Raw genomic sequence first — 72,089 nt, forward strand, 5'->3', positions numbered from 1 at the left:
TGTGGTTCATTTTCTTGCTGTGCTGTCCTCCACCCACCTCTCTATGCAACTGAGAACAGAGGGTATGTGATCACTTATAAAAAAAAAAAGGGGAAAAGAAGCTATTTACATTGTTTTTATCTCTATACATAAATGTTTTACCTTTCATTTCTATTTTAAGCTGTATGGGTTGTTTTGCAGGGTGGGAGTTTACATATACTTTAATTAAACCTCTTTGGATTCTGGGAGCTAGATCTATGCAAGTTCTATCGATTTATCATAGACCTCAAAAGTGGTCTCACTCCTCCTCTTTCTTTTTTCCATACTTTATTGATAATGCAACTGCTCCAGCAGGAGTAGTAAGACTCTGTCTAGCTGGGTTTGTGGCACTCGCCTTTTGAGCTCTTCAGCTCGGGGTTTGGACTGCAACGCACTGGCCAATGGGAGAAGGACTGCCAGAGACTGTGAGAACATTATCCTATCATTGCTCCTTAGTGAGAAACTCCCATAGTGTAGGGATTAGGGGTTATTCATTGGTCTGCTGGGTTATTACTGAGTCACGCTTTATTTTTAGCTAATTCCATATTCTTGTTAAAATGATTATTGCTGCATTCTACTCTTTTTGTTGTTGATTTATAGTGTGTTGTTGCAATACATTTTCACTCTTCAGCCCTGGCGTGTCAGAGAGCATGGTGATGCCCCAAGAGTCATTTGCATTGAGAACAGGGGACCTGAGAAATAGTAGCGCCTTCAGGGCAAGAGCTACATCATGAAGCATTGCAAGGCTGACAAGCATGACTGCCAAGGGCAGAGGCATGATGGGACTTGTAGTTCTGCAACAGCTGAGCACCTATGTGCTACATACTTTGTAAACTTATGAAAGGTGTACTCTTATATTAAACTGGAGCAAAGTAACAGCTTCAGTGTCCTAATCATTTATTATTATTTATTTAGGGGCAGCACAGTGGTTAAATGGTTAGCATTTCCACCTGGTAGTACTAGGGTCATTGGTTCAAACCCCAACCATGGCACCACCTGCCTGGAGTTTGCACGTTCTCACTGTGCCTGCATGGGTTTCCTCTGGGTGCTTCAGTTTCCTCTCACACTCCAAAGACACACTGGTGGGTTAGTTGTATCCTGTCTAAATTGGCCCTAGTATGTGTATGTATGAATGTAAGTTGGGGACCTTAGATTGTACGCCCCTTGAGGGTTAGGGACTGATGTGAATGCACAATATATATGTAAAGCACTGCGTAAATTGACAGCGCTATATAAGTACCGTAAATAAATTTGTTTCAGGTACTTATATAGCTCCATCAATTTACGCAGTGCTAATCTAAGGTCCCCAACTTACATTCATACATACACATACTAGGGCCAATTTAGACAGGATACAATTAACCTTCCAGTATGTCTTTGGAGTGAGAGAGGAAATTGGAGCACCCAGAGAAAACCCACGCAGGGTGCCGATACTAAGCATTTGCACGAGTACCTGTACTCGTGCAAATGCTCCGATACCTAAAACCAATCACGTGATTTGAACAGGAATGAGGCTGATTCACATGCAGTTTCCCCCACTGCTCCTGTGTGAACCCAGGCTTGCCATAGTGACTTCAGCCTGGGTTCAAACAGGAGCAGTGTGGGGCAGTGCATGTGATTCGAACAGGAATCACACTGCATTCTGATTCAAATCACATGTGATTCTCACAATGTGATTTAAGCCCATTCATTATGTATGGGCTCAAATCACACTACAAAGGTATCAATAATTGGTATCAGCGAGTACTTGAGGACAAGTATCTGTACTCGTACTCTCCAGCAAAAAAAACAGATATTGGCGCATCCCTAGTATTCTCCCATCTCTCCTTTCTTCATGGGATGTTTCACTTTACTAAGGGAGATAACTGAATAGGTCACTGAGAGTTTTTCCTAATTTGTTTTTAATACAGATGTACATACATTTTATGTTGGAGTGTCTGCTAGGCCATTTAGAAACCAGCAACAATTTTACTGTATTTTTTTGCTATTATTGCTTTATTTAGCCATCAATCATTCTGTAGTTATGTGCTGGTAAAAGCAAGAGTATATAAAATAACAAAGATACATTTACAAAACAAAGATTACATTTAGAAGACACAGGGACTACTTTAATAAGTTAGTGCAGATAACTACATGTATGTATGCTAACACAATGACAACCAGTTTAGACAAAAACTGAGTAATTGCCATTTTTCATAAAAATAAATGTACCGCGCTATAAATCATCAGCATGTGCCAAAATAATCATTATTGTCAAAGCATAACTAAAGGCAAAACCTTTTTCTTAGTTTTGTATAGAGTGGAGATTGATTAGAGCATCCATTAGGTATTTATTGCTGTCTGTTCCCCCATTAGGGAGATTCTTTCTCTCTAATTGTCTTATTTACCATAAATAAGGCTGCTTGATAGGTAGCACTGTTGGTCACTGATAGGCGGCACTGATGATGCTGCACCGATAGGCGGCACTGATGGGCACTGATAGGTGGCATTGATGGGCAGCACTGATGGGTGGCACTGACTGACAGCACTCCTGTGCACTGACTGGCAGCACTTCTGGGCAGCACTGATGGTTGGCACTGATGGGGGGCACTGATGGGCACTGGTGGATGGCACTGCTGGACACAAGTGGGTGGCACTGCTAGGCACAGGTAGGTGGCAGTGATGGGCACAGTGAGTGGCACTGATTGGCACAGGTGGGTGGCGCAGGTGGGTGGCACTGCAGGGCACTGATGGACACAAGTGGCTAGCACTCATGGGCACAGGTGGCTGGTACTGCTGGGCACTGGTGGTTGGCACTGCTGGGCACTGATCATCAGGGCACTGATCATTAGGGTCAATCCGTCCTCTGACAATTGCTGGTTATTGACATTACTTTCCTCACGCCATGACAGCGTGAGGAAAGTGCAGCAAATAACCGGCAACTTTATTTACCTGGTGATCTGCTGTGTCATTGGACACAGCTGATCACGTGGTAAAAGGCCGCTGTGATTGGCCTTTTACCACATCATGTGATCATGGAGATCGCCGGGTTACGCCCTCCCAGAACTGGGTAACAGCGCTGTAGCCGTCATACGGCTATAGCACGGTTACCAAGTGGTTAAAGTAGAACTATAAGCAAAACGTATAACTCCTATCAGATTTTTTTTCATAAGTTGTGTCCCATTGCAGAAATTTCTTTTCGCTTCCTGTCCCAAAACCAAACAGGAAGCGAGAAACAAATCACAAATTAAGGAAACTCCTTGAGGAACCTCAGTGAACCAGAACTAAGGTCCCCATTGGAAGATTTCCCCTCTATTACTTTTATGGGAACAACCCAAAACTTGGGATTTTCTTTTACATTCACTTTCAATGATAGTGGTAGACAGGAAAAAAAGAGAGGGTGAATCTCCTTAACGTAGGCACAGACAGCAATAAAAACTGACAAGTGTTCTAATCTCCACTCTGTCTAAAACTACAAAAAAGTTTTGCCTTTAGTTTATTCTTTAAAACAGTGTAATATATTCTTCAGTAAACTGAGAAACAGGGATACTTGCATGGCTCACCACTGTAGCCGAGTACAGCTCATTATGAAAGCAGAGTTTCGTGAAAGTCCTCTCCTCTGCAACACTAACCTTGGCTCAGCACTCTGCCCTACATGTCATCTCACCAGTTTCATCAGGCTTCTTCTGGATGGAAATAACATTGATAACTGAGGAAGATTGATTTAATTCATTTTCTTTAAATTCTTTTGTCATTAAAAATTAGTTTTATGGATCCACACATTAAGGTTTGTTAGTACATTTGTTTCCACTGCAAATTATTTAGCACATGGTTTTATCAAATAGTAATTATTTTGGGACAGGGAGATTTTTTTTGGCACATATTAGTGATGTACAGTGTGCTACATTTCTTTTTATGTGATTTCTACAAAGTTTGGTTGGATTTTAGGTACTGCAGCTTTCTAGCGGTTATTAAAAACAGTGAAAACAAGATGTATTGGTTATAATTGCCATTTTTGTCTATGTTGTCCACAGAGCCATTTGAGTTACTTTCTTTTCCTTTTTTTTGGACTGGGATAATCTACTGTTTTCACTGTGACCATGGCTACCTATTATCTTCATGCCTTCTATATGATTTTTTTTGTTATTAATCAATATATGAACTTACATTCATTTTTTGTGTTACCACCAGCGACGTCTATGGTGGTGGCGGCGTGGATAACCGTAGCCTCCATTATAGCTCCCCCAAGAACCATAACCGAATCCTGGATAGAAACCGCCAACAGCATACCCTGGCTGTACATAGAAATTGGGCCTGTATCCACCATTGTATCCACCATTGTATCCGCCATTGTATCCACCGTTGTATCCACCGTTGTATCCACCATTGTATCCACCATTGTAGAAACCACGGTTATATCCACCGGTCCCTATCCCAAGGAAACCTCCTGAAAAAGAAAGGAAAAATATAAACCACAGTTACTGATATCAACTCACCTGCTCAGATAAAGTTCCTGTTATTTGTAACCTATGTTATGTAATATTTACAGCTGAACTCCAGAGAGAAATATAAGACACAAGTGTTTGAAATTTTTGGGTAGATTTCAGGTATTTGGTCTCCTAGACCAATTCGGCTTGGGCAGAGCTAATTATTCCATGCAACAAAATATGTTGAGAAAGTGCTGTCAAGAGAGAATTTTGTACCTTACCTCTTTGCCACTCCCATGACCCTTCTCATTACAAACAACAAGGGCAATGGCACATGAGGCCGTCTATATGCAGCGTGTCCCTCCCAAAATTTTAGAGCACCTGGGAACGACAGGTGCGGCATTCAGCCCCACTGCAGGTAACCTGTCAAAGTCCATGGCAAGCTGCAGTTGAATGCTGTACCAAGTGGTTGCAGAAGCTTGGGGCCCTGTACATTCAAGGACAAAGTTCCAGAACGCAGAAGACCTGTGGGAAGTGACGCTGAGCTAGATACTGCACTTGTTCCTCCGGGGTGCAATAAAGTGCGGAAGGGAGGCACTGCAGATACACAGTCTCGTGTACAAGAGCCCCAAGGAAACAGTTTAGGGATGTCAAGTCTTTATCAGTCATGAATTATTTCCTTTGTGTATGTGGCAGAAGAGGCAAATGATGACCTATCGTAACTGAAGCTCACAATTGAACTGGTAAATAGATAAAATATGATATATGAGATGAAATGCCAGACATTATTCTACCACTGAGAAGACATACACATCATCATTTGTGTCATACATTTCTATTATGATTATTTGTCTTTTCCCATACTCCACGTAAAAAAAGATGTTTGATTGCCCATGACTATTGAAGAAAAAAGAGGCAGATGCATAGTATGAATGCATATTATATAAGAGTACTCCACATTTAGCAATTCAGTGAAATTTGAAAAAAATACATTTAACATATATTTCCTCCAAGTAAGGATATTATTCCAATAATAATATCAGAAATTCCAAATGCTTTTGGTTAATAATAATACCATACCCAAGTTCATAATTAAAAGAAAAAGTAGTAATAACCTCCTGCGCTTAGATGTGGTGCTAAGGACATATAACGCTTGCTTTCCTGGCTAGTGGGTATGATGCCAGAGGTCTTGCTGCCTTTGCAGGACTGTAGGCATCCTCACAAACACTGGAAACAAAAAAAAACAGACGGTGCACCGACCGAAAGAGTATCTTTGGTTCTAAAGAGCGCTCAATCCTTGAAATGCGTAAGCCTTTGGACGTTACAAGGACGTCCCAGACCACTGGTTGAACAGCGTGGACCCAGGGGCAGTCTCATCTGCATCCTTTTATATACCAAGGCTTATCATGCATTTGTGAGTAGAATACCTTTTATATTTCTAGATAAATTGTTATTTTTGTAGTGCACTAGGTCAGTGTGCCCTCTGTTTATTGTTGTTTCTTAATTAACCGCTACCCGTCCGCCCTATAGCAGATATACTGCTGCAGGGCGGCACAGGTGTGCAAAATCACGTATATATACGTGACTTTGCATTTCTGGGTAGGGTGCATGCACCCTACCCACACCGCCATTCACTGCTGCAGCTGTCAATCACCAGGTCCCGTCCAGTGATTATTCACTGGTGCCCGGTGATTGCCGAGCATCTCCGACGGGACAGGGGGAACTGTTAGTAAACAAAACAGTTCTCCTCCTTGTCAGCTCGTGCACACTGATTTGCATGGCTGGGCACAGCACAGCCATGCAAAGCAGTGTGCTTACAGTGAAGCACACAGACACAGCCCCAAGTAAAACAGCACACAGTTAACCCTTTGATTGCCCCACATATTAACCCCTTCCTGCCCAGTGCCATTAGTACAGTGTCAGTGCTTTTTATTAGTACTGTTCACTGTATTGGTGTCAATGGGGATGTCAGTGAGACAAAGTCAGTTCCCTCCAGTGTCAGAATGCCCACTGCAATCCTGCAGTCCCGCTATAAGTCGCTGATCGCTGCCATTACTAGTAAAAATTTTTAAAAATTAAAAATCCCAGTATATATACCGCCATTTGTAAATGCTATAACTTTCACATAAACCAATTAATTTACACATATTGGGATTTTTTTTTTTGAAAAGGCATGTAGCAGAATACATTTTGGCAAAAATTTCTGATGAAATTTGATTTTTTTTAAATGTTTTTACTGGACATGTTTAATAGCAAAAACTTTAAAATATAGTTTTTTTCTCAAAATTGCCGGTCTTTTTTTTTTTATAGTGCAAAAAATAAAAACCATATAGGTGATCAAATACCACCAAAAGAAAGCTCAATTTGTGGGGGAAAAAGGACGTAAATTTCATTTGGGTACAGCGCTGCATGACTGCGCAATTGTATGTTAAAGTAACACAGTGCCGTAACGCAAAAAATGGCCTGGTCAGGAAGGGGGGTAAATCCTCTGGAGTACAAGTAGTTAAAATAATTCATACCTAACCAGAAAAAGACACATACTAATTTATTCAAGCATTAAAAAATTAAATGGCAAAAGTATAAATTCAGCTTAAAAGTTAATGTAGTAAGTTACTAACCGAAACCTAAGAGAGACATGATGCTGGATCTGAAAAATAAACAGAGACACTCAGTTAAAACTTCATGCTTACCAAAAACTAAAGTCAAAATTGTTATACATTTATCTCATTAAACCTGCCAGCACTTTTCCCATAATTTTCAAATACTGGCCTGGTTAGAGTTAGGGTTAGCCTGCTTCAAGACGGATAGACAACTTTCAAGCTATGTTTATGCTTGTGCTTTTACATGATTGCTGTGTGCCAAGAACACCATAGTACAGAGCAGGCACATGAGTATACAAACCCTTCAATAGATAATGGTGCAAAAAGTAAAAAAAAAACAAAGGAATGTGTTAATGCAAATGTGGAATCTACAATTAGCTGGCTACTGTCTAAACAGTTCATTCGATTTTATTTTAGACAGCATGTTAAAAACTTTGAAACTAGTGGCAAACCCTAAAAGTTCATAGTTTTCTAATGATACTTTTACTTGGTAATTTAAGAGGCCAAAAACTGGTCTGGATCATTTGTGTCATCTAATTCTAATAAACTGTTTTTCAGCATATTTTTTACTATATTGTGTATTTTAACAGGGTGGGTTATCAGCCAAACGAACAGACAGAGAATAACCATAAATTGCAGTTTATTAAACAGGGGCAAAGCAGAGTCAATAATGCAAAACAGGGTCAGAATGGCAATGAGCATGCATACACTGCAGTGTAATACAAAGCAGATAATGAAAGCTGCATAAACATGGACTGTTCACAGTAATGTGTCTGTTGCTCAAATAGGGTAACAAGTGGCTGTAGGCATTGTCTCTATAACACTAAATAGTACTAGACGTAGCTACTTGCAATTATCTTCTGCATCCCTCATAGTGAAGTACAGGGTAACTCTGGTAACACAGGTGGACAGTTGGAGAAATCCAAAGTCCAAGGATGAAGCACCACGCCAAAAAAATGGGGTTCTCTGGTTGCAGTTAGGAAGTAGCTACTTCCGGTAGCTGAGTCTTTTGGAGAAGCTGCATGCCATTAGGCCCTGGCCCAGCTGCCTTCACATCGGTTCTGATAGGGCAGGGCCCCTCTCATCTAGCTGCAGATCACTTGGCCAATCAGTTCTATCTCATCAGGTGTGACCTCCCAGAGGGAAGAATCTAGGGAGTTGTGAGAAAAGGAATTAAAGGGACCTGCACCTGCATCTGAGCATGGTGAGCACTTAGACACTCCTCTACACTCCACCCCACTTAAACTTGTTGTGCCTGGTAAGTTTGCAGACACTTCACATTCATCCTGTGCAAAAGGATACAGGGAGTCTCTCAGTGCTAAGTCACTGGAAGCACATCAGGGGTTGAGTCTTGACTCAATCTTTTGGACAAGAGGGACATGTTTCTGTTTTCTAGCACGTCATTGGATGGTGGTACAAGTGGCTCTAAAGCAGGAGCATGGACCTGAGCTGGGTGACCATTGGGCTGTACCATATTGTCAGGAAATATTGGTTCTCCTAGGAGTCTTGTACATAATGGTGGAAAAGCAGGATGGAGCCACCACTGAACCTCTGGTGACAGAGACATTTGTGGTTTGCAAACTTGGATGGGTTCCATTAAATCCCCCTTATAATCCTCTCCATGAGTATGAGTAGGTTTGAGAAGTTACGATGTAGGTGTCTCAGTTTTTTCTTGAGCTCCTTCTCAGTGGATATTGTAGACTGGAACACATGGAATAGGCTGTTGTAGGTCAGCTCTGGGGACACAGTGTTTACAGTTTTCCTTGCCAACGGACCTTTACAACAGATTAACACTCTGCCCCCACAATAAAGATCAAAGCTTTCAACTCTCCTTGTTCCATTTTTGACCAGTTTTAACAAACTGTGGAACTTTAGACAAGCCTTGTTTTCCTTCTCGAATCTATTACATGTTGAATTTCTTATGGGGCCTGGCCCATAGGTCTGTGGACCCCTCAACAATAAGCCCAAACATAACATGGTAGGGTGAGCAGCCTCTTAAGAAATGTACTGCATGGTTGTGTTTACAAACCATTCCAGCTCAGTACTGGGTACATTTCCTTCCTTTCTCACAAGCTAAGATACTCAGCAGTTGTGTAAGGGTCTTATTGAACCTTTCACAAGCCCCATTGTCTTGTGGGTGGTATGGGGGAGTGTGTGACAACTTAATGCCTAGTGAATGACACCATTATTGGAAGAATATGCTTTCAAAACAAGGTCCCTGGTCTCAATGTAAATTTTGTGGACCATCATAAATAGAAGTGATCCCATATTATCTGGACATCAGTACTGGCGGTCTGGTTCTGGGTTGATACTGCCATAACTAGCTTTGTAAAGTGTTCCACCATGACTAGATTGTGATAGTATCTGTCTTTTGGCATGTCAAGTGTAAGAAAGTTGATGGTCAGTACTTTCGGTGGGGTAGACTTGTGGCAAGTCAGAGGTAGAATTCAGGCCTCAGCATCCTTTGGCACTGAACATACCACACAGGGCAGTGGACTTTTTCAACCAACTGGAACACACATGGCATGTCTCTTGAACCAGGGGAATACGTTGTAACTCTTCCATGTGGATTCTCTTTGTTTACAGTACAACCTGCCATGATGAGTCTTGCAGGAACATTATTTTGCAGCATAGCATACCATCCCTCAGAATGAGATGTGGCCACTCACTAAGAAGTTTGTTGGTTTATGGTAGTAGCTTCAGTCTTACTCTACAACTTGGACACTGAAGTAACCATATCGCCTCTAATGGGGGAACCACTGGATCTTCTCTCTTTGTTTCGTTTACCTACCTTTTCAGCAGTGGGTACAAGCCCCTTCAATTCCTTTCCTACAATCTTCTGGACATGCCCAGGTGATATAAGTTAAACTGTTTCCTACTTTCAGGTGTTCAGAGAGACCATGCCTGATGGGACAGCAATGACTAAGCACATCAGCTTTTACCAGGCATTGGGTCATTTAATGTGGTTGCCACTGTGCGCATGGCGTGGTCAGTTTTCTGGCTGTGCTAAGAACTCAGCCTGCTCTCCTCCAATGATTAGACTTGTGCTGACACACAACCCCCTGCACAGCCATTCACTGGGATGTTCAGTGCAATGCTGTTTCTCCTCCCTCAGCTCTCTAAGCTTCTTATGCAGCAGAAAAGAGGGTATGTGATCGCTTTTATAAAATTGGAAAAAAGGTATTTATAAAATTGTTTAAATCTATACACAAATGTTTTGCCTTTCATTTCTATTTTAAACTGAATGGGTTGTTTTACAAGGTGAGGGTTGACATATACTTTAAAGCTTTGGTTTTATGTAAAGAGATAATTCCCTAAACCTAGCTGACATGTCCAGTATTCTTGCTGAGACTAATGACACTGGAATCAGTCTATATTGACCGACAAAATAAACAAAAATATGTTTAAAGTTTAAAGCTTTAAAGCCAGAAGGGTAAAGAACTTAGTGAATTAATATTTCCCAAACAGAAAATCCTGTACATTTCCACATCATAAAATTATTGAAAAGTGCATGAAAATCTCTCCATCGGATAGGAGTAAAAACCATATAGGGGTTCTAATCCTTTCCCATTCCATCTAATACAAAAAAAAAAGGCTAGGTATGCAACTTCAAATAGTATACTCTACAAACCTGACAAATAACAAACATGACTTACATACCAGAGATCCACTTCTTGAAGTAAACTTGATTAATGCCCACAGAAAATCAACTGCTTATATATCAATATTAAGACAGGGAGGAGACAGTAAACAGCTGGCATGACTAACTCTATTTTTGTCATTGTTATTCCACATTACATTACATATTCTATAGTTATTTGCTGCCAGCCCAATTCCATTCCTAGTTTAAATGACACTGCATTTATAAAGCTTGAGACACCTTTTAATTAGCACATTAATTACAGCAGAGAAGCATGTGACATATTTTGAATACTGTAGGTAACAAACACATTGGAAAAAAATCTAAAGTGCAGAGATTCACTTCTTATACTTTAGCATAAAAACATCAAAAACTCAGTTTATTTTGTGTCATCTTAACGCCACCCCAAATACGGGTAGCAATCCTGTGTTTTGTTACAAAAAAAGTACTTGAGCTACTTTGGCCAGTGATGTATTTTGGTTTTGTGCTGCCCTAGGCAAGACTAAAATTTGGCACCCCCCCAAGACTAAAATCGGGTGCCCCCCCACCATCTGAATTTGTCCCATGCCAGCCACGGTATACCATTTGGTGCCAAATTATGGTACCTAAATATCTTCATAGGCAACATTTTAAAAGCCTTTACAAGTTACCAGTTTAGAGTTACACAGAAGGTCTGGTACTAGATTTTTTACTCTCTGATATTTATGGCAGTACCTCAAATGTGTGGTGCGATCTCCATTTACATATGCGTGAGGGACCTATGTGCGTTTGAGCATGGGGGAACGGGGGCGCTTTCATTTTTTTTTTGCTAGTTTGTTATTTCTTTATTTAAATTTTTTTTGTACACTTTACCTTTAACTTTTTTTTTTATCAACTTTATTTCTATTACAAGGGATGAACAACATCCCTTGTGATAGCATGAGCCATGACAGTTCCTGTTTATGCAGAGATCGTTTGCATTGGGACTGCATCGTAGAACCTGGTAAAGGAGTTTGTGGCAGGAGGGGGAGGAATGTCCTTCTGTCACCTGTAAAAGTAATCCAGCGGCTTGTTAGCCCGCAGATTACTTTTATAGTATGAAAAATGAGAGAGAGAGGGTTGAAGAGAGAGAGGGGAGAAGAGAGAGGGGGGAGAAGAGAGAGAGGGAGAAGAGGGGGGGAGAGGGGGGAGAAGAGAGAGGGGGGGAAGAGGTAGAGAAAGAGGGGGGAGAAAGAGGGGGAGAGAAGAGAGGGATGGGGAGAAGAGAGAGAGGGGAGAAGAGAGAGGGGGAGAAGAGGGGGGGGGAGAAGAGAGAGGGGGAGAAGAGGTAGAGAGAGAGGGGGGAGAGAGAGGGGGAGAGAAGAGAGAGATGGGGAGAAGAGAGAGAGAGGGGGGGGAGAGAGGGGGGAAGAGAGAGAGAGGGGGGAGAAGAAGGGGGGAGAATAGATAGAGGGGGGGAGAGAGGGGGGTGAGGGAGAGGGGGGAGTGAGAGAGGGGGGGTGAAGGAGAGAGAGAGGGGGGAGAGAGGGGGGGAGAGGGGAGAGAGAGAGGAGGGACAAGTGAGAAAGAGAGGGGAGAGAGAGAGGGGGGGAAGAGAGTGAGAGGGGGGAGAGCGAGAGGGAGAGGGGGAAAGAGAGAGAGAGGAGGGAAGGAGAGAGGGAGGAAGAGAGAGAGGGGGGAAGAGAGGGGGGTGAGAGAGGAGAAGAGAGAGAGGGGGAGAAGAGAGAGAGAGAGAGAGGAAAGAGAGAGAGAGACTCTATTTGACAAGTAATGGAGCAGTTATCTGGGGTCTGTGGTGTCAGCAGCTGCACTGATACCTGACATGCTGTGATTGTCTCCTCTCCTGCACCCCCTCTTCACGGTCAGCTGACCTCTAGGCTCCGCCCTCCGGCCCTATGCAATGAATGGAATAGACAGCTGGCTGACTGCAGAGAGGCCAGGTGAGTGAAGCATAGCTGCCATGGTCAGTCGAGGCCTGGGATTCCTGCCAGATCTTAACAAAGTCAGTGGGTGCAGCAGGGAATCAGTGCTCCGGGAAGGCACAGAGAGGGTAAGACAGCTGGCTTGCCATTAACTCAGGATGGCATAAGCTGAGCCCACCTTCCCCTGCTCAAGACTTGCTGAGCCCGCCCCCCTGCTTAAAACCTGCCTTCCGCCTGAGCCTGCCTCCTGCCCGAGCCCTGCCGAGCTTTCCTGACCTGCCAAGCCCTGGTCCCTTGTCCCTTCTGCCTGGGGGCGTTGCCACCCCCCTGAAAACTGCCGCCCTAGGCAAACACCTTGTTTGCCTCGCGACAGATACACCCCTGACATTGCCATGTTGGTCATGTGTAGGTAAAACTATTCTAGTAAATGGGCTGCCTTATGCTGTCACACAACAAATGCACCAAAAAATATCGCATTGCATAGTTATGAATGGAGCCTAAATATTCTACTTGAATAAGGTCCCTTTCACACGGGTGCTCCATTTGTCTGTTTTTCATCCATCTGTTGATGGATGAAAAATGGACATCAATACATCTCTATGGAAAAACGAATGTAAACGGCTACCAGGGACAAATGGTCCTGCTTTGCCTTATACATTTTTGGGAGATGAGGGGTTTGCACTAAGTCAACATATATTAAGGCCTTATTCTAATCAAGAAGATTTGCGAACTGTGCGGTCGGCATTTTCATTAAAAAAATGGCGCTTCCTGCATACTGCAATTAATCTAAACATGGAGAATGTCATATCTGCAGTAAAAGCAGCATGTGTTCTCCATAATTTTTTGAGAATTTGTGATAAGTACCTGTTTGAGGACTCACTTATGCATGACATGGAGAGTGCACAGTTGTGTGCTAGTAGGGGCACCAGAATTGGAGAAACTGTTCATGAACAGTTCACATCTTATTTCATGTCTTACGCTGGTTAGGTCCCATGGCAGCTGGATGCCATTGCATAAAAGTTTAACAGAACTATATATAGTATTTCTTCTTGAGTTTCATTTGAAAACAGTATTGTAACAGCTGTATATCCTGGTTGTGTTCTGTATGTAATGGAAAAAAAAAAATTCTGTGGTTTCTCATTGATCATTGATGCGTGCTCTGACATAAAAATACAGAATCTGTATTTTCTCAGTCCCTAGTGTATCTTTGCAATAAACAAATGTATCTTTCACTCATTGTTCACTTTTTGTTTTTTTTTACAACCCATCTGCTGACTTGTTCATCTACTAGGGTTAACCCTTAATCTAACCGTAATCTAACCCTAACTCCGACCTAACACTAACCTAACCCTAACACCAATCTAACCCTAACACTAACCTAAATCTAACACTAACCCTATCACTAACCTAACACTAATCTAACCCTAACTCTAATCTAAATCTGACACTAACCCTGGAACACTATAAATCATTTTATTTTTTTTTATTTTATTTTTTTACAAAAAATAGGGGGTACAGCAATTATGTATTTTTTTTATGTACTGCTGCTGCGGCAAAAAAAAATTAAGAAAGATTTTTTAAAAAATGGTGATGCAAAAGGAAGAACACCTGCGACTCAGAAGGAGGAACAGCAATTATGCCCTCAATATTTTTGCTGCTGCTGCAGCAACAAAAGAAAATTAAATAAAAAAAAAAAATAAAACACAGGGAACCACTGCTGAGTCCGAAGGAGAACACGTGTGACGCAGAAGAGCGAACAGCAATTATGCCCTATATAGTTTTAGTGCTGCTGCTGCAGGCAAAAAAAATTTAATTTAAAAATTAAAATTAAAAAAGCAAAAAAAAAAAAGGAACCAATCCTGATGCAGAAGGAGGAACACCTGTTAAAAAATTAACAAAGAAAAAAAAAATGGTAACAGCGATGATGCAGAAGTGCTGTATAAATAACACTGACACCACTACACTGCTCCACAACACTGCACTACACTCACTACACCCACTACACTGTCTACTATCACACCACTTACTAACCGCACCTAACTAACTCCACCAACTCACTACACTACACAAGGCTCCCCCACAGTAGTGTCCTGTACCCCCCCAAAGCAGTGTCCACTGAATCCCTTCACACCACATCCCTCCCACTGTTGTATTCTCTGCCCCCTTCACATCAGCATCCTTAAATAAAAACACATCAATTCCCTCCCACAGTAGTGTCCTCTGTCACCCTTTACATCACCCCCCCACTGTAGTGTCCTGTACCCCCCAATGCAGTGTCCTCTGCCCTCTTCCCTCCACAGTAGTGTCCTGTATCCCCAGTGCTGTATCCTTTGCCCCCTCACAGTAGTGTCCTGTACCCCCCCCCCCCCAAGCAGTGTCCTCTGAATCCCTTCACACCATATCCCCCCACTGTTGTATTCTCTGCCCCCTTCACTTCACCCCCCCCCACTGTGTAGCTTCCTCAACCCTGTGTTTTCTGCCCCCCACAAAGTGTTCTCTACCTCCACATCCCCAAAAGTAGTGTCCCCTGTCCTTTTCTCATCAAAATCCCCTTCCGCTGTACTTTACTCTGCCCCCCTCAGTGTCTTCTAAGTCTCCACTCCCACAGAGTCTCCTGTGTCCCCCCTCCCACAGTGTCTCCTAAGCCCCCGTGTCCCCCCTCCCACAGTGTCTCCTAAGCCACCCTCCCACAGAGTCTCCTGTGTCCCCCCTCCCTCAGTGTCTCCTAAGCCCCCCTATCACAGTGTCTCCTAAGCCCCCCCTCCCACAGAGTCTCCTGTGTCCCCCCTCCCACATGCCTCCTAAGCAGCCCTCCCACAGTGTCTCTTAAGCCCCCTCCCGCAGAGTCTCCTGTGTCCACCCTCCCACAGTGTCTCCTAAGCCCCCCCTCCCACAGAGTCTCCTGTGCCCCCCTTACAGGGTCTCCTATGTCCCACCTTTCCACGGTGTCTCCTAAGCCCCCCCTTTCCACAGCATCTCCTAAGCCCCCCTCCCCACAGTGTCTCATAAGCCCCCATCCCACAGAGTCTCCTGTGTTCCCACCTCCCACAGTGTCTCCTAAGCCCCCCTCCCACAGTGTCTCCTGTATCGCCCCTCCCACAGAGTCTCCTGTGTTCCCCCTCCTACAATGTCTCCTAAGCCCCCCATCCCACAGAGTCTCCTGTGTCCCCCTCCCACAGTGTCTCCTAAGCCCCCCCTTTTCACAGTGTCTCCTAAGCCCCCCTCCCAGAGTCTTCATGTGTTCCCACCTCCCACAGTGTCACCTAAGCCCCTCCACTGTGTCTCCTAAGCCCCCCCTCCCACAAGGTCTCCTAAGCAACCCTCCCACAGAGCCTCCTGTGTCCCCCCTCCCACAGTGTCTCCTAAGCCCCCCCCCCACGTGTCTCCTAAGCCCCTTCCCACAATGTCTCCTAAGCCCCCATCTCACAGTGTCTCCTGTGCCCCCCCTCACAGAGTCTCCTATGTCCCAGCTTTCCACAGCGTCTCCTAAGCCTCCCTTTCCCACAATGTCTCCTAAGCCCCCCTCTCACAGTGTCTCCTGTGCCCCCCCCTCACAGAGTCTCCTATGTCCCAGCTTTCCACAGCGTCTCCTAAGCCTCCCTTTCCCACAGTGTCTCCTAAGCCCCCCCCCAGAGTCTTCTGTGTTCCCACCTCCCACAGTGTGTTCAAAGCCCCCCTCCCACAGAGTTTCCTGTGTCCCCCCTCCCACAGAGTCTCCTGTGTTCCCCCTCCCACAGTGTTTCCTAAGCCGCCCCACAGTGTCTCCTGTGTTCCCACCTCCCACAGTGTCTCCTAAGCCCCCCCACAGTGTCTCATAGGCTCCCCCCTCACACAGTGTCTCCTTTGTCCCCTCTCCCGCAGTGTCTCCTAAGTCCCCCCCCCAGAGTGTCTCCTAAGCCCCTCTGCCTGTAAAATGAGAGCGGTGAAGGCTAGGGAGAGGCAGAACTGCGGTCACGATCGACCAGTCGTCTCCCCGTGGTTGACCAGTCAATCATGATCGACAGGTTGCTGACCCCCGCCCTAACCTGAACCTTCATCCTCAGTGTGCTTGGAGCTGAGTCTGTGGCAGGCAGTTTTTGTGATAGAAAGGGATACCTGGGCAAATTCTCAGTGGCCCCTCTTACCAAAAGTGGCCCTTCAGTATCAGGGACATTTCTAGCCTTGGGACAAACTTTCATTAGCCCAGTGATGCCAGGATCAGAAGGTCAGGAAAAGATTTTAGTTGATATTTTGGTTGTTCAGTGTTTAACCTCCCTAGCGGTATGATTATTTCAGATTTTTGGTGCTGAAAGCAGTACCATTATTTTGCATGGAAATATGTAGTTTTTTTATTGTAGGCTGTAATTTTTAGGAATAACTCACTGAAATCTGTCCGAACAAGAGTCTATTAAACATCCCGGGTATGATAAAATTTGAATAATCATAAAAAATAATAATATAATAATAATACATTTAATTCAATAATATAAATCAAACCGAAAATAGAGAAATAGAGTGCCAAGTTCGTACATTGCTGAGCAAAGTCGCAAAATCGTTTTCAGTGTCTGATGACGAATTTCCCCACGAATCATTATCACTCAATTCTGCAAGTGGTTCTGATTTACTATCGCTGTTCTCTAGCTGATCTAAACCCGCTTTTGACCTAAAGGGACATTTTTTGGACGCCATGGACATTTCTCAGTTTCCAGGCAGAAAGAACAGACAAAATGCAGGCAGGGCACAGGACAAAGCACTCGGGACAATATGTATGTGAAATGTTTTACTATGAAAAATTTGTTTTGAAAAAAATGACATTTTTTAAAATTTTCAAATTTCCCGCCGCCGCCGGCGCCCTTACGTCCCGATGTCACAGGGACTGGAACACAGAAGCCGGATGCCGGCATCGGCCGGAGGAGATGGCCGGGGGCGCTGCAGGGGACACATCGCGGGAGCGAAGGACAAGGTAAGCTCTGCAGGGACTCCCTATGCAGCGCCGCATGGTAAGCCCGAGTGTAGCTCGGGGTTACCGCTTTTGGCACTGACATTTTACCCCAAGCTACACTCGGGAATACCGCTATGGAGGTTAAAGAGCACCTGTGTTCAGACTATGGACATTAAACTTTTTACATATTCTTAACATGCACTAAACAAGCCTTAAAACAAGCCCTCACTCAATTCTGTTTGTACTGTGAAGTAAATCCTCAAAGACTGTAAAGTCAGCTTTTAGTTGGTTTCTGACAGCTTAGAAATACCTATTGTGTGTTTACATTAGAGCATGGGCAGTCTGCCAAGGTTTATTTCTATTGAAAAAGCTAAGATTTTTGTTCCTATTGTGATGTTTGAAAATTAATTTCTCCACAATGCCTATAGGTACAGAACTAAATATGGGGCTTGTTTTAGGGCCTGTTCACAGCCTTGATCAGCTCAGTCTCAACTCAAAAAGAAGGCAATTTGTCTTGATTTCTATTGAATCAGTGTACAACACTGCATTGTGGTAGTGTGCATTGCCAAAACGAACTGTATGCACAACTTTTTTGCAGTGCAGGGTGTTACAATGCAAACTACTGCATCACAATGCTGATGAAGTGAATAAAGCTGAATGAAATGCCACCTGTGACATTTCAGTAAAGTTCTAACAAAAAATTTAAAAAAAAGCAAACAATACAATGCACCAGGATTGACACATTTGTACTGTGCCCCCCAGTGTACACCAGTGGCAGGGCTTGCAGGTGTGAATTGGCCCTTAGGCTGGGTTCACATCATGCAGGTTGCAGGTGATACGTTTTTATGGTATATTTAGCGATTTTGAACTGTATTTTTGATGCGTTCTGCATTTTTTGTTATTATTTTGGCTAATAGGAAAGTATGACAGTTTTGTTCATATAGTGCGACTTTGCTGTGACTTTGATGCAACTTTGATTTGACTTTACACTTTCTGGTACTCAAGTACCATCAAAGTAGTGCAGGAACCTTTATGTGTCCAAAGTGTCATGTTAGGGTTAACAGATAGGGTTAGGGTTAAATGTTAGCGTGCGAGTTAGGATTAAAGTGAGAGCTAAGGTTAGGGTTAGAGTTAGATTTGAAGGTGGGGTTAGGGCTAGCAGGAATTGTTAGGGTTAGGGTTTGAGTTAGAGTTAGTGCTAGCAGCAATTGTTAGTGTTCTAGCCCTTAACCCTAACATGCAAATTTGGACACATAAAGGTTCCTGCACTGCTTTGATGCTACCTGAGTGCCAGGGAGTGTAAAATCGCATCAAAGGTGCATCAAAGTCCCACAACATGAACAGAACTGTCATACTTTCCTATTAGCCAAAAAGACCTCAAACTGCATCAAAAACATAACACTTGCGTTCTTGGTACGGGTCTACTTAAGTCTATTACACACAAAATGCAATCTGCTGTGGGAAAAAAGTCCCTAACCCAGGGGCGGACTGACCATTTGGAAACGTGGGCACTACGCGAGGGCCCGGGGTCAGTAGGGGGCCCCATGAGGTGCCCCTGGTACCTTTTTCATAGGCTTGTTTGAGTTTTTGAGGATACAGGGGCCCCATGATCCCCTATTGCCCGGGGGCCCCATGAGTTGTCAGTCCGCCCCTGCCCTGACCCTTTCCAAAAATGCACAGATGTGAACTAGATCCGTAGGAAACCAGGTTAAATGGACTGTATTGTGTTTCTGCAAAACACAACAAAAAACACACAGGTGTGAACCAAGGGTAAAGTACTTTTACTGCTTGCTCAGAGTATGTATTCTTTAGCGTGCATATTCACTTTAAATATGTGTAATAACGTGCTAGTCGTCATATCTCAGATTTCAGTGACCCAGCTACAATCATTCTAGCTCCTCCTTTCAGACTCAGGAATGATATGGGTCTGAGAGGAGCCACTGGAGCTTTTGAATGTAAGAGCTCTTGTAGAGCAGGGGCGGACTGACAACTCATGGGGCCCCCGGGCAATAGGGGATCATGGGGCCCCTGTGTCCTTGCCCAAACTCAAAAAGCCTATGAAAAAGGTACCAGAGGCATCTTATGGGGCCCCCTACTGATCCGGGCCCTCGGGCAGTGCCCGAGTTTCCAAATGGTCAGTCCGCCCCTGTTGTAGAGGGTGGTATATATAACTGTAGACGGGGTGGGAAAGATTTTCTAAAATGAGTGATTGTTACACAGAAGACAGATCAGAAATGTATGAAATAAATCAGTTTGTTTTCCCCAATGCAAAGGGTGAGATGTCAAAAAAATCAGAGAGAGATAAACCTAGGTGTGTCTACAACTCTCAGAATGTATACTGGGATTTATAGTTCCACAAAGTCTGTGTCTCTCTGTCTTCATATTTGCTGTAGTAATGGTTTTTGTGCTGAGGTAATGAAATCATAGGATAAGGTGCCAGCCATGAGATGTTTGCCCTTGTCCCAACACTCTCTTAAAACAGTCCTGGTGCTAACTTGTAGGCTAGTGTAATCTGCTTCCTCCACTGTAGGTGGCGCTCAACCAGAGCAGTACTGCAGTCGGACAGGAAGCAAGGAGAAGCCTGGCTTCTCTATGCTTTCCTGGTCCCTGGAGGCAGCGTTCCAGTTAGCTACACTGCATCCAGGTGACACCCAGCGGCCATCCTGGGTCAACAGAGTCTTTTTTGAAGACCCTGCTCTCAGGTTTTAGCACACACTTTGCGAAGTGGATAGATGAGGGATAAAGTACACTTTAGACAGGGAAAGTGGTGGCAGAGAGAGGTTCCTGGTGAGGAGGGACAGGTTAGGGACATGCTATCATTCTGTGGAAGCCTCCCCATTGGGCCAAGTCCCATTCTTCCCTCCGAGACAAACGCTGTTGGTGCATCTGGATCCACTGTGTTCTCAAGTTACATGGAACTGTGAGTGTTTCCTTGGTGTGGTGTTCCCCCTCTGAGTTGTCTATTGAGCTGAGCCTTTCCTTCAGTACAAGTTCTTGCTCCTGAAGCCAGACTCTGTGTCATTACTTCCCACACCACACTGCACCTACACACACTTGGCAGCAGGTAGCAGGATATGACCCTTGCAGTTGGTGTCGAAGCTGAAGGAGTGTTCCCGGACTCAGCCAAGGTTCAGTCCATACAGGATCTGACACCCCCAGGACTGCCACCGAGCTGGTGGTGGTGTATTATTGCCAGTTCATTCCAAAGTTTGCCCAAATATCCACCCCGCTGACACAATTATTAGGTAGACACAGAACTCAAAAAGGGATTGGACCCCCACCTCCTATACAGGCCCAGTGGCATGGCCCCCAACAGCAGGCCTTTGAAACTCTAAAACAGAAACTGACGTCAGCTCCGTTACTGGCCTATGCAGACTATACCAAGCCCTTTCAAGTGTACACGGATGGGAGCCTCTAGGGGCTGGGAACCATCCTGTCTCAGGTTCAGGATGGCCAGGAAAGGATAATTGGCTACACCAGCCGAAGTCTGCGACCTACAGAAAATAACCCTTATAACTACAGCTCTTTTAAACTTGAGTTGCTCGCCCTGGTCCGGGCTATTACTGAGAAAATTGTGGAGTACCTCATCAGAGCTGACATAGAAGACTTCACCGATGACAATCCCCTGACCTACCTGGACAAGTCTAAGTTGGGTGCTAGAACAAAGGTGGACCACACACCTAGCGCAATGTAAACTCAAGACCGCCTACCTGCCAAGGAAGCTTAACAGACATGCCTACGCTCTGTCCAATGGAGTGCCCTGGGGGGGATGTGGATTCTAACTGAGAGGACATAGAGGTTACCCCTGTTCTGCCCCTGCCAACTGTCATATGTACCACTGACGAGTAAACCCCTGGACCCCAGGCAAAGGCAACCAAACTCTACGGTCGAGAGGAATGGGCACTGGTTCAACAAAAAGACCTGATGTCGCTGCCTCTTCCGTCACAGCAAACCTACTTCTCAGGAGTGCCAGAAGTTGTCATCGGTTGCTTGGGTAATCCTGAGGCAGTGTGATTGGCTGGTGGCCTGGGACAAGATGCTCTATCATCAGGCGCCCATCCCTACCAAACAGTATGATATTTTTCAAATTGTGGTCCCCCAATCGCATATTTTACAAATCTGTCAGGTGCTCCATACAGCGGGCAGCCATTTCAGTCATTGCTTCAGAGAAACTTCCTTTGCCCCCACTTATCTGACTGGGTACACAAGGCCTGTCAGGAGTGCGAGAGTTGTACAGTGCACAAGGCTCCCCTTGAAAAAAACACACCCATGACTATTGCCACCTCCAGCTATCAGTATGTGCTGGTTTTCGTTGATCATTTTACCAAATGAATGGTGACTAAATGGTTAGCACTTCTCTCTGGCAGTACAAGGGTCATTAGTTTGAATCCCAACCACAGCACTACCTGCCTGGAGCTGTCACTTAATATATGTAGACAGGATGGATGTATTCGCCAAATGGGATCAATCAAGACAGTAGATGATTAAAGAATGTATTAACTGTTCGATATCATGCTTAGTTTATATGCTAGAATGTCCATGTAAAAAATATTACATAGGAAAGACTAAGCGACAGCTCCGAATACACACTGGCGAACATGTCCGCAGTATTAGAAATATTAAAAAGAACAAAAATAAGGAGGAGGAAAGTCCTATAGCAATACACTTTGCTGAATGCCATAACAGAAATCCAGACGGTCTAAAAGTCAAAGGAATTTTCTTACTTCATCTGTCACCAAGACGGGTTGACTTCAATACAATCTTATTGCAGAGAGAGAAAATGTGGAATTTCAGGTTAGGTACCCTGGCCTCACAAGGTCTAATCACAGAGTGCAATCTACAGGTATTTCTGGAGTCATAATATATTAATAAACTTCTAGGATTTAGGATATCCTAAATTCTAGATCTGATATTTTTAATATAGGGTCTATTGACCCTCTTCTCCCCGCCACCCCAAAATGTCTGTATATGCGTGTATATATGTGTATATAACATTATTACTAAAACTTTCTTTCCTATGCTAAGAGGCTCTGGTCCCAAGTATGAGAAATATTGCCGTCAGTTTATTTAATACAGCTCTAAATGGAGTGAAATAGACCCATAATAATCTAGAAACAACTTATTACTCTGTACCCGGTTCCATTGCACTTTGGAAACATGAGAGTGTGTGTGTTGTAAGGCAAACTGACAGTACCTAGTGGCCAAATTAGCGATCGCTAGACCACTAGCTACAACAATCCTCCGTATACTGGCCCCGCCTATCCCTGAATAAACCCAAGAGGATTGGCTGAAACGTGTTAGATCACACGCCCTCATGTACATCCCATACATGGCGTCATCACGCACAGCAGCTGCGTCTCCGGCCTCCATTGCCTTCATGGGCAGCACCACTGAGAATCCCTCACCTACAGTGATATTCCCCTCCAGCTGACGCTGTACATTACTTAAAGTACAACCCAGTCACCACCTGGCAGGACTTTGATACCACTGCTCTTAGGATGGCTGGACTCAATTGAAAGTACCTGTTACAAGGGAGGGTGAGACACTGATGATGAAAGCACATGCCTGCTTATGACCTTATTGGTCTGCCTACCATGCATGTGGATCTAGGATTCATTTTTAGAGCATGAAATTATCTATTGCCTATTTGTGTCTCAAGTTCTGATATCACCATGTGCCTATAGATGGTCATTAAGCGGACATATCACTTAGAAAGTCACAGACTTATTTCATCTCTATTATGTGCAGCAATCTATTTTTCCAAATGTATTCCATATGTGGACACTTGGTCTATCAACGATATCTCAATAATATGGAATCCATATACCATTCGGGCAATCTATGGGATTGATCTCTTGTGCCCGCAACTCTAATGGCCTCTAACCTGTAGGATATCAAGTGTACTCTATGTGATCACGGTCACGTTCCAGTTATGACGGTTGCAGCAATCCTAATGTGACTCAGTTTGCTTACATCTAGCTTAATTATTCCCATGTGTGCATGTGTGTGGCCGGATGATCAGCTGCCTGGGTGTTCAGACAACGTTGTTCAATTTAGTGAAGTGCCGGTGGTGGTTATTCACCTTTTTAGTCTGCTGTGTTACTTTACACTTTTTTCTAATAAAGCCATTTTTGATAAAGCTGCATGGTCCTTAATTAAACTTTCTTTAGGGGTGCCCTTCAGTACCTCTGTCATTTCCCATGATGTTTCTATGTTTCTCACAAATCACTTGGTGGCCCCTATATGCAGAATTCTATATTTTGTAAATTAGGGGGCCCAGGGCGTACCTTTGTTTTAGAGAGTCTTTTAGGACCCTGCTCCCAAGTTTTGGTGCGCTCTCTGCGAAGTCAGGGAAAAGTGAGGGAAAGAGTGCACGTCTGAAAGGGAAGAGAACTAGTGGCAGGGAAAGGTTTCTGGCAAGGAGGGGCAGGTTATGGACACACTATTCATCTACGGAAGCCTCCCCATTGGGTCCGGCCCCGTAAGGCCACATTTTCCGCTCTTAGACATTCACTGTTGGTGCATTTGAATCCAATGTGTTCTCAAGTTACATTGAACTGTGAGTGTTTCTCTGGTGTGGTGTCTCCTGTTGAGTTGTCTTTTGAGTTGAGCTATTCCTTCAATACAAGTTCTTGCTCCAGAAACTGGACTCTCATTACTTCCCGCATTACTTCCTGTCATTACTTCCCACAACACCTACCCACTAACGTACCCCTAGCTGACGCACTAATCAGTTGAATTTAGTTAGCCTGGAGCTTTTGAGAATTACTCTCTTTCTTTAGAGAAAAGAAGGCAGATGTAATGACTACTTTGACTGCCTAATGCAGGGCTGTACATGTATTTGTAACTCTAAGCTAATCATTATCATACCTGTACAAAATTAATAGAGATTTATTTTCCTTGACAATCCTGAAAGCGGTTACATAACACAGCACATACAAGCTCAGATTTGTAAAGTTTTATTCAATGTTGCACATGAAAAAACATCCTCATTTGGCCAATAATTGCAGTAGATTAGACATCAAATTTAATAAAGCATTTTGTAGTATAGGTTAGTAGTTGAGGAAATGTGCTGTGCTTTCAATTCTGAATGAATGTCCTTGTGACTTCCATGGCCTGTTTGCAAACTGCAGGACAAGAGAGTAATATAGGTTAAGGCATATTATAGAATGGTGCATAGGAATAATCAGCTGCATTCTAAGTTACTTAGCAGTAGAATGAAAAAAAATTGGAAAGATATTATCAAAAGAGTATGTTCACTCAAAATATACTCAATCTAATTGTAATTGATGCCAGTTAATATAGTCTCTTAGGTATCTTGGGAGTCTGAGAGCTAGATCTATGCATGCAAGTTCTGGCAGTTTTCTAAATTTTGCTTTTTTCTATATTTTTTGGATAATGTAACTGCTCCAGCCTAAAGTGTATGTGTTCCACCACCATAAACCTCAGTGGACAAACTCTCAACTCCTTCTGCGGACCTTTAGATTATGAAAGGTCTCATAGGCATGGTCCTTTTAAACAGCCGGGACAGGATTCAAACATTCCCTTCACAAAACATCTAGCACAAGGAAATGTTCAGCATTACAACTCAAAGACAAAAAGACACTACATAGTGCTGTCTGTGTTTCCTAAATCCCCAAATGTTTAATAAAATACTACTCACATTAAAGCAATGAAATATATTCTTTAGTAATCTGAGGAGCAGAGTTTACTGCTCTAGCTGAGTCCAGCTAACAGCTCACAATCTCACAATGAAATCAGAGCTGCTGCATGAAAGTCCTCTCTCCTCTGTAACACTACCCAGGCTCAGCGCTCTACCCTACGTGTTACGTCAGCATCTTGATCAGACTTCTTCTGGATGGTATCAATATTGATCACGGAGGAAGGTTGATTTAATAGAATTTCTTAATTGTCTTTTGTTGATAAAACATTAATTTTGGGGATTTGCACATTAAGATTTGTTAGTATATCTGTTTCCACTTCACATTACTCAGCAAATGTATTTAACAAATGTTAATTATTTTGGCACATGCTGATTATTTTGGCACATTTTAGTGATTTACTGTGTGGTACATTTATTTTATGTGATGTCAACAAAATTTATTTTGGACTTTTGGGTACTGCAGCTATTTAGTGGTTATTAATAGCGGTGAGCGGAAGATTTATTGGTTATAATTGTAATTGCCATTTTTGTCTATGTTGTAAACAGCCATTTTAGTTTTCTTTTTTTGTTTTTGGACTTGCAAAATCTGCTGTTTTCACTGTGAGCATGGCTACATATTATCTTCATGACTTCTATATGATTTGTTTTATTAATCAGTATATGAACTTACATTCCTTTTCCTGTGTTACCACCAGTGACGTCTGGGGTGGTGGTGGTGGTAGCCGTAGCCATAGCCTCTATTATAGCGTCTCCAAGGATCATAACCGTATGTAGGATTTGAACTGCCAATAACAGCAACACCTGGCTGTACATATGGCTGTACATATGGCTGTACATAGACATTGGGCCTGTACCCACCATTGTAGATACCACTGTTATATCCAGCAGTTCCTATCCCAATGAAACCTCCTGAAAAAGAAAGGAAAATTCTGAACCACGGTTACTGAAATCAACACACCTGCTCAGGCAAGTAAGGCCTGAAAATTCCTATATAATACATGTTATATGTAACCTATGTTATGTAATATTTAAAGCTGAGCTCCAGAGAGAAATATAAGACTCAATTTAGGGAAGCTCTGTAACTATTATTGTATCAATCATTGTATCAGTGATAGCAAGTAAAAATCTCATGTCATTTTGAGTTCTTTATCACATGTCAAGCCATGATCTGCCTACATACAGGATAAATGTTTGATATTCTTTAGATTTCTGGCATTTGGTCTCCTAGACCAGTCAGGCTTGGGCAGGGCCAATTATTCCATGCAGCAAAGTATGCAAAGCAAGGGCTGTCTTGGGAGATAAGAGAGAATTTATTCTTTACCTCTTTGCCACTCCCATGATCCTTCTCATTAAGGACAGTAAGGCCAATGGCACATGGGACTGTCTATCTGCAGCGCATCCCTCCCAGAACTTTAGAGCACCTATGAAGGACAGGTGCAGCCACTCTACCCCAGTCAAAGTCTATGGCAGGCTGCAGTTGGATGGGGCTGAACACTGTAGCAAGTGGTTGCAGGCGTTTAGGGTCCTGTGCATTCAGGTATGAGGATCTAGAACACAGAAGACTTGCAGGGAGTGATGCAGGGCTGGATCCTGCACTTGTTCATCCCAGGCACAGCAAAGCAGCAGGAGAGACGCACTGCAGATAGACGGCCCATGTGCAAGAGGCCTAAGGAAACTATTTAGGGAAGTCAAGTCTTCATTAGTCATGCACCATTTCCTTTGCATCTGTGGCAGAAGAGGCAAGTGGCGAACTATCGTAACTGAAACTCATGATTGAACTGGTAAATAAATAAAATATGTGGCCAGCATTGAGATGAAATGCCTGACATTACCACTTAGCACACGTAAAGATCATCTTCACTTGTTTCATACATTTCTATTATAATCTTTTGTGCTTTCCAAAGCTCCGACATTTAAAAGATGTTTGATTGCCCATCACTTGAAGCAAATATAAAAAGACAGATGCATATTATGACTGTATATCAAAACTGTATAAGAGTACCCTATAATTTAGTAAGATTTAAAAAAAAATACATTAAACACCTATTTACTCTAAGTAAGACTATGATTCCAATATTAATACTCAAAAATACATTAGATCCAACCAGAAATTCCAAATGCTTTTGGTTAATAATATTAGCATACCCAAGTTTTTGATTGAAAAAAAAGCACAGCATGAAAAAAGACACATACTAATTCATTCAAGCATTAAAAAATGAAATGGGGAAGGTATAAATTCAGTTTGAAAGTTATTGTAGCAAGTTACTAACCCACGCTTATGAAAGACATGATGATGTATCTGAAAAATAAACAGAGACACTCGGTTAAAACTTCATGCAGATAAAAAAAAAAGAAAGAAAAAATAGTTTTACTGTACATTTATCTCTTATTAGACCTGCCAGCACTTTGACCACAATTTTCAAATACTGGCTCAGGGAGTTGTGGTTAGCCTGCCTCAAGACGAATAGAGTACTTTCAAGCTATGTGTACACTTGCGCGGTTACATGCTGTGCCGTCTGACAGATGCAGAGCAGTGTGCCAAGTACACCATACTGCAGAGCAGTAAGGGCACTTGTGACTTATACAAACCCCAAATTAAAGGAATCTTTTAATACAAATATGGGAGCTACCATTTGCTGGCTTGATTTTGAAAATGATGATGAGTTTATGTAAGTGCTGTTCTAAGTACTGTCGAAACAATGAATTCGATTTTACTTTAGACAGCATGTTAAAAGATTTAAATTAGTAATAATCCTTAAAAGTTTATATTTCCAAATGACATATTTCATTTGTAATTTAAGGGCCAAAAACTGTGGATATCAAGAAAATCATATGGTAATTTCTAAAAGGTATACACAGTCCAGATCACGTGTGTCATCTAATTCTATTGAACTGTTTTTTCAGCATATTTTTTATTATATTGAGTATTGTAACAGGATAGGTTATCAGCCAAATGAACAGACAGAGGATAATTGTAAGTTGCAGTTTACTAAACAGGGGCAAAGCAGAGTCAATAATACAAAACAGGCTCAGAATAGCACAGAGCATGCATACACTGCAGTGTAATGCAAAACAGATAATGAAAGCTGCATAAACATGGACTGCGCACATCAATGTGTCTGTTTGCCTAAATATGTAGCTACAGGCATAGTCTCTATAAGTCTCTACAGTCCCTACAAGACTCAATAAAACAGTACTGAATACAGTTACTTGCAATTATCCTCATAGACAATAACTGATAACATAAAACAAAAATGTGATTTAGGTTTAAAGTTTTAAAGACAGAAGGATAAAAGAGCTGAGTGAATTAATATTTTCCAAACATAAATACAGTGAGATTGATTTACTGAAAATGAAGTTTGCAAAATCTGGTGCAGCTCTGCATAGAAACCAATCAGCTTCCAGGTTTTCTTGTCAAAGCTTAATTGACCAAGCTGAAGTTAGAAGCTGATTAGCTACCATGCACAGCTGCACCAGATTTTGCACTCTCCAGCTTTAATAAATCAACATTTCCATATTAGAAAATCATGAACACTGAGACATGATGTTTGGGAAAACCTCTCTAACAGAGCCCCAGATAGCAGCAAAAACCATACAGGGGTTCTAATCCTCTCCCACTATCCAATTCAAAAAGTGTGGCTAGATATACATCTCAAAATTGTATATTCTACAATGACTGACAAATAACAAACATGACTTACGTACCAGAAACAAGCTCCTTGAAGTAGAATAAACTTGATTATTATCTGCAGCTGCTTTTATATAAATATTAAGACAGAAAGGAGACAGTAAATTATAACTGGCATGACTATATTTTTGTCATTGTTATTCCACATTACATTCCATATTCTACTGTATAGTTATTTGCTACCAGACCAATTCTATTTCCAGTTTAAATTACACTGCATTTCTGAAGCCTGAGACACCCTTTAATTTGCACAATAACAGCAGGGCAATATGTGACATATTCAGAATAATGCAGTTAATAAACGCCTTGGAAAAAAAATCCCAATTCAATTTTTATACTTTAATATAAAACATGGTAAACCTAGGTATTTATTTATTTGCATTACCTTACCTTATGATATGTTTTAGACTAAAAAATAATTATTATGTTAGAAAAAATTTTACACCAAAAGAGAATACAGTCTTATACACTGTAAAATAAGCATTGTAAATTCAATAGATTCTTTTTGCATTTTCTTACCCTAGAGCAGCCTTTCTCAACCTTTTCAACACAGAGGAACCTTTGATATAATCATTTTCAGTGTCAGGGAACCCCAAGAAAAATTACTATACCTACAGCTCATGATAGATTAGTGTATTGGTCAGTGGGAAGAATGTTCCTTACACTTGGTCATTGGGAAGAATTACCTCCGTATAGATAGCGAAAAAGACATATAGATGTCAATGGGAACTTACCTGAGAGGCAGAAAGTTCTCATTGCTCAAGGAACCCCTACCACCTCTCTGGAGGAACCCTGGTTGAGAAACTCTGCCCTAGAGTATATTTTAGATGTGAAACATAATAGTTATTATTAAAAAAACAAAAGAGAATTCACTATTTATATTCTGGTAAACATAAATGTGAAAACCCAATTTCTTTTTGCATTTCCTTATCTAATATATATTTTAGATGCAAAATACAATAGTTATATTTAACAAATCTAACACCAAATGGAAATTCACATCTATTCTTTTTTTTTTAAATAAATATTTATTGGGTTTTCATCATTGTGTATTGTATATTGTGTATTGTGTATTGTATATTGTGTAATAGTACAAAATATGAATTTGGTTTATAACAATAAGAAACATAGACCATAAGAAGGAAACTCGTAAAATAGTTACTTTGATAAGCATAAAGCAAACTATACTACTTGCCTGACTGTGTGCGTTCTAAGCATATGTGATAACAGCTCATTGCTAATGAAATGTCTGACCTGTATCAATCAATTAGAGGTATAGTGGTATGTAAGAGAAAGAAAAGAAAAGAAAGAAAAGCCAAAAAAGAAGAGACAAAGGCACTAGAAGGTAAAGATGGAGAATAGAGGAAGATAAGAGAACTGACAAAACCTGAGGGGGTCAGTGTGTTTTCTTTTGAATACTTGGAAGTGAGGTTAGTGAACAGCCAAAGAAGAGGCTATTCCGTGTTGTATAGGAGACCTTAGATATCCTGGGTGTGTAGTGGCATAAGGGACCCAGTAATTATATATCTGAAAAAGGAGGAATCATGAAATATCATATTACTACCACTATAGTAGAGTAGTCATGTCATACATTTAAGATTTGTGGTTGGTGTAGATAGTAGGATCAGCTATGTTTACTCAGTAATTATTAACATGACAGGAGCTCTTGTTCTGATATAGAGAAAGTTCTGGAAATATATTGATGCCATTTGCAGGCAAAGGAGTCCATATAACGAGGACAGGTTAGTTGTAGATCCAATTTCTCCTTGTGGAGGAGGCTGTTGAGATCTTGTTTAACGTCAGATATGGTCGGTGGTGTAGCTGAGATCCATTTCTTCAGGATTGTTCTCCTTGCTGATAGAAAGCAGGTTTTTAACCATGGTTTATTTCTTCTGATGAGCGTAGAATGTGGGTTGATGAGGTCGAAGGTGATGTGTTCTAGATTGCCAAAAAGAAGATGGAGAGGATCTTTTTAGAGCTGCAATCTAGTAATGCATGTTTACTTGGTCCGAGAACCGGGATATAGGAGGGCATAGCCATAGCCTATGCTTGAGAGAAGGCATATTGAAGTTGCAAAGCGGACAGCTTGGTACAACCAATGGAGATTTTGAAAATGTACATGGCATATAGGCACGATGCATTATCTTGAGTTGTTCACGCCAGAACTCGTTTGATATGATGGTGCAAGTGGAGTTGAAGCTCGTCAGTATTTGGTCTACTGTGACCGAGTTTTGAAAGTCCTTTATCCAAGATGCTCTTGACGAGAGTTCTAAGAGCTTAGAAAAGTGTAAGTTAAGTGGGGTGTATATGTCTGAGATCTTGACCTTTTGGCGTTGTATAAGTGTATTGATTAGCGAATTATGAAATCTGACAGATTTATCAGGCACAAGGTTTTTCGCGTTATTCAGGACTTGTAGAACGTATATAAAGTGGTGGAAAGGCAGGTTTAGTTTCATCATAATGTATTGGAATGGCATAAGCGATCCAGAAGAAACATCAAACAGCTGTACAACATCTACAAGGTCATGGGTAACCCAGACAGCATACGCTGCATACTGTTGAGAAGGAGGAAATGAAGGATTATTTTGAATTGGAAGATAGCGCAATACCCAATGGGATACACCTAGCTTGTGCCTGACCTCTCTCCAGGCTATGATGGTGTCTCCCAAATTCTGTTTTAAATGGGATGAAAGAGAATTGACTTTACAATGCAATATGGCTGTTGGCTGTATGGGTATACCATGTCTATCTCAATCTTGAAGTTGGAATATTTGGACGACCGGGACAGCCAGTCCAAGCAGACTCTCATTTTTATTCTTTAAGATAAAACATAGTAAACCCAATGTAGTTTTGCTTTTCTGTACTTTTTGGTATGTTTTTTTATATTAACAATTTTTATTGATTTTCACATATATATATGTATACAAAAAACATCACAGGAGAAAAAAGGAGCACATTGATGGTGAGATCTGCATGGTTACAAACATAAGAATGTCATATAGTTACATTGGGGTGGCCGTCAGAACTATACATCTGCAGAAAGGCGGGAGGAGGAGAAATTGTCCCATGGGTGCCACACTGCCTCGAACACAGCAATCGTACAGGCTTGTACAGCAGTCAGGTACTCCATCTGTCGTACATCAGCAACAATTCTAAACAGCGTTGACATCGAAGGAAGTATAGAAGATAGCCAACACATCGAAATGCTTCTTCTGGCTGCAGTTAGAAAATGTGTGGAGAGTTTCCAGGCCATTCTGGGAAGACCTGGGAATGGCAGGCTCAGTAAAAAATACAGAGGCTCAAAAGGGAGAGAAGTCTGCAATAACAATTGTAAAAAGCCAAAACCTCTTCCCAAAAAGGGACAATGGATCCACAAGTCCAAAAAATATGGAAGAGGGAGCCAATATCTTTCCCACAACGGAAGAAGCATTCTGATTAAAGGTATGGACATCGTCGGGAGTTTTATACCATAACATTAAAATGGTGTATGTGTTTTCTTTATAAACCACACAGACAGAAGATTTAGATTTGTTGTCCCACATTTTCTTCCATTGTGTAAGGTCAATGTGCACATTGTAGAAACTGGGACCACTTGCGCATGTAATGATGAGTGTCGTTAGCGAGGGGAGCAGCATCCATAAGAAGTTTATATATATTAGAAACTATACCCTTTTGATGTGGACCTTGTATACAGAGACGCTCAAAGGGGGTAGGATTCCCAAGAGTCAACATGGGAGATATAGTGGATAAGGCCAGCTGAGACGATCGAATGCTTTTTGGGCATCCAAGCTCAATAAAATGGTGGGGATGGAAGACCGGTTAACCAAGTTAACCAGATCAATAGATTGCCTGGTGTTGTCCGCTGCATGTCTGGCAGGGACAAAGCCTACACAACAAGATGTTAAAGGATAATTAGGGGATTTACCTTCTTAAAATGTACCACAAAAGTATCCATGTTGGAAGATTTTTTGCGTTGTAGTGACAGCTAAAATTTTACATTTCCCACCACTTATCTGTCCCCATGATAATGACCACCAAGACAAATAGACAGGGTGATACCCAGCAGGGACACAGATAGAATTAAAAAAAAATCTATCTATCTATCTATCTATCTATCTATCTATCTATCTATCTATCTACTGTATCTATCATCTATCTATACATCTCTTCTTCCATCCACAACTATTTCCCTTCCTCCTTTCACAAAATTAGCATTAAAAAAAAAAAAAAAGGTTTTCCAAGAGAAGTTTATTTTGTAATTACCGTATTTTTCGCCCCATAAGACGCACTTTTTCCCCCCAAAAAGAGGGGGAAAATGTCAGTGCATATTATGGAGCGAATATGGAGCAGCCGGTCCGGTATTTCTGCCACCGTCACCATGTCAGAACACCGGGCCGGCTGCTCAGCTATTTTCTGCAGGAGGACCTCACCTGTTCCTCGGTCCAGCGCTATGCAGTCTTCCCACGCCGGCATCTATCAGCCGGGTGCCCACTGCGCATGCGCGAGAAGCGCTGCACTTTGTGAATGGTCCAGCGCCTTCTGGGACACATGACAGGTCCCAGAAGACGCCGGGCCATTCACAAAGCGCAGCGCTTCTCACGCATGTGCAGTGGGCACCCAGCACAGCTAAAGGGAGGACAACTCCGCGGAAGTGGGTACCTGTCAAATTCAGGTACCCGCTCCCCCTCCTTCTCCAAAGATCCGCAGTCTCTGGTCATCCCCTGTACTGTCTGCAGTCTCTGGTCATCCCCTGTACTGTCTGCAGTCTCTGGTCATCTGTACTGTGTCCGCAGTCTCTGGTCATCTGTACTGTCTACAGTCTCTGGTCATCCCCTGTACTGTGCCCACAGTCTCTGGTCATCTCCTGTACTATGTCCGCAGTCTCTGGTCGTCCCCTGTACTATGTCCGCAGTCTCTGGTCGTCCCCTGTACTGTGTTCGCAGTCTCTGGTCATCTCCTGTACTCTGTCTGCAGTCTCTGGTCATCTCCTGTACTATGCCCGCCATCTCTGGTCATCTTCTGTAATATGTCCGCAGTCTCTGGTCATCTCCTGTACTGTGTTCGCAGTCTCTGGTCATCTCCTGTACTGTGTTCGCAGTCTCTGGTCATCTCCTGTGCTATATCCACAGTCTCTGGTCATCTCCTGTACTGTGTTCGCAGTCTCTGGTCATCTCCTGTACTGTGTCCGCAGTCTCTGGTTAACTCCTGTACTGTGTCCGCAGTCTCTGGTCATCTCCTGTACTATGTCTGCAGTCCATTGGTTCAGAATATTTTTTTTCCTGTTTTTCTCCTCTAAAACCTAGGTGCATCTTATGGAGGTAAATATACAATTGTTACTGAAAAAATTAATTGGATGAAAAATGTAGGCATCTGCTGGGGCAAGCAATAGAAATGAATGAACATTGCATTCATCATTTAGGCTACTACACTTGCAAACAAGGCAAACATCCCTCTGAACGATGCATTAAAGGGTACATTTGGGGAAATGTCTAGATAAGTATTTGATCCCCTGCGGATTTTGTTAGTTTACCCACTTACAAAGAAATATACACATAATATACACATAATGAGTTGTTGTTAGGAGCACCTTCTTAAATTGACAGGACTAATCTGTGTACCACATGAGCACATAGCTAGTCTGTGGGAGCCAGAATTATCATTGGTTGGTAGGGGATCAAATACTTATTTTACTCACTGAACTGCAACTCAATTTATAACATTTGTGTTTTTTCTGGATTTTTGGTTGATTTTCTGTCTCTATCATTTACAAAACTCTTATGATAAAAATTATCAAAGTATATTTGGTCCTTGAATGGTTATTAGGGAATAGTATGTTTAATTAACTTTCACTGTCCAATCACAGGCTGGGAGAGGGACATCACCTGCAGGTGTAAGCACACTCCTGCAGAAGAGAAAAATCAGGGCTTCTACTCTGCCAGATAGAGATGTGCTGTATGACAAAGCTGTGTAAATATTCAAACTAGATAGTCAAAAATACAAATCCTATGGCTAATAAAATATTTTTTATACGCATTTCCTATGTGTATTTTCCTTGTGTTCAGCTGTAAACTACAAGAAGTCTAGTGTCTCTGTACAGTACTGCGTGTACCATATTTGCAGATGACTTTACGCTAATGTATAGGAGGGACGCTAGAAAAAGCAAAAATAAAAGACTGTATATAATGTACTTTGATGTTGTCCCTGCTTACTCTTTTACCCATGAGGGTTATATGGTAAACAACACACAACTCTGTAGTGGTGAGCATATAGGAATTTAACTAAAATTTCTGAAATCAGTCATAGGATTTATTATATAGAGAGAAAACAGGTGGCACACACACCTAGTGCATTATCCAAGGTTTATTGTAGGAGTGAAAGAATAATAAAAACATGCTCACAGACGAAGCATGTATCTAAAAAGCATAGAAAAATGACAATGGCCACAACGGCAGGCAAGGTGTTCTCACTGTCAGTGCGGTCAAATGGCTGATGCGTTTCAGGGACGAATCCCTTTCCTCAGAGCTGATGACCAACCTCTGATGTTGATGTATGATGAATGGAAAGTAAGAGCCTTGCTGTTGTTCATTTGATATTTATATATTGAGAATTGAACATTTTTCAGATTAAAGTAAAAAAATAAAATAACGAGCCATTGGGAGGGGCCGGAGGCTGCATGTAGCAGGAGCTCCAGGCGCCCGCCAATGGATGGATCAAGTGAACGCTGCCTGGGTCCCACGCTACATGAATTTAACGCAGAAGCCTCGTACTGTAAAGCCTTTGCCCTGTGAAGCTGGTGGGCATTCACGGCTCCTTGCGTTGTCCCCGCAGGGATCGTGGGCCCGAGACATGGGTGGTGGCGGCTGCAGACCTGGGCAGACCTGGGCTGAAGGAGTGATGGTTATGATTAAGCACGAGATCACATGAAGCGCGTTAACAGGTCTTGTATTCGTGTCCTGGTGTTTTGTGTGTCCTATGGATCAATAAATACACACTGTGTTCATCTGTCCTCTGGTGTGCGGCTGACTCTTCTTCCTATTGCATTGTGTGTGGTGGCGAGTCAGAGCCTGCACCTGTTGCAGATTGATCTGGATTGTTTGCCTGAGCGGTATACCTTTTGTTCTTTGAGCACAGGAGAGTGCACTGAGATTTACCAGGAGCCGGGGACGAGGGAGGTCGGGGAAGGGAGAGGAGGAGAATTCCTAAGTCTCTCCTGGAGCCTGGAGGGGTTTTTTTCTCCCTCTCTCTCCGCCACTCCCCATGGTCCTCCTTCGGCTGCACCATGGCTCCTTCGCCCTCGGTCCTTCCCTCTGCAGTTGAGAAAATGGGGGGGAGATGGAATGGTAGAGGGAATTTTGATTTGGCAGGTCGCCTGGAAGCCAAACATGCTGTTAAACTCTGAATTGACCAATGTTACGAGCTAGGGATCACAGTGGGTATGCGTGTTTTGAGTCTCACCCCAAAATAGGAATCATTAGTGGGAATAATCCATGACAGATTCCAGGGCAATATGTAGGCCATGAAGGTTTTAGGGGTAAGATAAGTAGGGGGAAGGGAGGGTGGGAAGTGGGGTGGTGGGTTGGCGAACAAAGGGGGGAGGGGAGGAAAATGGGGGGATGTTGTAGGTGGGGGAGCGAGAAGGTCCATGTCTTAAGTTGTCTATGCCTAAGTTCCTTTGAAGGGAAATCTGGTAGGGAAGTGAAATAACATCAGAAATGAGCCTGATTAGGTTTATGACTTTTATCGTGAAAGGACTAAACTCTCCGACAAAAAGACAATAATACTTAGGGAAATTCACCAATACTCCATAGATGTAGTGTTTCTACAAGAGACACACATAACCCATGTGTTAAGGTATAAGCAAAGTATTATCCAATGTGGTACTATGCTGATTCTCCAATAAAAAGGTCCAAAAATTTTAGTTTCACCCTGGAGGGGAGACTGGAGGATCCAGAGGGTTGGTTTCTAGTCTTGCGGGGAAAATTACAAGAATTTGAATGTACACTAGTAAATATCTACTGTTCAAACAAAAACCCAGTAACATTTTTGGAGGGTGTGTTAAGAAAACTTTCTGAATTTAAAAAGGGTAGTCTGGTTGTGGCAGGAGATTTTAACATATGTCTGGATCCTCAGTTGGATACGTCATCTGGTATGCAGAGAGAGGGTGGAAGGAAATTAAAATGATTGAAGAAGATATTATATAAATGTCAATTGACTGACACTTGGAGAGTGAAACGTCCAAGAGAAAGAGACTACACCTTCTTCTCTTCAGTACATGGATCATACTTACTCACGACTGGATTATATAATGATCGAGCATTGGAGTTGTTGGTTATTTCCAACATAGAGGTTACATCTATTTCTGATCATACCCCTATCACAATAAGACTACGGGTAGGAGGGGAACGGGATAAAACAACTATGTGGAGATTAAATGAGATGCTGATACAAGATCCTGAAATAGAGAAAAGGCTACAGCCGGAAACAGAGCAATTTTTTGAGCTCAACGAGACTGAGGAGGTTTTGGAGGCCACAATATGGGAGGCACACAAAGTATTAATCAGGGGAATACTGATTTCGATAGGGGCAGAAAAAAAGATGGTGATGGAGGAGCTTCATACGTTAGAACAGTCACATAAAAAGAAGAGAAGTATAGATATACATCAGAAGATAATTATTAAAAGATCTAATGGAACAGGAATCAAGAAAGATACTCAATGGGGTATCAAAAGATATCAGTGGGGGAATAAACCAGGAAAACACTTAATGAAGAGACTAAAGGAAAAAAAATCTAAGAATTGCATAGAAAAAATTAAAAAAGGAGAAATGGTGTACTCCACCACTGATATTGCTAGTAAACATACAAAACATCAAAAATATTATAGCAGGCCGTATGATGTGAGCTCCAGAAATAAAAAATAAATAGAGGATGAAAAGAAGAGAAAAAGGCAGAAATACTTAAATGAGGTGGAGATGCCAAGAATATCAGAACAAAAACTAGAGGCCCTAGAGAGAACTATCACCCCGGAGGACTGATTAGAGAAGATGCTGACAAGTCATACAGCCCATTTATGACAACAATTGCTGTGACTGAAGGCCTCTTTCACATTATGGCTTCTTGCGCACACCTTAAAACACCACATTTTTAGGCATGCAGGCATTTTTTTACTGGTCTAAATGCAGCCTATTGTTTTAATGGGCATGTACACACCGACATGTAAACGTGTGTTGCATGTAGATCAGTAAAAAAAATGCAAAAATCTGGGTTGCTGGATAGTATTTTACGCTTGTATGCGCATATGTATGCAAATATGACCACATCCCAAGAAATATTTGATTGCATGGTACAAATTGCGTTAAACAATTTCCTGCTGGCATCTTGTTGATCCTATGTTCATGCTGCACCCAAAAGAGCCGACGCCTCCTCTTCAGGGCAATTGTCATCACAACAATATTGATATTCAGGTACCCCATTCTAAAAAAAAAGTCACAAAAGAGAGCCACAGCAAACAAATATACAGTACGGGTTTTCCTAGACTACCCTTAATCAGCATCCAAGAAGGATGTGATGTCCCTGGAAATAAGCACGTGTCACACCACAAGATAACGCAAATCAATGCAGGGCAACAAAAACATGCTTAAAGGGCAAGTAAATGTATTGCAAATGCATCTAACATATCAATGTGTTACAATAATGCGCTTTAACACGCAAAAGCCATAATGTTTGCTGTGGTGTGAACCAACCCTTAATATGATTTTCTTCAAAACATTCACTAGTGGTGATCAATCTCTGTCATTTAATACACATACACCTGGAACCAGGCCTGGGCCAAAAAACAGGCCTGGGCATTTTAGACTGAGCAGACTCAAGCCCAGCGGCCCTTTTCTTGGAGGCTGGTGGAGGAAATCCAGGGCCTGGTCTTAAGTGTGACCTTTGAAACCCTAGTAGTTCCGCCACTGGTGTTAGTAGTTTTTTCATTATCATTATTGTTTTTATTTATTTTTTTACAATTTTCTGTTTAATTATTTTTTCATTTTTTTAGGAGCCCCGTTAGGGGGTTTAGTGACGTATCAGGAGTCTAAACAGACCCTTGACATCTCACCATTGAGACAGAGAATTGAGAACAAGGAAACAACCCTCAATCTTCATCTCTGCAGCCTCAGCAGCCCTTTTATGGGGCTTTGGTGAAATATCAGGGATCTAAACAGACTTCTGATGTTTCACTTCTGAGAAACAGAAAGGAGATTGAGGACACAACCCTCAATCTCCATCTCTGCAGTCTCAGCAGCACAGAATGAATGGACAGGAATAGCTCTGTACAGAGCTTCCCATTCATTCATAAAACAAAGCATAGTAAACACAGTTTACTATGCTTCAGTTATGAATGGACAGAAACAATGATCGGTACTGGTTACTAACTGTCCATTCAGACAAGGAGGGGGCCAGTAAATGACATATTTACAGCCCCTTCCCCACTCTTCACCCTGACCGATCCCCTACAACAGCTGATGGGAGAAGGGAGGAGGGAACCCAGCAGCGCTGACTGGGAGGAGGGGGGGCTGGGGAGAGCACACAGGGGCCTGTAGAGAGAGAGAGCACAGGGGTACCAGTAGAGAGGACAGGGTCACAGGGCAGCAGAAAGAAGAGGGATAAGGGGGTGGCAGGAGGGAAATGGACAGATTGGTTCATCTATATGCCACCCCCACCACCCCTCCTAGCCAGCCAGCTCGTATTAGGATATTTCTAACACCCAGCAACCACTGGGCCATATTTAGTCCCTAGGTCTAATCTCCAGTGAAACCATGTAAGGCTCCAATTAGTGACTCTCATTGGAACATAAGGATGAAGCATGTTAAGATGCTTCTCAGAGAACTACACGAGGGTGCTGTGCCCTGTACTGTAGGACTTATTTTATTTGGCTGTTTGTTTCAGGATGGAGAGCGGGAATGGGCCGATGAATATTTAATTTGCCGGCCCCTTCCTTTTCTAAATGAACACAGTGAGTGATCAGTATTGATCGCTCCTGTGTCCATTCATAACTGAAGCATAGTAAACTCTGTTTACTATGATTCATTTTATGAATGAATGGGAAGCTCTGTACAGAGCTATTCCTGTCCATTCATTCTGTGCAGCTGAGGCTGCAGAGATAGAGATTGAGGATTGTGTCCTCAATCTCCTTTCTGTTTCTCAAAAGTTAAACATCAGAAGTCTGTTTAGATTCCTGATATTTCACCAAAGCCCCCCAACAGGGCTGCTAAAAAATTGTAAATATATTTGTAAAATAAAATGGTAAAAATACTACTGACTTCATCGACTGTCCTACTGACACCATCCAGTGCTCTACTGACCCTGTCCTCTGCCCTACTGATGCAGTCCAATGCCAAACTGACACCTTCCACTGCCCTACTAACACATCCGCTGCTTTACTGACACTGTCCACTGCCCTACTGACACCATCCACTGCCTTACTGACCCCGCCCACCACCCTACTGTCAATGTCCACACACTGTTCACTTCCCTACTGACACCATCCACTGTTCTACTGATACAGTCCACTGCTCTACTGACACTATCCACACACCTTCCACTACCTTACTGACATTGTCCACTGCTCTACTGGCTGACACTGTCCACTCTTATGCTAGGCTAAGTTTATATTTTTACAGTGACATTTGTTTTACTATATTTTTTTTACATTTTCCTTACTATTTAGTTATATCTTGCTAGTTAATTGCTTTAAAAAAACAAAACAAAAAGGGCACCAAATCCCGGTGATCTTTGATCTCTTTCATGTTGTTCAGGTAGATCTCCACCTCTCAAAGATTGCCTACCTCTGCTCCAGGTTATTCAACAGAACTGGAGAGGTATGTCAAAATGTGGACAGTTTCTCCAAAATCTTTTGAATTACCCTCTCAATATGTCAATAAAGATCTGAAGCAACTCTTTACCCCTACTCATTCACCAAAAAAAAGTGTAGTATAAAAAAATACAGGAGGCAGTTGAGTTGAGCAGCTGAGTTCTCACACTTGGAGTCGGCGGGGGACAGATGTAGCTTCAGACCGATGCTGCATCCACATAGGTAAGTATGATTTATAAAAGTACAAAAAAAAAAATACCATATTTTTCTTTTAAAGCATTAGTGGGAAAAGTGGAAAGGGGTGTATTTAAGTCAGACTTTTACAGCATATCTTTCAACTAGGGATGCACTAATACTCTATTTTGATCGGCGAGTACCAATACTTTGGGTCAATTACTTGCTGATACCGAGTACCAATACGTTGTGGTGCGGTTTGCATCAATACAAAATTTATGGACACAAATCGCACCGCAAAGAATAGCATGTGATTTGAACAGGAATGCAATTCCTGTCCAAATCGCATGCGGTCTCCCCACTGCTCCTGTGTGAACCCAGGATTGTCATAGCTTGAGTTCACACAGGAGGGGTGCAGGGAGGTTTCCCCGCAGTGGAGAGAAATGGCTGTGGAAATGTATACCTTGGTGGCAAATGCAGGCAGATGCTCCTCTCAGGTGTAGGTGAGGAGAGAAAGAGATTTCAAATCCCTGCAGTTTTCTCTCCTCTCCTTGCAGGGAAGACAGTTCAAGCTAGAGGGCTTTTGATTGGTCAGCGCCATCACAGGTATGGTGCTGATCAATCAGAAGCTGTTTACGCATACTGTCATCCCAGCAAGGAGAGGAGAGAAAACTGCTTCACAGGTTTGGGGATTTGAAATCCCTGCGGTTGTCCCTCCTCTACTTGCATGGATGACAGTATGGGCTAGACGGCTTCTGATTGGTCAGTATCGTCCATGTGATGGTGCTGACCAATCAAAAGCTCTCTAGCCCAAATTGTCATACCTAAAAAGGAGAGAAGAGAAGGCCATGGGAATGTCAAAAACCTGCATGAGGGCTGTCAGTTTGAAAGTTGCAGAAAGTGTCAATGAACTATGACTGCATTTATCAGCGCCTTCAAAGTTCATTAAGAACTACAAACCTTTTGCAGTGGTGTAAGATGGGACTTGTAGTTTCTTCATTCACAGATTCCTGTGAATGAATGATAAGGCTGGGACAGAGGGTGCAGGGAAAAAAACTCCCATCCGCTGTCATGGGGAGGGCTATCAGGGGTGAAAGGGGCAGGAGCTGGAGCATGTTACATGTTACATCCTAACATGTAACATGCTCCAAAAGGTGGTCGTTGTCTTTAATACGTGTGTGGGTATGCAGGTGCTCTTTTCTAAACACCATTGCTTTGCCCTAGTGGATATTATTTTGTCTTTCTAAAAGCTTCTTAAAAGAGAAGTATAGCCAAAGCTATTTTGGCTGTACTTCTCCTGCAGGTCACAGGAGTGTAGGATGAATTGCACTCCTATGACCCATTTAGAATTGACAGTGGTCTAAAGCCTGCTGTCGGCTGACCTCACTCAGCCGGTCCAGGCTCTGAAAACATCCCAACCATATGGTCAGTATCCACCCAGAAGCCTGGACCGGCACCTGGCTCAGTCTCTCAGCGTTTCGCTGAGAGCCTTAGCCAGAGTCTCCCACCTCCTTCATAGCCCAGTTCTCCAGTGAGCACTGGAGGCGCAGAGCAGAGAGCTGGAGACTGATAGCCACAGTGTTTGATTGCTCAGTTCTCACTGCAGAGCTGGTGGGGGCAGATGCAGCATCAATCCGATGAGGTGAGTATAAATGTTTTTGTTTTTTTTTTAGTCCATACTTCGCTTTTAGGATACAGAACTTTGCACTGATTGTGGGGTCATAATGCAAATTTATTGGAGAGTAAATTTAGCAACAACAGAGCATCATCAAGGTGCATTGCTGTCCCATCTAAAACAGTGGCATTAGGTGAGATTCTAGGTGTGCTGTGTGAATGGTAACATACTGTATAACAAATATATAGTGGGGTTTTCTCAAATTTCAATTTTAAATCAAAAAGCTGAAATACACTTTAAACATTTGAAACTGGTGAATCTCATCCTAGCTGTATTTTCTGAAATAGTCATGTATGCTTTTTCTATTGTAGCTATAAAGAGGAAAATAAAAGATTGCAAAAAGAAAATCCATTGTTAGCTGCACTTGATTGTGCATCATATATTGACCAATAATGGCATATGTCCACTCATTAAGATGGAACTTGAAAGGAGCTGCACCATGCACATTAATGTAGGAGGAATATGAATTACCAGTAATCCTTCTCATTCTGAACTGATCTTCTGACTAGTTTGTATGACCCTAAATTACCCAAAAATGCATTGGTTCTGGAATTGTCTTTTTAGTCTGTCTCTATTACCTTTTTCACTACAGTGGGGTAAATTTACTAAAGGCAAACAGGTTGTTCATTTTGCAAGGTAGGTTGCACTTTGAAAGGGAATTTCCCCAGAGATTAGTGAATGTGGTAAAATGTGTGTGTCGTCTTGCTATCAGACATACCTTGAAATAGGGTACTGTGTGCCTTATACTCGTAAAGCCAAGGCATTCTTCTGTGTATTTGCTTAGCTAGTGTTTCTGCTTTAGTAGCCCACTTCCTCAATCACGTACAACTCTGGTGGCCAGAAAATTTAATAAAAGAAAGAAGAATGTGTATTAGCCCTCTGTAAAAGGGAATGCTATCTATAATAACCTATTCTCTCACATACTTTACTGCACTAGAGAAAAAAGACAATACGGTATATCTATATAAATTAAAATGTTCACATTATGTAATTAGCAATAAACACACATTGAGCCATGTGAACAAAATGATTTATTCATAAGAAACCATTGTTTTGTGAGCTACATTGTCCTTGATACATGCACAATTAAATGATTAAATATGAAAATGCAGCCTAACATGTATAACCAAATATAGTAGGCAAATTTAATGGCCATTTCCATTCAGCTTATGTTTCAGTTTTGTGTGATTGATGAAAATTTGAACCACAGTCTGGCTTATTATACCATTAGTGAGATATCTCTGCCAAAACTCTGGTTATTCCAAAGTAAAATTATGTTTTTTAGGTCACCGCAAAAGGCCACCCCTTGGAGTTTAAATGGCCATTCTAGCCATGGGCAACTGTTGCCTGCGTAATAAGGCAGTTGCCTCCTAGTGCCTATATGCAAAGTTCCCCTGCTTAACTTACAAATTGGTTGCTTCAATACAGGGAAAAGCAATCCGATCTCTACCTGCTAGCACTGTGAGTGGCCCCTTTCTGCTCTACTCACCTCTCTATTGGTGCTATATGACATTTTGTAGCTAAAGGAGGAAAGGAGAGGCTGGAAGGGGAACATTACAAAACAACCAGGAAGACACCTTGTTGCTTATTACTTTATTATTGCACTGGTTTCTAAAGGTAAGCAAGGCATGATCCAAAAAATGCAGGTGTGCTTTAAAGTGGAAGTAAACCCCGTAGCAATCGTGCACACAGAGATGGATGCGAACCTCCATTTTGGCAAAGGCCTCCATCTTGTTTCATTTTCTACTCCCAAATCAGCTTCCCTCCAAATCCCCCCTCCCTTGGTGTTGAGTGACATGTGCTCTGTATGATGCTGAGTTCAAAAGTCAACAGGCCCAGTGGGAGAGCTCCATGGCTATAAAATCCCAACCTAGCTGGTGCCCAGATGTCTGTTAGCTTCTCAATCTGGGATATCGTAAAGCCATAAAACCACCCCTTCACTGAGCTTCAAAGACATTCCATGTAGTCGTAAAACGGACTCACATTTCAAAATCCATTTTCCCTTATGATTTCACATCTTGAAATATGAAAGACTTACATAAAAACCAGGCATATATTCAGACCGGTCACTTTAATACAAGTCGTCTGATATATTACACCCCCTAGCTGACATCTACAGGAGAGCAGAAAATATTATCTCCTTAACCGTCCCAGCAGGTATGTCATATTTCATATCTAGATGTTCGGCAGGTGATTCTGCAGATTAATCTACTTGTGGATAGAATGTTACATGTATCCAAGTTATTGCCCTGGTATCAGCTTGTGAGGGATTTTGGTTCTAGCTTGGGTCTCCGCCTGCAACACCCGCCCAAATGAGGCTCTGCTTCAGGGAGACACCCTGCTGAGTTCCTAGAAAAGCTAAGAAAAAGCTGAGTTGAAGTTTAAGAAGCTCCCTTTTAACATCAGAAATAACTTTGGGAGATAAGGCCCTTTTGCTCTAACACTTGAAAGCTGCTTAAACCAAGGCTGACGCAAGTACTTTATCTCTCTAAACTTCTTTCTGTTTTCTCTTTGCTGTGTTATTGCTCTCTGTATATTTATATTTATATATATATATTGGCTACATCTTTTTCTGTAAATATTTTTATTGCACCCTTTTGACCTTTTATTAATAAATCTTACTTTCTGAAAGTGTTGAACTGTTTCTAAAGCTCTTTAATGCAAACTAAGAACCCCTGTCTCTGAAGAGAGCTACTGTGTGTGTTTAAACCTCTGTATACCCGGCCTGCAGTGACAGTGGTATACAGACGATTATTCAACCATCATAGTGTTATTGCTGAGATTGCCGAGTTTCCTCTTTCTCTATACAAAAAGGAGGTGGTGGCAGTGTGAAGGGTTAATTGCGTAATTAACCTGACCCAGTAACAATCGCTCTCAGGCTGCAGATACATCAAAATCTTTGTGCAGGGTGCAGCTGGGCGTGGCATTGTTACGCACGTGACAGCGCGGTTTTAGATTGGCTAGTCCTTCGGTCACGAGTTTAGTGAGAAGGGCTGGGGTCTGACGCCGCGGTCGTCACAAACCCACCTTTGTATCTGTTACCCACAGGTAAGCTTATAATAAAGCTTACCTGTAGGTAAAATGAATATTTCCTAAACTTGCATCGAAGATAGTCCCTTTTTTTGACAGCCGGCTCATGGTCTCTAAAGGAACGGACTTTCCTTTCTTTTACCCATGCCGTTCCTTCAGAGCACTGTGCCGTTTTCTGAGATTTCTGCACACATGCGCGGGAGTGACATCATCGCAGCTCGACCAATCAAACAGCCAGGACTCGCCAACCCAGAAGGAAGACTGGGTGCAGATGGAATCTTCTGCAGCGGGAACAGTGCGCCACTGGAGGGCTTCGTTTTAAGGTAAGTCCTGCATAATGTACTAGTATGCAATGCATAGTAGCACAATATGACATTACCTTGTAAGGGATTTTCTGAAGGTGTGGTTTACTACCGCTTCAAGCTGGTCCATAGAGGGATCAAAATTTGGCTGGTCCCTGCTGAACTGGATGAATTTAGATCTATCAATCAATCTATGGCTGTCTCTGCTGTCAAAATACAATAACACAGCCAGGAGAATTCCTCCATCCACCTCACTTGGATGAGGGAATCCATTCAGTGTTTTTCAATCAGTCATCCGGCTCATCAAAAAAAAACTGACCTATGCATGGCCAGCCTTAAACTCCAGATGCAAGAACTGTGTTGAGCAGATTCAATAGAAAACTTACAAAAGTTGCATGTTTTTCTAAAAAAAATGTCAGTTTCCTCACATTTACACAGAAAAATATTGTTCTATAGTTTTATAAAGGCATTTTGTCTTCCTCTGGATCAGCTAGGTTTTCAAAGCACATAAGTTATTTAAATATTGAACTAGATGGATGTGTGTATTTTACCCATTTTTAGTATGGTGAGACAATTCCCTGTGCTTTAAGGTTCAAAAGGCAGAATTAGTAAAAAAGCACTTGAGTACTCTAGTTGACTGACTGACATATTCCTTATTGCTCCGTGGAAGAGATGGAGATGCAAATTTGTGTAGCACAATCGCTGCATTAGTGTCTTAGTGAAATGTAAAAAGCCATTAGATTTAAAAAATCATCAGTTTTTTAAAACATTTATTACTATTTCTATATGTAATCTTAACTGAAGGCATCTTCATCATCTTGCTAGCATGATTAAGCTGTAATAGAAAACAAAAAGGCTGGTCAAAAGAGGTCAGGAACATTAATGGATAAATCAAAAAAAAAAAAAGAAAAAAATATATATATATTTATATTATACATTTTTAAAAATATTTATTCTATCTGCAATTGCTGTAATGCGGAGGTGGCTCATTGAGAATCTAAAAATGTTATAGGGTTTTTGTATTCAAAACAGCGATGAATATTCCCTCAGCAAATCTCAAACTGGTTAACAAGATGTCAGTGGTGATGGGCTTTAATCAAGAGACTGTGCATAGGTCTGAGAAGGGTATCTAGGGAGAATAATGACATCTGTCTGCTGCGGGTTATTATAACATTGTCTGTTTTTACTCCTTAAGCTGCTAGCATTAGTAAATAGAAAAGGAAAGTATATCATATTTACTTGTTTTACACTTTTTTTCAAAATGTCTTCAGGTACTTCCTGTTTTCCGGGCCTAGGCAAATGATGTGATACATCCTTGCAGTCTTCCAGAGGGGCGTTCTCAGGTAAGCACACTTTCCTGCATGCGTGCCTGAGCTAAGGGCAGATGGATTCCAGTAAGTAAATGCTACTTGAATCATCTGCACTTACTCAAGATGGCCACAGCCAGAAATGCTAGAGAGTATATTTCAAAGTGATTTCTCAGAAAAATAAAGCATGGAGACATGGATGGATGGCTGAGTTTGCTTTGAATATTAGAAAAATAATTCGTTTTTGGTTTGTGGTGCTCAGAGGCTGTGTAGCACCTCTTTTTAAGCCCCACATTGTGAGTCTCTGGCAAGTCATAGGGTGGGAAGTAGCCGGGGCTGAGGTGTATAAGACTCAATGTGTACACATAGTCAAGAACACAAAGGTGTCATGGTACAAGCAACAGGATATATATAATATATAAATTATATTAGATATAATAGAATGTGTTGCTTGTACCATGACACCTTTATGTTCTTGACTGTATATATATATATATATATATATATATATATATATATATATATATAATTTTTTTTATGACATTGAAAGATAAAATTTCAGGTGCTAGAATAGACCTTGAATGATCCTTGAACACAGATAGTGCTGACTTTTGTAAAAGACAGGAAGATGAAGGAATCATCAGGAAAAGTGCTATGACAGATCATACATAGTAGAGGGACATTTATACAATATTTAGCATACATGCAATTAGCATGAAAAATATATATTTTATGCTAGCTCCCCTTTAAAGAGTCTGCTCACTGAAAGCTATATATATATATATATATATATATATATATATATATATATACTGTATCATAAACATGTCTTGTGAACTCTGGTGGTGGCATCTCATGAGTGCACTTGGCTTTCCCTCACCAAGGTTGATTTTTCTCAGGCAATAGTGAGACTATACAGTTCCTGTCATATTCTCCATTATAAAAACATCACTAAAGCCTTATCCTCTGTAATATTTTGTAGTGACAAAGTCATTGCCACATGTTTAGTCAGTTAACCATACATCAGAAAACAAAAATGTGTAGGCATTATTAGCATAGTATAATGAAGCCTGGGAAGCAATTACTGTCTATAAATATTAGCATTGGCTTGAGTCATTGCTGGTATCTAACACTACATACATACATAAATGATTTGGAATCCAGGGCACCTAATCCATAGCAATTAAAGTGAATCTAAACTTTCTCAATCAACAATAATTATATTTAATCCTTATGTTTCTAGCATTAACATATAGATAGGAAGGTATAGTATATAATATTTGCTTGTTTTAACCTTTTTTTTACATTGATGTACCGTAATATATCCCAGGAGTCTTCTTGAATGTTTTCTTTATCTTTTATCTGGAAGAGGGGAAGGGTTTTCTCAGTTAAGCTCAACCTCCTGCCTGTATGTGTGGTCTAAGGGCAGATGGACTTCAGGACATAAATGCTACATGAATCATCTGCCCTTACTCAAGATGGCTGCAGCTAGAAATGCTTGGGGGGTATTTTTCAAAGTGATTTCTCAACAAAGTAAAGCATGGAGACAGTTTGGTGAGTTTGCTTTGAATATAAAAATGAATTAAATAACATTTTCAGTTTGTGATGCTCATATACAGTTTAGTTCCGCTTTAAGTGTTTGTTGGATCAAAATTTCACATGACTGCAGCTTGAATTAGAAGACATTTTTTTTCTAACAGTCTGTATTGTATTAGCACCAAGCATATTCAATCTTTCAACTACAGTTATTTTCTAGTTATTTTCTTCTGGGTGTTCTGGCGACTTTGATAAAATTTTTAGTGACTTTTTAAAATCAGAAATAACATTTATAGTCAGGCATTTTAGTTTAGTTCTTGCTGCAGATGAGGTACATGGGGCTATAAAAACTGACCCAACAAACAGGGCCATTTTAAATTCCCATTCTTTTAAGCTGTAGCCATATGTTAAATTAACCCTTTCACGCCTAAGGGAAAAACAAATCTTAAAGCCTAAATAAGATTTTAAAACTTTGAAATTTGTTAGTAAAACCATACATATCATCACAACTACTTTGTGCATCCAGGTGGATTATACCTTGTTTTTTTCAGGACAAATTTAGCTTTCATTTAGTGGTAAATGGTAATGGATATCCCTGGATTTTTTTTTTATTATCAAAGGAAAACTGGCCCAAAAATAGTAAAAAAAAACATTATTTTAAATTTAGCTGTGTGTTTCTTGTTACTACCATAACCTACCACCAAATAACAACCCAAAAGAAATTTTCCAGCTCATGGCGATCGCAGCGATACCATATATGTGTATGTAATTTGTTGTTTGTACCCACAGTACAGCCCAGAATCAATAGTGCGCAGTTTGTTTTTGATCTAAATTACACTAACACTGATACCAATTTAAAAAAATATATCCTGACTAGAGATGAGCGAATTATTAAAAAATTCGATTCGGCTGATTCGCCGAATTTGAGGAAGAAATTCGATTCGATGCGAATTAATTCGCTATGAATTTAACTTATTAAAAGGGTCTCTAGGCTTCAGAGAGCCTTTAAATTAGTGCAGAACACTGTACCTTTAATTTAAATGCCCTTGGAGATGAGGAAGGAGAAGGAGAAGGATGAGAAGAAGGAGAAGGAGAAGGATGAGAAGAAGGAGAAGGAGAAGGATGAGAAGAAGGAGAAGGATGAGAAGAAGGAGAAGGATGAGAAGAAGGAGAAGGAGAAGGATGAGAAGAAGGAGAAGGATGAGAAGATGGAGAAGGATGAGAAGAAGGAGAAGGAGAAGGATGAGAAGAAGGAGAAGGAGAAGGATGAGAAGAAGGAGAAGGAGAAGGATGAGAAGGAGAAGGAGAAGGATGAGAAGAAGGAGAAGGAGAAGGATGAGAAGAAGGAGAAGGATGAGAAGAAGGAGAAGGATGAGAAGAAGGAGAAGGATGAGAAGAAGGATGAGAAGAAGGAGAAGGATGAAAAGAAGAAGGATGAGAAGAAGAAGAAGGATGAGAAGAAGGATGAGAAGAAGGATGAGAAGGATGAGAAGAAGAAGGATGAGAAGAAGAAGAAGGATGAGAAGAAGGAGAAGGATGAGAAGAAGGAGAAGGATGAGAAGAAGGAGAAGGATGAGAAGAAGGATGAGAAGAAGGTGAAGGATGAGAAGAAGGATGAGAAGAAGGAGAAGGATGAGAAGAAGGAGAAGGATGAGAAGAAGGAGAAGGATGAGAAGATGGAGAAGGATGAGAAGAAGGAGAAGGAGAAGGATGAGAAGAAGGAGAAGGAGAAGGATGAGAAGAAGGAGAAGGATGAGAAGAAGGAGAAGGAGAAGGATGAGAAGAAGGAGAAGGAGAAGGATGAGAAGAAGAAGAAGGAGAAGGATGAGAAGAAGGAGAAGGATGAGAAGAAGGAGAAGGATGAGAAGAAGGATGAGAAGAAGGAGAAAGATGAGAAGAAGGAGAAGGAGAAGGATGAGAAGAAGGAGAAGGAGAAGGATGAGAAGAAGGAGAAGGATGAGAAGAAGGAGAAGGAAACAAATAGATACAATGTTTCAACCGCTGTATGGAGGGAATGTCACAGAACTGTCAGAAATAGCCTATTTCTGACAGTTCTGTGACATTCCCTCCATACAGCGGTTGAAACATTGTATCTATTTGTTTCCATAAATGGAAACAAATAGATACAATGTTTCAACCGCTGTATGGAGGGAATGTCACAGAACTGTCAGAAATAGCGGAGCTCTGCAGATACACTTAGCGGAGCTCTGCAGATAGATACAGCGGTTGAAACATAGGCTATGTTTCAACCGCTGTATGGAGTGAATGTCAGAGAACTGTCAGAAATAGGCTATTTCTGACAGTTCTCTGACATTCACTCCATACAGCGGTTGAAACATAGCCTATGTTTCAAACACAAAAATAGTGAAGCGCTCAAATGAATCCCTATATACACACACAGTGCATATAAAAAAAAAAAAACAAAGAAAAAAAAACCCTTTCCTTGCCCTTAATTGTTTCTTCAAATCAAACAGTGATAGAAAATAAAAAATCCATAATAATGCGAATAAACAGTGATACAAAAATAAAAATAAAAAAATCTGTGTTAATTAATATATAAATATATAAAAGTGATAATTCCAATAATATATGTGCCAACCTAACAGAATATAAATAAAAATTCATAAAATGTGAGTCTCAATCAAATATACGTGATTAATTGTGAAAAAACCATACATTAAACTATTCGATAAAAAATCCACTAAATCTTGTGATGTTTAAATATGAAAATGTGTCCATAAATGAACAAACACAGTCCATGCAGTAAGGTGAAAACGACACTCGGTGTTCTTCACTTCTAGTGCTCAAAAAAAGAAGAAAAGAAATCCTCCAATGGCAGCAATGCCTGCTCACCTCCCCAACTCGACCCGCAAAGGGCCACAAGGCTATAACTCTCCTCCAGGTAATCCTTTGCTTCCAAGCAGCTCAGTAAGGAATCACAGGACCTCCACTCCACCTCCAAATGTTGTAATTATATCTGTGTATCTGTTGACTTGTCCTCACCTCTAGGCGCACTCAGGTTTATGACTGTGGCCCTGAGTGCGCCTAGAGGTGAGGACAAGTCAACAGATACACAGATATAATTACAACATTTGGAGGTGGAGTGGAGGTCCTGTGATTCCTTACTGAGCTGCTTGGAAGCAAAGGATTACCTGGAGGAGAGTTATAGCCTTGTGGCCCTTTGCGGGTCGAGTTGGGGAGGTGAGCAGGCATTGCTGCCATTGGAGGATTTCTTTTCTTCTTTTTTTGAGCACTAGAAGTGAAGAACACCGAGTGTCGTTTTCACCTTACTGCATGGACTGTGTTTGTTCATTTATGGACACATTTTCATATTTAAACATCACAAGATTTAGTGGATTTTTTATCGAATAGTTTAATGTATGGTTTTTTCACAATTAATCACGTATATTTGATTGAGACTCACATTTTATGAATTTTTATTTATATTCTGTTAGGTTGGCACATATATTATTGGAATTATCACTTTTATATATTTATATATTAATTAACACAGATTTTTTTATTTTTATTTTTGTATCACTGTTTATTCGCATTATTATGGATTTTTTATTTTCTATCACTGTTTGATTTGAAGAAACAATTAAGGGCAAGGAAAGGGTTTTTTTTTCTTTGTTTTTTTTTTTTTTATATGCACTGTGTGTGTATATAGAGATTCATTTGAGCGCTTCACTATTTTTGTGTTTGATACTTTATTACTTATTGGTTAAGGCAGAGTGATAGCAGCTGTTAGGATAGGGACTTATCCATACTAAGCGCAGGAGGATATTCCCATTCATAGCCTATGTTTCAACCGCTGTATCTATCTGCAGAGCTCCGCTAAGTGTATCTGCAGAGCTCCGCTATTTCTGACAGTTCTGTGACATTCCCTCCATACAGCGGTTGAAACATTGTATCTATTTGTTTCCATTTATGGAAACAAATAGATACAATGTTTCAACCGCTGTATGGAGGGAATGTCACAGAACTGTCAGAAATAGGCTATTTCTGACAGTTCTGTGACATTCCCTCCATACAGCGGTTGAAACATTGTATCTATTTGTTTCCATAAATGGAAACAAATAGATACAATGTTTCAACCGCTGTATGGAGGGAATGTCACAGAACTGTCAGAAATAGGCTATTTCTGACAGTTCTGTGACATTCCCTCCATACAGCGGTTGAAACCGCTGTATGGAGTGAATGTCACAGAACTGTCAGAAATAGGTTTCAACCGCTGTATGAAGGGAATGTCACAGAACTGTCAGAAATAGGCTATTTCTGACAGTTCTGTGACATTCCCTCCATACAGCGGTTGAAACATTGTATCTATTTCTGACAGTTCTGTGACATTCCCTCCATACAGCAGTTTCAACCGCTGTATGGAGGGAATGTCACAGAACTGTCAGAAATAGGCTATTTCTGACAGTTCTGTGACATTCCCTCCATACAGCGGTTGAAACATTGTATCTATTTGTTTCCATTTATGGAAACAAATAGATACAATGTTTCAACCGCTGTATGGAGGGAATGTCACAGAACTGTCAGAAATAGGCTATTTCTGACAGTTCTGTGACATTCACTCCATACAGCGGTTTCAACCGCTGTATGGAGGGAATGTCACAGAACTGTCAGAAATAGCCTATTTCTGACAGTTCTGTGACATTCCCTCCATACAGCGGTTGAAACATTGTATCTATTTGTTTCCATTTATGGAAACAAATAGATACAATGTTTCAACCGCTGTATGGAGGGAATGTCACAGAACTGTCAGAAATAGCCGAGCTCTGCAGATACACTTAGCGGAGCTCTGCAGATACACTTTTTGCCGGCTTGGAATTCTTCTTATTTTCATCCTACTTCTTCTTCTTCTTCATCCTCATCCTCTTTTTCTTCTTCTGAGGATGAGGATGAAGAAGAAGAAGAAGAAGAAGTAGGATGAAAATAAGAAGAATTCCAAGCCGGCAAAAAGTGTATCTGCAGAGCTCCTCTAAGTGTATCTGCAGAATAGAGGAGGTCTGCAGATACACTTTTTGCCGGCTTGGAATTCTTATTTTCATCCTACTTCTTCTTCTTCTTCTTCATCCTCAGAAGAAGAAGAAGAGGATGAGGATGAGGATGAAGAGGAAGAAGAAGAAGAAGAAGAAGTAGGATGAAAATAAGAAGAATTCCAAGCCGGCAAAAAGTGTATCTGCAGAGCTCCTCTATTCTGCAGATACACTTAGAGGAGCTCTGCAGATACACTTTTTGCCGGCTTGGAATTCTTCTTATTTTCATCCTACTTCTTCTTCTTCTTCTTCTTCATCCTCATCCTCAGAAGAAGAAGAAGAGGATGAGGATGAAGAGGAAGAAGAAGAAGAAGAAGAAGAAGAAGTAGGATGAAAATAAGAAGAATTCCAAGCCGGCAAAAAGTGTATCTGCAGAGCTCCTCTATTCTGCAGATACACTTAGAGGAGCTCTGCAGATACACTTTTTGCCGGCTTGGAATTCTTCTTATTTTCATCCTACTTCTTCTTCTTCTTCATCCTCATCCTCAGAAGAAGAAGAAGAGGATGAGGATGAAGAGGAAGAAGAAGAAGAAGAAGAAGTAGGATGAAAATAAGAAGAATTCCAAGCCGGCAAAAAGTGTATCTGCAGAGCTCCTCTATTCTGCAGATACACTTAGAGGAGCTCTGCAGATACACTTTTTGCCGGCTTGGAATTCTTCTTATTTTCATCCTACTTCTTCTTCTTCTTCTTCTTCATCCTCATCCTCAGAAGAAGAAGAAGAGGATGAAAATTTTTCCTGAAATTCGAATCGAATTCCACTTCGCCTGGTTCGATTCGCTCATCTCTAATCCTGACCTTTGACTTTGACCTTGACCCAAACACTAACCCTAGCACTGAACTAGATCAAACCTTGATCTAGGTACAAGCTTGTAGATGGATTCGCTTTTTGTCTACACTACCGGATAATGCACGTGAGAATTTGCGGGAGATTTTTGCGTGTACATTTCGACTTTATGTAATATAATGGATGTGCTGTGACCCATTTGTACAGTATATTCAGAATGCTCGATTTTCGGGATAGATTGGAGTTCGTTAAATAAATGAGATTTCAGTTTTTAATTTCGGCTGTATATGGTAAAGCTGATTAGGACACTAATGATTGGTGGAAGTTGTGGGCTCATGTTCATAAAGTCAAGTTGAAGCATTTGGTAAAATTATTCAAAACGTTTTCTTGGAGAGTGGTGTCTGGTGATCCTGGAGGTTGGAGGCTGGCTAAAGCACACGGAGAACATGCAAACTTTATGCATATGGTGTTGTGTCTGGGATTCTAACCGGGGACCCCAGTACTGCAAGGAAGAAGTGCTGCCCACTAAGCCACTGTGCTGCATGTGTGGGAGGCATGCTGGAGCCAGAGACCATGAAAGGTGGTGACTCTCCCTGAAGTTCTGTTCTGGCTTTTTGGAGTTCCTGGGAGTTGGAACATTACAACTAGTGGCTACCAAAACAAATCTCCCCATTGGAAGATTTATCCTCACCTTTTGTTGTGAGGACTTCTATAAAATCTCAGATTTTATTCTATTTTTCTGCCCTGGTTTCAATGATCACAAGGTCTAATAAAGAGGGTGAACCACACAGAAAGCAAAGACAACTTGGCAGGGGTGCTAAACCTTCTATACTCCATAAGAAACCAAAAAAAAAAATTGGCTACAGATACATTAAGACTTGAATCCATGCATAAAAGACTCAATAAAATTTAGTGCAGTAATACTAGAGTTGGTCTTAAATCTAAAGCCTCAGAGAAATGCCCATCCTTCCTTCACATTTGGAATCAAACCCACCTGCACATTACAAAGGGCTAATGTTTTCCATGATGGTCATGATGACCATGTGGGCCCGGTCCATGGTGGCCAGGAGGTTTGTGGTGAGGATCGTGATGGGCATGATGTCCATGTGGAGGGGGATGATGGACTCCATGAGGGGGATGATGGCCTCCATGAGGTGGTGGAACATGACCAGGGTGGTGGTGTGGTTCAGGGTGTTGATGACCTGGTGGATGAGCATGGGGTGGTCCTGAAACAGAACATAGTATTTTTATTTGCATATATTAACATCGCTAATAATACATAATTTCCTGTACTTGTACAATTATTCTGCAGACAATTTCAGATACTGTGATAATATGTTAACTGTAACTATGTCAACTAACTAACTGATGCTAGTTCACATTTACCTGTACATAAAGGGTAATTTTTGTGGAAAATAATAGAAAATTAAAAAAAATAAATAGCATTTACAATTTTAGAATAAGCCATATTGTAGTTTATTGTTATCAAAAATACATATCCTTTTCTATCTGGGGTGCTATACTTTTTTGTAAAACAAAATGCAATATGGCAACCTGGAGACCTTCTGTACACATTTGGTATACAGAACCTCCCCAGAAATGTCACAGAAACAAAGATACAGGTCACAGTTTAGGATCTTCTGCAACAAAATGTCAAGTTTTCCAAAGGGTTAACATAACTTTTTTTTTTAGTTTTGCATAGAGTGGAGAGAAATTAGAACATCGGTCTGGATTTAATTGCTGCCTCTGCCCCCATTAGGAAGATTAGCCCTCTCAATTTGTCCTGTTTACAATTACTCTCAAAAGTGAAAGTAAAAGAAAATCCAAAAGTTTGGGTTGCCCCAGAACAATAATGGAGGGGAAATATTCCAATGGACACTAGTTCTGGTGACCTGGGGGGGGGGGGGGTGTCAATGGATTATCTTAATTTGCATGGATTTCTTATAATAAAGCTTACCTGTAGGTAAAATGAATATCTCCTAAACATGAACGGTTTAGGAGATATTCATTTTACCTACAGGTAAGCTTTATTATAAGAAATCAATGATATTCTGCGCATGCATTCTGAAGGAACGTCAGAGCTCACGAACCCAGAAGGAAGACCAGGTAAAGATGGAAGCCCTGGGGAGCCGTGACAGCGCTCTGCTGGAGGGCTTTGTTTCAAGGTAAGTCCTTCATAATGTGCTAGTATGCAATGCACCCTATGACTAAGTGCTTCGCACGAAACGCATCAGGGTAAGGGGCTACAGGATCCTGACGTCCTGCCGCCGTTGGCGGCCATCTTTATACACATGGTCAGTTTTTCGGTTTATTCTTTCCTTATATGTTTTGCACCTTTGTTGGAATAAATACCCTATTGAATGCAGTATCACGCTATGTGGCATTATTCTTGGGCTCTCTGCGAGTCTCACCATTCACAGAGGCCGGTTTAGAAGTGTCCTGAGACCGTGACATCATTTGAGGGGTCCTTAAATGCACAGGCGCAGGAACCTAACCATACCTAGAAGCGATTGTCCTGGCTGACCTGATGAGACGATTATGATCTCAAATGCATTTTGATAGCGCACTTCTGGTGAGTGCGCAATTCACTTATTTCATATCTTTTCATCACATCACCGATTATAAGGAACTGAACTCCTAGAATTAAGATCTGATATGACCTACAAGTCTACATTTTGGATTTATTCTCACTGACTTATCTTCTAACCACTTACCTGTAGTAGAATACCACCGTTTGCACCTTAATAATATTGTACTTATATTGTAGTATTTCTTGACTCATTTGTGTTATAGTCATTCCATCCTGAATATCAACTAACCTAGATGTAGACAACTTGTGACGGATTTAACGTTCAATTGGAGATCTAGTAATTTACAGTATTGGGCTTTATACGACAAAACAATTGTATAGAGTGCATCAATCTCTTAGGAGACTATCAAAATTAAACTATTTCAGATCTGAAACAGAGAAGAAACACAGCGCCTCTAAGTGTAGACTGTATTACAAGTTTAATAGTTAAAAAGTAAGTAGGCAACTCACATGTTCATGGTTATAAACAGGCTTATCATAAAGGGATGTTCAGTCTGCCTTATCACCAAGCTGGTAAACTGCAATATAGTGTGTCAAAATGGGACTGTGGGGAGCGCTAGAGTAAGAGGAAAATGCCTGGTTAGTCCACTGTAGTGGCCCAGTGTGAAGTTCGGAGCAGTGGTGTCTAATGTCATAAAGATGCGATGCGTTTCTGAGTATGCGCAAGGCCAAGACCAGCGCGCTCCTTTGTCAAGCATGTAATACAATGTGAATGGGAGCCTGTATGTCCATAGAGGTCCTTCCCTGAAAAGTCCAGTGGATTTTTCTTTTGAGATGGGAACCAAGGCTACATTGGCTGAGTAATTCACATATGCAAGATTTCACCTTGCGCATGCTCAGAAATTCATCGCACCTTTATGACGTCAGATGCCGACGCCACCACTCCAACTTTCTCAGTGGGCCACTACAGCGGACCAACCTGGCGCTTTCCTCCTACTCCAGGGCTCCCCACTGTCCCAATTTGACACACTATATTGCGGTTTACCAGCTTGGCGATGAGGCAGACTAAACATCCCTTTATGATGAGCCTGTTTATAACTATGAACATGTGAGTTGCCTGCTTACTTTTTAACTATTAAACGTGTATTACAATCTACACTCAGAGGCGCTGTGTTTCTTCCTCTGTTTCTCCATATTAGAGTCTACTTCACTCTACCATAGCTTGCCCTGGTACTCAGACTGTTTTCATACTCTCCTCTGTCATTGGACTCCCAATTTACTGGATTTATTAAGACTCTATGGACTTTTGGCCTGCAGATTCTATGCGTCTCCCTGCATAAGACTATTTCAGATTTGAAACTGAAATCACATTGACCAGTACCGATTTCTATTAGTTATTCCACTTTCCACATCATCATTCCCCTTTAACAATACCTTATTCCTGGCACTTAGCTAAAAAAAAACTGTGTACATCCAGCTACTGGTAAAACAATACCAAACCCTGGTGCTTAGCACTACTAAAAATTGTATAAACCAAAGCTTATATATGTAACCCACTGAAATATTATTACTTACACAACATTAAAGTGGACATTGGATGGCGGTGGTCTGCCATTCAGGATCACTCACATGAACAGAACAGCCCTCTGGAACTTGTATGTTGAATATTTATATATAGTTTTTCTGATAGTATGGTTTAAATGGATATATTTTCACATTGTAGTTTAATGATTTGTTTATAATTATTTTATATACTGTACGTGCTGGTTTATATCATTTTTAATCATTCCCCTTTACACTTTTTTCAATTAAATAAGGCAGTCAATATCTGTCAATATGTGACCTGGTATTTTACATTGTGACATGTTTTTGTTCACTCATTCTGAGCAGTGCTAGGGGCCATCTAATTAAAGTGCATAAGAATAGGTGAAGTTTGTATGATAAACATGTGACAAAAAGGAAAGGTTTTTGTTAAACAAGAATTATAAATAATGGTTGGAAGGAGTGGGGAGTTAAATATTAGACTGGCAAGAAGAAATCTAGGCAGAGTGTGAAATGATCAGTACAGTCACACAATCAGGTTAATAGATATCCTTACCGTGGTGTGGATGGTGCATGATGGCAAAACCTAATAAAAAAAATACAGTTAATATTTCGAATATTCTGTATTGACATACAGGCATGTGTATTGACAAACAGACTGAAAATGGAGCGCAAATTACATATATCTAAGGTACCCAGATATTTTTAAAGAATATGTGCAACATTGTAGTTTTAGATTTAGGTAAGATTGAGATTCAAAGTAGGGAAAATTTAAAATCCTTCTTGGGTTATATTTTGTTGTCTTTGCCCCCCTGGGTAGATTTTCCTACACTTCCTCCTGGAGACACAAGGTTTTTGTTCACCTCAAAATTGTAGCAGTTGTGATATATTTATATATAAAAATTTTTAAGCAATCCTGTCACCTAACCTAACATATTTAAAAATGTACATGTAATGCAGACTATATATACTGTACACACCCCTCCTGCCAAACATGCCTCCAAATGTCGCTCAATTGAGTTTTTTTTGTGTGAAACTGATTCCCAGCATCAATACAGGATACAGTAGTGATGTAGGGATCAGCAAGAGGAACCATGGAGTTCTGCAGGGCACATAGGAGGGAAAAAAAAAGACACACACACGAAAAAAAAAAATCAGACTCGATGGACCACTCAGTCTTTTTCTGCCATCACTTTTCTATGTTTCTATGAGATCATTACTGCATGAAGTGTGCATTTCACAAAAAATTCACATTTTTCACAAAAAATTTAACTGGTGATTCCTATTCAGTGGAGCTGAATATATATTAGGCTTTACAGATATACTTTTCTAGTGGGACATTCATTTAAGCAATAAAATTGCTTTAAGGTTTTAACCAGGGTATGTGAAATAAAAAATGAATATACTGAATACTGTGATTACATTTTATTGAACACATACAGTTATCATAAAAAATATTTTGGCAAAAATGATCTTTAAATGTACAGTAAACTTTTCAATGTGTATAGTTAGACTGTGCATAAAACTACCCTTCCAAGATCCTCATATCACTATCATTACTAATGCAGACATAATGAAAATCTTACATCCAGCTTTGCCTACCATGCTTTTAATACAAAAGATGTACACATTCAACCCAAACACATACCTCTGAATGGAACTGACCAGTCAAGATCTTATGACTGCACTGTGAGATGAATTGTTATATTTATAGAAAAAAATGGGCCTTGGGAGGGGCAGCGTAAAATATCACACTAGAATAAAGATCTACTGTAAACTAGTGACAGTAAAAGGGATTCCATTTATAACATTTTTATACTGTCAAAACAACACACTCCCTTCAAATACCGATGGTATCTACAATCCCATGTATTCACTTGGTCAAAGAGAAAGAATAATAGTCTGTTATCGTGTACAAAGTTTAAAGAGAATGTAAAGGTTGAGGGGGTTTGTTTTTTTTTGTTTTTTTTAAACGAACACGTTATATTTACCTGCTCTGTGCAAGATTAGCCCTTTTCCTCCTTTTCTGGGTTCCCCTGTCAGTGCTCTTGACTCCTCCCCCCTGGGTGCCCCCATAGCAAGTGGCTCATGGGGTCTTGCTCCCGAGCTGACTCTGTGGGGTTTATTTACTAAAGCTGGAGAGTGTAAAATTTGGCAATAATTAATAAGCTTTGGCAATAAAACCTGGAAGCTGATTTTGCACTCTCCAGCTTTAAATAAACCCCTGTGTGTCCATAGACTCACATAGTGTGGCTCAGCCTCCCCCTACTCCCTCCTTACAGGTTATGATTGACAGCAGCAGCGATCAATGGCTCCCCCTGCTGTATCTGATCCTATGAGGAGTGAGAGCAGTATGCTGTTCTTGTGCACAACGCTGGATCGACTTCGGGGGGAAGTTGCACAATACATTTTTTACCTTAATACAAAAAATGCATTAATGTAAAAAGCCTTTAACTTGTACAACCACTTTAACAATTCAAGCATAACAAAACATAATATTGTTTACTGGTTAAGCCAGTAACACACAAACCCTTTACAAAGACATAAGCTTTAGTGGTAGATATAAAACTAAAACTTTTTATCCTTTACTGATTCCAGGAAAACTGAGAGAATATTTGCTATGAGTGTGAAAGAATATTATTACAAAATCTGTTATCTGTTAAAAGTTTAACAATTGCAACAGCGTACTGTATTCCTGTGCAATTCACATGCAAATAAGTGTGATGTCATTTGGTATACAAACAATCAGCCGCACCAAAAAAAGTGAAAAAATTACTAAATAAATGCTGCTGCTCATTAGTGTAAACACCAAAAAAAAAAATATAAAACATCAAAACAGTGCAAATAAAAATAAAATCAATATTCTTGCTTGAGGGTGATTCTTATGCTGTCATCTGTTGCTGACTGTGAGATTCTAAAGTACCCTGGTGATGTGGCGTTTTGGCTCTATTTAATACAATAAATGCTGATTAAATATTTTAACAATGTGAGTGGTTTGGTACTTGGAAATTGATTCTGTTATAGTTTTGCAGTATTACACTATATATATATATATATATATATATATATATATATATTCCTTTTCTCTGCATTAATCATAACCTTTTTTGGTGAGTGCTTTCTGTTATTCCTGGAGGTTGGAGGCTGGTTTACATCCTTACCTGGAGTGGGGGAAGTCCATGTTAAACCCGGTGATTGGAGGCTTATTGACTGGGTCTAAGATCCAAAAAAAACCCTAAAAAGGCATTTTTTTTCACCATTATCTGGTGAGTGCAGTATGCTACAGTATTTGAGCACTAATACAGTGTCAACACAGGTCAAAGGCTCTTTGGAGAATGACTTTTTCAACTCTATTTTATTCACCTTATTGATTTGGAGTGGGACTAATTTATTTGATATATTCATATTTATTTATTTTTTATTTTTATACTATTTAAGTTTATTTGGTATAATTCTTCACTGAATATTGATTTTATTTTTATTTGCACTGTTTTGCTGTTTAATATTTATTTTTTTTTATGCCATTTGGGCCCATTCATTTTGAATGGGTTCAAATCACATTGCATTGCGCCAAAGTAGTGCATGCACTAATTTTAGAAACTCACTGCAACCAAATAGCATGGTCGTTTTGTACCATGTGATCCGGTGCAGGCAAATGCCCTGCATTTGCAACCTGCATTTGTGGTGAAATTAACATTGCACTGACACCCGCTGCAGATCGCAAGGGCAGCGAGATTTAAACATGGTACGGGACTACATGTTATCTATTCACTAGTTTGACTGCAGCACAAATGTACCTGTGTTTTTTTTTAGCAGTTTCCCATAGACATTCTAGTACACTGAGTGCTGTTGGTCCATTTTCTGAAAGATGCAGCATGCAGGACTTTTGGTGGTCTTTCAGAGAACACACGAAAGTGCATGATTTTATAAAGTCTATAAGAAATCATGGATTAACTGCACAAAAACCGTGGGTACACTACACTGCAGCCACATTGCAGGGCAGCAGTGTGAAACAGCTCTAAAGGTTTTTGCACACAGGTTGGCCATTCAGCATATTTCCTTCCCCAGACAGCCATGGTACAGCTCGCCATTGACATAAATGACTGTGTGCTGCTGTACTCATATATAGGGCAGTGTTATCGTAAACATGCGTACAGTGTTTGGTTTGAATGAATGCTGTGTTGTAGCGATTGTTAAAGGTGTAATAAAGTATTTTCTATAGAGATATAAGCATATACCTAAGCAACAACAATAAAATGTGTACTTATTTCATTGTAATTGATTAAATTAATTTTTAAGGAAGGACGTAAGGATGAGGTTTGGGCTCACAGCCACCGTGGGTTTAAAGAGGACCCTGCCTGTTCAAGATCCGCAGTCCCAGTGGACTAATGCAGAAATTCACCAGACTGAATTCTTTGTGACCATAATGCAATGCCTAGCCTTTGAACAAAGATCGGCTGACTTAGAAGTGTCAATAAGGTGACTTTTGGATAAGCCCACCCTTTCACTCAAACGTGGTGAGGTCACTGCATCATATTGACAATGTGCTTTAAAGTGTTACTAAACACACAACAGTGAAATCAGCCTGTATATGCAGCAAAGCAGCTTGTTATACTCACTGTGGAACCTAAGCGGTTAATCCTCTGCATTGTGGAAAAAGGCCGTTTGATCCTTATTGCTCTGTTCCTCCTCTTGTTTAAGCGACCACCTTTTATCTCCTGAACCGTAGGCATTATGCACATGCTCAGTTTGGTGTGTATTTCTAGAAAGGTTTTTTTTTTTCTTGGGAGAGTGCGCGTGATCAGCACAGGGCCAATCAGCACTGCCTAGACAAAGTTCAGGGGTTTTGCATCCTCCTAGAGCAGAAAGAAAACTCCTACAAGCTTTAGCTAGTGCTTGGCTGAACATTCATAGAAGCTACAAGACTGCTCTAACTGCTGACAAGAAAAGGTATTTAGCAGTTTATATTTACTAAAATAATTGAATTTCCATATTCTGTGTACTGTGGGAGACCAGATATAGTGAATGAAGGATCCTGGGTTTAGTCATGCAGCATAGAGAGTGCTGCTGAAAAGAGAAATTAGTGTGGGGCATGTAGATATTGGAAGGTCTATTAGAATAGATGCAAACCCTTACATGTGTTTTTTCACTGGGCATATTCCCTAACTGTTGCTGGTCATAACTTTTTTTTCACAGGCCTTCTTTTTAAGTGGTGACAAAGAGTGGAATACCGGTATGTCCGGGCAATGTGAATTGGCAAAGCAGCTTACATTTACCTGTACAAGAGCATGTAACAGGTTAATTTACAGGGGACAGGTGCAGAGCATTGCAGTCTCATAATACAAAGTGCCCGAACAAGGACCTTTATATAAATATCACCAGCTGTTATGTTCATGAAGGCTAGCAATTAAAATAGGGTTTCCAAGTGAAATCATCACGTTAAAGCTTATATGAGATTTTAATGGTTGGGTTCAAATCTACGTTTACAAATAATTTTTTTGGTTCTCTGAATTCTAGTGATGGGGTACATTTTCTTTAATTAAACCTAATAAATGCTGCGCTACATTCAAAAATTAAAGTGAATGTGGAATACAATGACATAAATCAATATATTGACAATAAAAACCATATAAATGCTGTGCTACATTCAAACTAATTAAAGTGAATGTGGAATAGAATAAAAAACAAAAAACAATAATAATAAATATAATAAAAAGGTGCTAAGTGATAACACAAAAATAATAACAAAACGCAAAACTTAAATCAATACGCATGTGCATGAAAACACATACATATATAACATCACACGTGCACAATGTGAAGTGAAGTAATATCTAAATAATATACGCAAACTCAAAGTCCAATAATGAAATATTAAGTGAAAAAAGTCCAATATTGGAATATTAAAGGTGAAAAAATTAATGATTTTGGTAGAATTGTGTTTCCAATATACTGTAAGGTGACCACAGGTGAAACAAAAAACCGTGCAGGTATCTGGGTGTAGATAACTTGTGAATCCAACCACCTTCTGGATTAGCCTCTCACCTCAACTCTTCGACCCTTGCGGGTCACAGAGCAGTATGGATCCCTCTCACAGATCCTCCAGGCACCAAGGCACTCCAGAACCACTTCTCAGGATACAATATTCCCACTCAGCTCTTCTTCAAGTGTAGATGAAATATCACTTTCCCAGAACAAAACAAACGGATCCTCCCATAGTGCAGTAAGGTTTATTATACCATAGGAACATCACATGTATAATAAAATAACTCACGTAGCAGCCAGTCCACATTAAACCCTCATGCTCTCAATTGAGGATATGTGTATATGAGTTGGGTGTACAGCTGAATCCACAGGTGTACCAAGATGGCCGCCACGCCGGAAATACGTCACCGCGCTACGCCGACGCGTTACGTCACAATATCACGTGACTTCATCAGGGCTGTGATTTTTTATTATATTTATTATTATTGTTTTTTGTTTTTTATTCTATTCCACATTCACTTTAATTAGTTTGAATGTAGCACAGCATTTATATGGTTTTTATTGTCAATATATTGATTTATGTCATTGTATTCCACATTCACTTTAATTTTTGAATGTAGCGCAGCATTTATTAGGTTTATATTCACTTGATCACTGGTATATGATTTAATGCTAGCAGCTGTTTGGGGTTCATTTATTTGTTAATTGTTTAAACACATTATTTTGAGCGCAGGAGGGTCACACCACTATTGCCATTTTCTTTAATTGTCAACATTTTAGATATTTTTTCAACTTTGTTTTTTTTTCTCTTTTAGATTAGCTTGGGGTGATTGAAGCCCATCAAGCAGTTGATGCTGATGGTTTGTGTAAGGGCTGTCATTTTTCACAACACCTCACTCAACCTTTGAAAAAAATAAAAAAACACTTCACACCCTCACCCCAAGTGCATCACAACCCCCTGCCATATCCCCATATAACTACTTTTTCAATAATATTAAGGCTATGGTCATAGACATGATTTTCTAAAAATGGTCCACCTCCAGAACAGTATGGGAATATGACCGGGTAGAACAGGCTAATATGTGGAAACACATATGAGGCAGGTGCTTTGCTAGACTAGAAATTCAAGTGAATCATCTCATAGACACTTAATGATATATAATTTCTAAAAGAATTGCAAATAAACCATGCATTTTAAAATCTTTTGCCAAAAACACAATAAAACAAACACCATAACCTGTCTTCCATCTCTCAATTCCTTTTAAACTCTTTACATAAATAGTGAAGTAAATTAAAGTCCCTATAATCAAAAAAAGTAAAGATTCCATATTATATGGCTGGACCACAAGGTAGTGCACCATGTCCTTTATACTGTAAGTACGTATTAAACCAATTTGCCACATAAAATAAAGTTCCATTTGGAATCATACTCTTCATTGCACTAAGAATGGAGGTCAAGTAGGAGCAAATAGGAAACGTTATCCACCTATAACCTAATGGATCTAATTCTATTGCTATATCTCTTTTGCTTTACAGACTCTGGTGTCAGCACATTACTGGTTACACCACGTATAACAGCAAGATGTAAGGCATAAGTGTCCAGAGGAGGATGAATATCAGTACCGAAAAATCTCACAAGGGCAAAGCCAGATTTCATCTTCTACTAAATAACTCATATAGCGGTTTCATCCAAACTTCCCTCATACCAGTGCAAAAAAAAGTCCAAATAGGGTTCTACACCAGGGCTGCCATTAGGGGGAGACAGCTCATTCACAAGTAGGGGGCCTGGATGTCTTGACACTCCTGGACCCCAGGCTCCAACCAGGGCCATCTTTAATGTGGGGCAGCTACTGCCAGGATGCAGAGAAGGGTGGAATGGTGGGCATATCCCAGGTGTGTGCAGGCAGCGTTCGGGGCCTGCTGTTGCGGGGCGGATCAGGTCAGAGGGTGCCAGTAGAGGGCCCCATGAAGGAGGAGGAAGAAGAGGAGGAGCTCAGGGTGGAGGATCCCTCCCCACTCTTTGTTGCAGCTGCCTTCAGAGATCATGGTAGAGATGGGAACACAGGCTCAGCCATCCCTCCTGGCACCAGATCCTCTCCACTGATACCATCTGGAGGAGACACTGGAGCTTCCCAAGGTGTGTGTGAGCACACAGTGAGTGACACTGCCCCCTCCTGTCCCACTGTCCCCTTTTGTGACACTCCCACCTCCTGTCCCACTGCCCCCCACCTGTCCTGCTGCCCCCTCCTGTCCCACTGATCCCCTCCCTTGACATGCACATCCTTCTGTCCCAGTGCCCCCACCTGTCCCACTGCCCCCTCCCGTTACACTGCCCCCTCCCATGACACTTCCCCCTCCTGTCCTGCGTCCTCTCCTCTTGTCCCACTGTTCCCCTCCTGTCCTGCTACACCCTTTTTGTCCCACTGCCCCACACCTGTCACGCTGCCCTCCCACATGTCCTGCTGCCCCCCCCCCCCCCACACACACGTGTCCACTGCCCCTTTTGTTCCCCTCCTGTCCCGCTGCCCCTTTTGTCTCACCCTCCCCCTTCCATCCCACTGCCCCCCCTATCACACTGTCCCCCTCCTGTCACACTGGGACAGAGGAGATGTGACTGTAGGAGGATGACAAGGGATGTAGGAGATGAGATTGCAGGAGGAGGAGGATCTGGGATGGAGGAGATGGGACTGGAGGAGGAGGAGGACATGGAATGGACAGATGGGACTGGAGGATGTCCAGTAGGCTGATTCAGTGGGATGGGGAATGTTGGTGGTCAGGCCGGGGGGGGCCCAGGCCTAAAGCTGTGTACATTTCTGATGGATGCCCTGTGCTGCACTGTATAATGTAGAGGCTTTATGTACAGTAGAAGAGACCAGATTCATGCAAAGAACTTAAGTATCCAGGTGTGCATAGTGGCCAGAAGGGGCCTAAAGTTCAGTCTGTATAAGTCTAGACCATAGCTATAGAGGCAGCAAGAAGTAGGTAAAAAGGTAAATACTTAGCAGTCCCAGTACATGTGATTACATTTGCAGGGAGGAGGCAAGGCAGGATCCCAAGAGAATAAAGCCGTACTGGTTTTGCCGGATCAGACAGGCTGCTGATAGAAGATTATAAAGTTTATGGTATATTTGTAATTGCTTGAGTGGAATTCCTGGATGGTCTAGATAAAAAGAACTCTTTTCTACAATTTTATACTCAGCAGCTGAGTTTTAACCAATGTTTATATGGTATTTTTGGAATGATATGTATAGCAGGGATGTGTGGACCAGGGAGAAAATTGCAGGACAAGGTGCATAGAATATATAAGTAAACACATCTGAAGGTACAATTTATTTGCTGGGGACTCTTCAGAGTTGCAGTGCAAAGCTCCAAAAGGGCGAATATTGTTACAAAAATTACTAGATCTTCTTGTTGTTTATCTTTGTTTTAATATAGATAAAAATGTAAAAGCCCGGCTCTAGCCAAAACTTTTTTTAGCTTTGGGTAAAACAGGGAAGGATTCACTTCTCTGTTGGGTTTTTATAGTTGCCCCAACCCCATCGGGAGATCTCACCTCCTACGTACTCACCTCGAGATGAAAAGAGGAAGAATTCCACAACTGGGCACAGACAACAATAAATGTGTTTTAGTTTAGTAGAGGGGGAAACCCCTCTCATTTTTGTTTTACTGGCTCTTTCCCTTTTGAGTAGATTCTCTGCAATCTCTGTGTAACAACAATCAAGGTAAATATGTAATAGCTAAACGTGTATCTCTACATCTTTAATAGAGCCAGGAAGGATTAGACCCTCCACGACATTTTGGTTGTTGTCTGTGTCCCTGCTAGGGAGATCCACCCCTCAATTTGTACAGGTGACCACTGTAACCAAGAAAGAAAGTTTAGATTTGTTTCTAGTATAGGAGGTAAAATAACCTCACTACAGGTTTGCTTTAAGGTCAGAGCCAACCCAGGAAATTACAAATTATCAGTGCCCATTCCGTACCTGTGTTTATTATAGCCCAACTCTCTATATATCATATACAGAGGCTTTCGCTTCAAACGCTGCAGTTTTTTCATTCTAATATGTTGATGTTAACAGACTTTATATATCAGTCTTTTTGCAAATTGCTGGTATATTTTTGTTTCACATTAGGGCAGTTTATTTAAATCTTATCTGTTATGTATGCAGAACTTTCATTGTAAGGTCCAATGCACCAAGCAAGGGAAAAAAACAGCTGCCAGCACAAGTTGCAGAGTGTCTTATTACTATTCTCAGCAGTCCTTTTAAATACGCTTTTCTTTTTGGTACTGACAGGTAAACTCATTAAAGAATATACTGTACATAGGAGTTTAAAGAAGGAAATAAACAGACGAAGAAAAAATTGAAAATTGTGTGCCTGGGTGCTGATTCCACTTAGCTTATGACACATATTATTTGTCTGTACCTTCATACGGTACATTAGCAGTATAGTTTATTTCCAGCTGGCAGCATTTGCATCACTTTCTGATTTTATTATTCACTGTAGCAACCTGTGTTTATGTTTGAGGGTGACTCCCTTGGTACAATCACCAGGGTTTGTAATAATACCATAAACTGAAGGAGCATTACCATATAAAATTTAATGACAGAATTCTTGACTTCTTGGCACTCAATAAAAGATAATCAGTTGTTAGAGATGCTAATCAAAGGCACTAACATGCTGAATGTGATATTTGTCATACCATGTGACAGTAATCATTGAATACAGAACGTGTTATTATTATCTAAAGTAGTCAAGAAAGGGAACCGCAGCCTTGATGATTGAACTAATGAGACAGTCTTTCCACATCTGACATCCTGATCACACCCAGATTGGTAACATGGCAGTTCATGCCAAAAGGCCTTATTTATCATGCTGTATGTGGGTTCAATTTGCATTTTCAGTCGTCATCAATGATTTTTGTTCAGAAGTTCAGTCTTTGTGTTCTATACATCAGCCGCAATTTTGACATTTGGCACCTGTTCTCTGTTGTACATAGCCAAAAAAATTTGGTCAAGAGCATCAGTGTGATCAGTAGGGTTTCATATGGCAGGGTTGTTTATTATTTTCAGTCTGGCAATGGTACCGCAACACACAAAGGCTTCATTCACATGGGTGTATCAATCTGTACACCTGTGTGGATTGCACAGGTGTTCTGTGCAGGCAGCATGTTTGAATAAATGACAGGTTATATGAACCTGCAGGTATCTTTAACTTCATCATATAGTGTACATTCATGCGAGTTCCGATGCATGGTTCAGGACAGACAGGCAGACGGTACACATGTGTATATGAGGCAGAACAGGCAAAGTGCCAGATTCTCCTTCATCATCAGCAGCAGGGTAGCAACAGTCACTGTAATTATAATGTCTTTAATAATGGATTCATTTATCCACCGCAATGACCAATTACAGAGTGGCTGGAGACGTGGGCTGTGTTCCTCTGTCCTTCGCTTCTCTCTTGGCAGCATTGGAGCAGCTTTGTGGTCTCTCCTCGCTCTTGCTCCCCCTCCCTACTGGCAACAGCGGCTTAGAGCCAATCAAGGGGGGAAAAGAGAACTTGCTATGCAGTGGCCATTAAGGATACTGGAAACTGTATTCCTTAAACGAGCACAGTGCAAGTGAATGGAGGTAATGGGGCTATGGACTTCACTACCTAGAAATCCCTGCACCACAGAGACAGACCTTTTTTTGGGCATTTTTTGTTGGAAGAAGCCTAGCTGTAAATAACAGCGCCACAGTTTCCTGAGTCTGGGGAACAGAGAGTTCAGACCCACCACTGAGGTGTCTGAAAGGACATGGACCTGTTGCTGGTGTCTGAGCATAGCACCAGCAAGACTGAGGCACTGAGAGGTCATTTGAGCTGGGACTAGAGCTGCAAGGATCTGTTGCCATGAGTGTCTACAGCCCTGGTGCCCAACCTGTGGCCTGAGAGCCACATGCTGCCCTTTAATATATGATGTTTGTCCCTTGGACCTCTGCAGTGAGAACTTTGATTGGGGTAACAGCATTGAGCTCTACTTGTCTCACATGACATGTTCCCAGTTTCATATTGTCTTCTGCAGTATATCCCCAGCCAAAAATGTAGCCTTGCAGCCCAAAGTAGGACTGAAACATGTCAACCTTGCTGTGTAATGGAATCCTTTTGTGTCTTGCTGGATCATGAAAAAAGTCTTTACAAATTTTATTTCTAGTTGCATTGAATTGTTGGACTTTTACTTTTCTTCCAAAAATGTAGCATGTCCACACTGTCAGACCCTCATTTCCTCTATTATGTCTGCAGTTTCTGACAGTCCTTTCAAGCATTGCATATATTGAACATTATGTGTGGTCCCTTGGTCATGTCAGGGGCCGTATCTGAGGCCCCTTTTAGCTCATAAGTTGACAACCACTGGTCTATAGCAGCAGTACCAGCAATGACCAGAGAGTCCCTGTTTTCCAAAATGTATGGTTATTCAGGTTCTCACTAAGCTCATCCTTGATAATGTTTGATCTGGAGCTATCTCAATTTCCACATCCGGAAAAGTTAATTTTTGGGCATCATATGACATGGTAAAAGCCATGTATCTTAGGAAGAGCATACAATGAAGGGATACATGGGATCTTATTGAAAACAAATTCCCAGGTATCTTTGTCTATAATATTGTGACTTTGAGCATCAGAGATTATATTATAAAATTCCTTATTGAAGATACTAGTACATTCAACGGAGATTGGACAATACCAGTCCCGATTCTGGAGGATGTTGAAACACATCCTCTTATAATCACTAGTGTCCATAATCACAGTATTATCTCTTTTGTCAGCTGGTTTTATGATAATATCTTTATTTTGTTGTAGTTTTAAATTAGCTTGTTGTTGAGTGAGATTAGATTGATTAGACATAATGGGAGGAATATTTTCAATGGCTTTAGTTGTACATTTTAAAAATGCCGTTATACTTGGATTCAAATAAACCCATGGAAAAAAGTCAGATTTATTTTTGAATTACTGATTGGTTATACATTAGGATCTGGTTGATTCTGAAGCAAAGTCTCCAGATCATCAATCGAATTAGAGGGATTGCTTTCTTCATATAAAAGAGTGAGGTCTCTTAATGCTCTACATTCCTGAATGGATAATTTCTCTTTCGTTGTATCATCCGTTGATTTATCATGGGCAATTCGTAATATAACTTTACAGCCAAACAATTAAAGATCTTTAAGAATATCAATTTTGTAAATATCAGCAGTAGGGCAGAAACTTAGCCCCAGAGAGAGAACCTCTCTTTCGCATGGGGACAATATATATGATGACAGATTTATCATTTGGGATTCATCCTGGGAGATGATAGGAGTTTGTGCATGTAAGAATCTATTTGTTTAGTGTATTTCACCCGAGATGTTTGACCTTGTGTTTCTAAAAAATATTAGATTGTTGTGTATTGAAATTTAAGTGCATTTGTTTGCGAACCGCTCCTAAGGAGGTAGCATCCGCTGTTGCTCATGTTG

General features: G+C 41.1%; 3 long non-coding RNA genes across 4 annotated transcripts in view; all 3 read right to left on the reverse strand.

Annotated features, from left to right (window-relative positions):
- The window catches only part of LOC149459651 (uncharacterized), an 11,370-nt gene extending 568 nt beyond the window's left edge, over positions 1-10,802 (reverse strand). The window contains exons 1-3 of one of the 2 annotated variants that reach the window (XR_016313237.1): positions 10,685-10,802; positions 7,043-7,071; positions 4,165-4,444 (exon numbers count right to left, since the gene is read on the reverse strand). This is a non-coding gene — a long non-coding RNA (uncharacterized LOC149459651). Of the gene's footprint in view, positions 1-4,164; positions 4,445-7,042; positions 7,072-10,680 lie in introns of both variants that reach the window. The other variant, XR_016313238.1, reaches the window with a different exon arrangement.
- A 13,671-nt stretch (positions 10,803-24,473) lies between these two features.
- On the reverse strand, positions 24,474-28,943 carry LOC149459652 (uncharacterized). Its single transcript, XR_016313247.1, has 4 exons — positions 28,855-28,943; positions 27,420-27,448; positions 25,820-26,058; positions 24,474-24,613 (listed from the first exon to the last, which is right to left on the reverse strand). It is a non-coding gene; the product is annotated as an uncharacterized LOC149459652 (long non-coding RNA).
- Positions 28,944-43,554: 14,611 nt separating this feature from the next.
- Positions 43,555-60,369, reverse strand: LOC149459653 (uncharacterized). Its single transcript, XR_016313239.1, has 4 exons — positions 60,267-60,369; positions 59,175-59,204; positions 55,541-55,772; positions 43,555-46,708 (listed from the first exon to the last, which is right to left on the reverse strand). It is a non-coding gene; the product is annotated as an uncharacterized LOC149459653 (long non-coding RNA).
- Positions 60,370-72,089: the final 11,720 nt, after the last annotated feature.

The sequence above is a fragment of the Staurois parvus genome, unplaced genomic scaffold, assembly GCF_062004578.1.
Source record: "Staurois parvus isolate SC_StPar_1 unplaced genomic scaffold, SC_StPar_1.0 ptg000251l, whole genome shotgun sequence".
Taxonomy (NCBI): Eukaryota; Metazoa; Chordata; class Amphibia; order Anura; family Ranidae; genus Staurois; species Staurois parvus.